We start from the raw sequence: 72,089 nt of genomic DNA, 5'->3' as shown, positions 1-72,089 counted from the left end.
GCTACGATCAGTTACGCTCGTCTTAGTCGTAGGCTATAACAATAAAACATTTCATCTATCAAATCTATTAAAAGAACTGTTAAGATGAGAACTCGTAGGACATAACGAACTTACGTTAGCTCAATTACAAATGGTTCTAAAGGTATAGTTACATCAGATTTGTCTACATAAAAGAGAGATCAGTTACTGGTATGCAAGGAACACAGCTATAGTGCGTACTATCAGTACAAAAGCAACCCAGTAAGAGGGAGAAAGAGAATCCAAGCAGGAACGCTCTTCACTTACTTTCTAAAACAAATAAAAAGTATGGCAGTCGATTGCAATCAGCCGCAGGTTAAGAGCCGCTGTTTCTTTGAAATGTTATTTACAATATTATAACTATATTTCACAAAATTAATGTACATAGGTTATTTAGATATGAAATTAATTAAAGCAAAAACAATAGATTAGTGCTCATTTTTGTGCTTTCCGTCTTTGTGACTTTACATTTACATAAAATTACGTGGATCTGTCCATGAAATGCTTCCTTCCCCCTTCCCCCCCTCAAGGCTTCAAGCTATTTCATTTACAAACGGCCTCCAAGGCATCGCCAAACAGCAAAGAACATGACAAATGTTTGTATTCTTTTTAGTACAGTTAAAAATGGCATATTATTGGCTGCAAAAATATTCATACAACACTTTTGAACATTGAAATTGTTTGTGCACATAAACGGTTGTTTCAATACATCCACATACCTGCCAGTTAAAAAAGTATTTGCATATGCACGTATGTAGGTAAATAAAACATTAAACTAGTTATATAAATCAGAATTCTGTACATAAGAGTAAATAGGATAAATGATAAAGGATGAAGGTTTCATATGAACTGGTGTGTTTCATAGACCTTTGTTATTTGATTACAGTCTCGTTTTTTGTTGATTTCGATGGTTTTGATTTTATACAACGTTACGTACACTCATTTAATGGATTGACAAAGTTTTGGTGATGTCTTAAAGATCGACGGCTTTAGATGTGGAACAAGAGAATTTTGACGATATGAATTTATATAATGCTTTGTAGACTTGTTGTTCTGCTGGTAGATGTAATTACAAATATTTGCTGTGGTTTGCTGCTCCGAGTCTGAAGATGTGGTCATGGCGTTAAGGTGCGGGAGGCACCCCACCCCCTTTTGATGGAATTTGTACATCTGCTTGTCACCAGCACATGACTGGCTCAGCTGTCAGCTTGCTCTGACATCTGACTCTCGCGGCAGCCTGCGCGAGAAAGGAGCAGCTGCAGAGTCGCCAACTCGTTGACCAACGTCAGAGGTTGTTCATGGGGAAGATAAAATAGCAGTAGCTGTTGTTTGATAGTTGCTGCAAAACCCTAAGCGCCACACACTTAACTGCTGACTGATTGTTTATGTGCGTAAAGTGAACTCCTAGTTAGAATATGATTTTCACTCTGCAGCAGAGTGTGCGCTGATATGAAACTTCCTGGCGGACTGAAATTATATGCGTGCCCGAGCCTCGAACTCGGGACGCTTGCCTTTCGCGAGCAAGTGCTCTACTGACTGAGCTACACAAGCACGATTCGTGACCCGTCTTCATAACTTCAATTGCACCAGTACCCCGTCTCCTACCTGTCAAACTACACAGACGCTCTTCTGCGAAACTTGCCAAACTAGCCCTCCTGGAAGAAAGGATGTTGTGGAGACATGGCTTAGCTACAGCCTGGGGGATGTTTCCAGAATAAGATTTTCACCCTGCAGCGTAATGTGTGCTGACATGGAACTTCCTGGTGGATTAAAACTGTGTCCTGGACCGAGACTCGAACTCGGGACCTCTACCTTTCGCGGGTAAGTGCTCCACCGATTGAGCATTCCAAGCACGACTCGCGACCCGTCGTCACAGCTTCAGTTCCACCAGTACCTCCTCTCCTACTTCCAAACTACACAGAAGCTGTTCTGCTGTCGTGCATGGGTAGCTCAGTCGGTAGAGCACTTAGCTGCAAAAGGCGAAGGTTCCGATTTCGAGTCTCGGTCCGTCACACATTTTTAATCCACTACGAAGTTACGCTCCTAGTTTGTTTATGTATCACTATTTAGATGTTTGTGTTAAGTTGTTCGTTTTACTGAAGTTGGTAAGGCCAGTGGCCAGTTAGACCACACTGCATGAACAAAAGTTTTTATTGATGTAGCAGTGTGCAGCCTAATGTATTTGGTACATAAATCATGTACGGCTACAAGATACATGATACCACCTCTACCTTGAGGATATGGTCCCGCAATGTGATTTCTTCACGCTCAGAATCGGGTGTAGTGGTATCTTTGTGGAGGACCCCTTCTGACAGACATAGCAGGTTCCTAATAACTAATGCACACGTCTGTGGGGGCTTCTTACGTAGCAGTGTGCTGCAGTCTTCTGTTCGGACTTTCGCTGTCGCAATGCTAAGTGGGAGTACCAAATTATGTTTTCTTCATGCGTCTGAGGTATACAAACGTGCCATGCATCAGACTCCGCACTAATTGTATGAAATAAAACATTATTATACAAACTGTAAAAGTGCAATTTTCTGTGTAAACTCATTGTGAATGATTTGCTTCACTTTATTCCATCTTGGATCAGCATTCTGCGAAATCCTCATGTTTATGCGCATCTATAGATAGTACTTGCGATGTGTAGCATCCTTCATTAAACAGATCTTGCAATCGTTCGCCTGTTCCACTAACTTTGTGAATTCAGGAAGCTTTTGTGACAATCTGGAGTGTGCATCTGCTACGATGTTTTCACAACCCTTAATGTAAACAGTCTGAAAATCAAATTCTTGAAATATGAGAAACCACCTAGTTAATCTCAGGTGAACCTAGCTGCATTATAGGACAAAACTTAACGCCTTGTGATCGCCAAATACCTTTACAAGGTAACCATCGATGTAATAAGTGAATTTGCGAAATGACCACACGACACTCAGTGCTTCTAATTCTATTGTTGAATAAGTTCTTTCACACGCGGATAACACTCTGTTAGCAACACTAATTATGCGAATCTCAGTTTACCCGTTATTTTCAGTCATCTGAAAGAGAAACGCATCAAGTCCTGTATTCGACGCATCAGACGCAATACTAAAATCTTTAGTTATATCTGGATGAAGAAGAACGTTCGCAGACACCAACGCTCTTTCAATATTATTAAAACCTTCCTAGAACTTTTCTGTCCAAACCCAAGAAGCATTTTTCTTTAGCATATTCAACAGATCCTGATTGTTCAGCACCTGGTTTGGATCCAACTTACTAAAGAATGAGGCGAGACCATAGAAATCAGTTACTTGCCTTTTTGTAGTAGGAGGTGAAGTGTTCTTGTCTGGATCCTGGAATAATACCAGAGGAAGATGTAATGTGGCCCAGGAATTTAATTTTTTGACAAATTGGGGCTTGTCCAGGACTGCAGTAACACCTCACTCAGAAAAATTCTCTAGTACTCTAGATATAGCAACCAACAAATCGTCTACATATACAGTTACCGTATCTAATAAATCATGGCTTAGCACAGTGTCAAGGAACTCGATAAAAACACCTGAAGTAACACTCAAACTGAAAGGCAATACTTTAAATTGGTACGAGCGTCCGAAAAAAGAAGGCAGTGTGCCTTCTAGGTTTCTCGGACAAAGCCACCTGCCAGAACGATGAGCTCAAATCGATGGTGGATAGATATGTGACTCCCTGAAAGTTCTGAAATTGTTCTTCCAAAATTTCAGGCCGGGTTCTCGGGCTAACAATAACTTTGTTTATGTTTAGAGCGTCAAGTACAAGATGCACGCCACCACATGCTTTATGTGCTGCTAACAATTGTGGCATGGATGCTTGTACAATATTCCAGGCAAGCACGTTTTGCATTTCTCGTTCATCTGCCCCACTCTTTGATTACGGAATGGAGTAACTTTGTCGTGTAAATGTCTCATGAGTAACAACATTTGTCTTGTAAAGATAACTTTTTATGACTATAGGTTTATAAATAAAACACATTTACAACGAATTAGACAGCTCAGCATTCTGCTGTTCTCTAAAGTATTCTGATTTTAATGCCGTAGCTACGATCTTGTTAGACTCAGGTGAATCACCGTTTACTTTATTGGATACTAGCTAGCAATGTTCATAGTCAACAAGACGATTGTTTGCCCGCAACCCTTGCTGGCTATAATCTTCAGTTTAAGTTTATGGCAAAATTTGCCTTTACGTGCCTTAGCGTGAAACAAATTCAAAATAGACTCTTTATCTCCAACATTAATTTGGCAGGCTCCACACCGGAGGTCGACCTTTGCGTTCCCCCCTCATAGAAATTCCATACCTATCAGTCAGGACAGAGACAATACCTTCACGATGAAAAACGTGCGTTCTTCAGCTCCGCTGTCAGATAATACTTCAATCAGTGACTGCTTTTTAAATCCTTTGTGTCCGTGAACCAATGACTCCCAATACAACACAATTCTGCGCAGGCAAAGTCGGGATGTTTCTCAAATATCTCAATAGCTCAAATATTTTAAAATAATTTAAAGCAAGTACATTTTTTTCGTCCCTGTATCTACACTGAAGAGTCCAAGAAACTGATACACCTGCCAATGTAGCGTAGGGCCACCGCGAGCACGAAGAAGTGCCGCAACGCGACGTAGCATGGACTCGACTAATGTCTGAAGTAGTGCTGGAGGGAACTGACACCATGAATCCTGCGGAGCTGTTCAGGAATCCGTAACAGTACGAGGGGCTGACATCTCTTCTGAACAGCAGTTGCAAGGGATCCCAGATATGCTCAATAATATTCATGACTGATGGCCAGAGAACGTTTTTAAACTCAGAAGAGTGTTTCTGGAGCCATTCTCTAGCAATTCTGCACTTGTGGGGTGTCGCATTGGCATACTGGAACTGTCCAAGTTCGTCGGAATGCACAGTGGACATGAATGGTTGCAGGTAATCAGACAGGATGCTCCCGTGCGTGTCACCTGTCTGAGTCGTATCTAGACGTATCAAGGGTCCCATATCACTCCAACTGCACGCGCGCAACACCATTACAGAGGCTCCACCAGCTTGAACAGTCCCCTGCTGACATGCAGCGTCCATGGATTCATAAGGTTGACTCCATACCCTCACACGTATATCCGCTAGATACAATTTGAAACGAGACATGTCTGACCAGGCAACATGTTTCCAATCATCAACAGTCCAATGTCGTGTCGACGGATCCAGGCGAGGTGTAAAGCTTCGTGTCGTTCAGTCATAAAGCGTACACCAGCGGGCTTTCAGTTCCGAAAGCCCATATCGACGATGTTCCACTGAATGATTCGCACGCTGGTAATTGCTGATGGCGCAGCATTGAAATCTGGAGCAGTCTGCAGAAGGGTTGCACTTCTGTCACCTTGAAAGATTCTCTTCAATCGACGTTGATCTCGTTCTTGCAGCCGCACGGGATTAGCCGAGCGGTCTAGGGCGGTGCAGTCATGAACTGTGCGGCTGGTCCCGGCGGAGGTTCGAGTACTCCCTCGCGCATGGCTGTTTGTGTTTGTCCTTAGGAAAATTTAGGTTAAGTAGTGTGTAAGCTTAGGGACTGATGACCTTAGCAGTTAAGTCCCATAAGATTTCACACACATTTGAACATTTTTTTTTTCGTTCTTGCAGAATGTTTTCCCGGCCGCAGCGATGTCGGTGATTTGCTGATATTCACGGTACAGTCGTGAAATGGTCGTACGGAAAAATCCCCACTTCATCGCTACCTCGGAGATGCTGTGTGCGATCGCTCGTGCACCGACTATAACACCACTTTCAAGCTCACTTAAATCCTGCTAACCTATCATTGTAGCAGCAGTAACCGATGTAATAGGCACTTGTTGCCCTATACAGCCGTTTTCGGCCGCAGCGCCGTATTCTGCTTGTTTACATATATCCGTACTTGAATACGCATTCCTATACCAGTTCTTTTGGCGCTTCAGTGTATAATGTCGGTTGTTGCTATTCCATCTACTTCAGCGTTTACTGCTGCTTGATCTTGGTGTTCATAACATCCTGTACTCGACATTGGTCGTTATATAACTCATACCTTATGTCAGTTCCCTTGTTATAACGAATCATGTTCGTCATAACATCACCCATTTCGCCCCCATTCCATTCCACTGTCGGTATCCGGGTACCGGATAGGATCACTCCTAGTCTGACGCCAGATTTTGTCGTTGAGATTGCTGATCGGTAACTAACCTAAACTATGTGTATTGGTTTCTTATTACATCTCGCTTATTGCTGCTCGTCTTGCCAGCCGGAAGGCGGTTGTGAAAATTTGCGGGCGATGGTCTCTGAAAATTAGGCTGCCACTGACTCCCGTTTCGAGTTTGGTTTTGCTCCCCGTATCGCTGATTTTGCGAGTGTCTGTTATTCTGAAATCCAGGGTGTTTATCTGTGGTTATTATTTTTAAATCCATACCAAAATCTGGAATCTTTCTGGTTTTGTGCGTGCGCGGTGTCATTCCTGTCCTCGCTAGTAGGCATGACACCGTTGCTGTTTCCTGCGTGATTCCTACCACTGTTGGTTCGCGTTACGTTGCGCGCCGTCACTGCTATTGCCGTTCATACTTTTCACGTCTTCTTGAATTAAATTAAGGGAATTAATCAAAGACAAAATGTTTTCCAAATTGTCTTTGGGCGTCTGTATTTGCTTTTCCCGAATACTATATAGCAATTTGACTTTTAAAATTCCTGTAAAATCCTTGTCTGTCACGGGACTGTCCCAATGCAGCGTCTTTCCAATGTACTTTTCAAAATATTTCCGAAGACTTCCTTGCTTGGCACTGCAAGTCTCCGGGTTCAATGCTTCACGTCTTAGATGTACTTGAATATGCGGTGGCCAATATTTCTTTAACAATGCCTGTTCGAAACGTTCGTACATCGATCAGGATTGTGCTCTTGTCGCGGCCCATAGCGCGATTTAACCCTGGGTGTACAGGGTAGCAAACTAGATTTTCTGTCGTTCGTTCCACCTCTTTGACAATATGCCCCTAGAACTGCGTATAAATATTACTGGTTTTGGAAATATTTTTTCTAGAATAAACACCTGGAACTGCCTGTGATTAAGAAGGCTTTCTTTCAAAAGCACGGCTACTAATGCCGGTCCTGCGCCAGAGAATTGTAACTGCAACCTGCTCATGTACCATAAGGTCCAGTTCCATTTTGTACTTGTGGGTCAGCTCCTGAACGTTTGCGACATGTGCGTGGGCGTCGGTACTGTGTCACGCGGCGTGTTAACAACTCTTTCGACCTGTTGTTTGATGTCGATCACTTGAGCAATTACCTGAGCATTAGTACAGCTGCGTTACTGTGGTAAATCTTCACCTAAGATTTTCCGCATTTCACCAAGTTCCGTGGGAGAAGCTTAGCCTGCAGTGCTCAACAGACAACTTCTCAACTTATGCGCTTACGGCTTGCACCGCAACACGTGTTTCTTGTTCGGTCTTCTTCGTTATTTCGGTGTCTTTTTTATAAATGCATTCCTGAAATGTTTTATCATGTTCTTCTCCCTGGGCAGTTAACTCTTCTATCGCCTTCTGACCCTGCTCAAGAGACGATTTATTTACCTCGCTAGTGAGGTTCGAGACGTAGGCGCCTCTATTTTGGACTGCTTGTGTTTTATTTTTGTGACATCGCCTGATAATTTATTTGCAATTTCGGATATCTCGTGGAAAGACTTACTCAGATTTGAAATTCCTGTTTTGACTTCGTCCAATGTTGTAATGATCCCTGTATTTATATTTCCTACTACAGCATCGAACTTTGTATCCAATCTTATGAAGTGAAGATTTGTGATTGAATATTTTGCAGTTTAAATTTCTCGATTGTTGTTTGAATTTATACTGACGGGATCAGCAGATCCACAAATTTGTGATTGTACATCCACTCCTCAAACAAGGCATTTTTATCAGAATCTGCCTTCTCTTCAGTCGGTTCGACCGCATTGTCGCCATCTACTGGAGTCTGGTTTTGTTTTGCCTTATTTTCATTCATACTTCCAGGCTTTCCGATTTTTGTACTAATCACAGAAGTTAAAATTATTTGCAAAATTCAAATAATTACACGCTTGTAAATACAACAAACAAACGCATACACATGACAGAAAAATAATTTACAACTACCATAGACAAGAAGAAACCCTAATTATAGAGCGATCAGAATGGCTAACTGCCCACCTTGCCGACACAATGCACAAGACCAGCAATTTGGCTACTTCTGATACAACAACACTTTATAAGAAAATCTTGTACAAAAACGATAACGAGAACAATTCATTGCAAATGTTGTATTTAGTGAGCCACACATTAAATACGCGAATTATGAAGGAAGTGGCCGAAATGCAAAGGCGGGCTAGCAGTGCTGGTTTCCGGTACCTTTTGTACGGCACGGTATGTTAGAAATGGAATAATTTTCTGGTTTCTCGGATATGCGCCGGTTAACATTTAATTTCCATCCTTACGTAGTATCTCCTGATTTGTGGATTAATACGTTCTTCCATAGATGCATGAAAAAGAGGACAAATATATATAATTAAGGTTATGTGTCAAGTTTAAAAAACTCTTCGTTAACGTCAGGGACGCTGTAGCAAGTGGAAAATAAATAAATGTCAGAAAAATAAATTATTTGGCCATTGCATCAATCCATTAAGCTCGTATTGGTCGTTGGTTGTACCAATAAAATATATCATGTATCATGTATCTGTTATGAGAACTGTTAAAATGAGACCTAACTAATTTACATTAATTTAATTACAAATGGTTGTAAAGGTATATTTGCATTAGACTTGTCTACATAAAAGGAAGATTAGGTACTGGTACTCAAGGAAAGAGGCATACGTTGGATAAGTCAAAATTTTCCATATGATATACGTTATTTAAGGCTGAAACTTGACTATAGACTGGTACAGACTAATGCAGGCTGGTACAGACTAATGCAGACTGGTACTGACTGGTGCAGACAAATGCAGACCGACTAATTGGAGGTCTGTACACTCCTTATAATACCTTGCATGTTGAGGTATCACTGCACGAGTGTGATCCGTGAGGAGAAAAGGTTCTATGTTAGCAGCAATCTCATTGGCTGCGTTACATATTAATACGTGGATCGGCGGAAGCAGAATTTGGTCCGTCTCTAAGGCAGCGCCATCTCGTAGTGCGGAGACGGACAAGCGCTGCACCTGCGCTGTTGTGCTTAGCGGGTCGCGTTCTAGTGGGAAAGTTGTGTACGTGCTGACTACGTGGAACTATGTACACAACATATTGAATAAAAGTAATTGTCATAAATGCAGTTTTCTTTTTCATGTCTTTGGCAAGCCAACTAAAAAATTTGTTTTGCTGGCAATGTAATTTAGTTTTACTGGTGTAAACACGCATGATTTATACAGTAAATGTAACAAGGTTATTTCGAATAAGCTAGGGATATGAATTGAAATGTGTCTTCAATTTAGCGTTACATTAGAGATTTGGCAATCGTTTTCCCCTATTTGTTGAGATGAGTGTAGAAAACCACCTATAAATCATGCAGTATACGGACTCGGAACGACCTGGGTTTGAACCAGTCAACTGTTTCCTCCCCAAATTAGAAGCACAGCGAGGAAGTGTGATGACCCGCTGCCACGCTAGTGGGTTGGTGGTGATGGTGAACGTAAATGGAAAGGGATTTTAAGGTCTCTGCTGACAAATTCTAATGTAGGTATTTAAGAACTGCGAAGAATCTTAAGTTACCAGGATCGATGTTAGAATTAGTTCGTTTGATCCATTATTCTTCTAAGTTGAATCACATACTCCCCAACCGATGCACATTTTACAAAATAGAAGTTTCCCTACCATGATATTTCACAGAGAGCACACCATAATCAGAGCTTACATGTCTCACCATACCCATGTAGTGAAAACTGCTTCCACTGGCTGTGAAGGTTTGTAGCCTGTACTTGTTAATGATAACAATTTGTTGTGATTAAAGCTAAACTAACTAGGGAATGGTAAATGATATTTCGTCTCGTGTTGAAACCAGTTTCTGTCACGTACTGTTTAAGTGTAAGTCCTCCCTTTGATTCTGCTAATTTTTATTGTTGTACATATCGGCCAGTCGGCGCGGAAATTTAGAGACAGAAAGTTTGCCTAGAAATCGCGTAATAAATTCCGCAGTAAAGCGGCGGTGCAATTAAGATAAGGAACAACAGCTACTACCCGTAAAATATGGCACCGGACTGGTTGTAAGAATAAAAGAGAACGTATATTCGAGATAAAATGAGACCACAAATAAAATATGAGCCTATATATGAAAACAGTAACTGTTCTAGAAATAACAGATACCATTGGTGACCGTACTGCTTCTCTAGAATAAATGATAATTAATTAAAACCCTCAGCATCCGTCAGCTGTTGTTGATATACATAGGCTGAAAATTCAAGTCCCGGTCGGGGCACACATTTTCAGCTGTCCCCATCGAGGTATATCAACAACAGCTGTCAGCAGCTGGTGGCTTTAATTAATTATCATTTAAAACAATCCTATGTTTATCAAATATTTGTAGTGTTTAATTACGTGTCCCTATGTGAAACTCACGAACGTACACCATTCCATTACATCACTGGTAAATGAGGTGATCGGAGGGGGTGGGAGGGAGGGGGGACGTCCTGCCGCTGACAAATTCCATCCCATCACGCTACTTAATTTTTATTAGAAAACTGTCGTCCTGGCGGTAAACAGCTGTTTTTCGATATTGCTACAGAAAATTTTTGCTGTCCACCGAAGCTTAGTGCGAGGTCTCACGATTCTGATTTTAGCAGTCGAATGCCGCGAAGTTATCTCGGTAGCTGCAGTGACTTCTGTCTCTGGCGCCTTGCTTTTTATTGATTTTAAAAAGGCATTTGACGCAGTCAGTCACGGTTTCTTGATGCAGGTGCTCAAGGCGATCGGTCTCAATCATACTGAGTGCCAGGTAGAATCGAATCACTTCACTGATACTCACGCACTTGTCGTAGAGAATGAACACTTTCTCCCCTGATCCGCATCCGACGGGGCTTACCGCAGGGAAGCCGCCTCTCCAAGTCGCTTCTTGTCTTCTCCTTAGAACCTCTGCTTCACCGTTTTGCTAATCAATTGAGTGGCTGGAAGATGTTCTCTCTCCGGGGCTCGCATTGATGAACGGAAATGTGCCGTATTACCATTTCAGGGTTTTCAACACGTTGTCATTCAATGAGCAACGGTTGTCTCTCGCCGCAAATCGTTGGAAATTAACCGTTTATCGCTCTCCAAGGAAAATGGCTCTGCTCAATTGGCGGAAGGTGACGAATCGAATTCAAGGGGCAATTCGTGAAGTCGTTCCCTTAGTCTTTTTCACAAAGTGCGGATCTTAGATTCCTAGATTCCTAGATTCCTACATTTTCAGCAAAGTGTACTGTGAAGCACAAACTGCCCCCCCTCCCCTCCCCCACCCCCCGCGACTATGGCGCGAAAGTTGATTCAAAACATCTGGTCGTTTCCCTTGGAAAAGTCATATTTTTCGACTTCGGTATGGTATGATGTGATAGCAAGGCCCCGTCCCCGTAGAGGGTTGGGACTTCCAACCATCAAAGTGAAGGCCTCGTCGTTTTTTGTATGGCGTACCATTTTAATATGTACTTGAACAACTCACTCTATTACATTTCGTCTGTGCATGTGTCTTCCACCGGCCGGTCTAACTCCACATGCCGATGTTGACCGGATCAACTCTATATTGTGGCACCTACGTGATTTTTATATTATAATAAGTTTTGTGGGAGCTGACATTTTATCGATGACACACCTTACCGCCAGATCCTTGCTTTCTTGTTGAGAACTACAAACATCCTTCTCTCTAGTTGAAATGGCCGCGCCATTGGTCTCCTGGAAAACGTGTGGTTTTACATTAGTCTTCATATCTTCTCGACATAAGTCACCTAATCTTGGTATAGGGCCATCGACAATATGATCCTAACCAACAAACGCCTCCATCGCATTTGTTTTAGTGCAACTGGTCTTTGTGACACGTGCTTTATTTGCAAATCAAATATGTTGCACCTTGCCTTTAATCGTCAAGGAACTGTCTAAATTTTAGTTTAACAAGTTTTCTTTTCATGAAACGAGTGACAACAAAGTTAAAGATAAATTCTAAGAAAATTAAAAAAATAAAAAAAACATGAAATAAAAAAGCTCACTCTAATACAATGTCCGTAGGAGGGACCAGCACAGCGACCGAATTGGCGGTTGGGGGTGGAGGGGGGGGGGGCGAAGCATCGTGGCCAGGAATCGAGTTTCGCCCCTTGTCCACCTGGCCTTAAGCTGACTGTGTCCGTTCATTCCCATCAAAAGAAAAAAGGGGTGGTTGAAAAAGAGGTTAAGACGACTCCAAAAGAAAGGAAAAAAAAGAAGGATTCCACTCAAAATCCCCATTTTGTAGTACTAATTTAAATTCTGTGATACTCAAAAAATCTGCACCTACAGTGTTTATTCCTGCTACATAAGCAATGCGTCACAACTAAGCAGATTAACTGCCAAATTGGGACTGCCTCCTTGTCTGCAGCTCGAAGCGCCGTGTTGCAGAGTAGCACTAGGTACCTTACCAGAATGCATGTATGTATAAGGGATTCCGCATATCACGACAGGCATACATTTTTACGAAAACCCTACAAGCTTCTTCATTTATTTGTGATGGCTATAACTATCCATTACTTGGTGCAGAAATTCTTCCGTAGTATAGGCAGGCGACCATTCAGATTTTGCACAGCTTTGAAATATAGAAACGTCTTGATCGCACAGTTCTTTATTAAGCTTAGGTGTCCCAAAATTTGATCGACAGACTGAAGCTGTGGAATAAAGTGTTCAAAAATTTGCATAAGAGTACACCTAAGTACTGCAATATACTGACATTTCAAATAGAATCCTACTTACGTAAAAATCATACTTTAGTACAAAGCTCACGAAAGTGAACCCATAGACTGAATACAATGGAAATCTCATCTCATGTACGCATATTTGACAAAGCCGTGTTAGGCATATTTGACAATGTCGTGTATTCTAATAGAACAAATGCCAAACTGAGAGTGGCGATTGAACTATCAAAGAGGTAAATGAAGGCCAGTATGTGGCCCTAGTGTTGATCACAGTAACTTTACAAGCTTCTATACGCTGCAATTAACTACACGTCAGCATCTCGTGAACAACTTTGACAAAAACATTTATTCTAACTTTATGGAAGAGAAAGGCATATTAACAGTGTGAAAAGTACATCGTTAGATAACATTGTAAGACGTGACAGAGGTGGTCTTCAGTCCATAGTCAAAACCGAAGACAAATTGCAACCAATAACTGATATGGAACAATATAAACATAAAACATAAGTAAAATATAAGAGTGGAGGAATAAGTTCACAACCATCGGAAAATAAAATATACTCAAGTATTGCAAAATGTAGTCAAATTGCAGCAAACGAGCATGTAATAAGTGTCATAACAGAATCATTTAGGTTACCGCAGACTTGTGGCAATAACTTGAACTGAAGGAACCACTATACGATAAAAAGGGGCATTTTTTACCTTTTATTATATACTTATTAACTTAGTGTTAGATCGTGTAACCGTCCAACTGTTATCAGTTTACAACCATTAGAAAAAGAAATGTTACATGAGTATGACCAACCGTAAACACTATAGTAGTCGAAAAAACAATAGATGACTTTGAATATAACTATTCACGTAAGCCTAGATGAGCGTCAACAATTTGCCAAAACTATTACAATTTTTCTCTATTTTGTATTAAAAACGTAAAGGTATAATATAAGAAATACTATATATAATAACTCTCTTGAGGCAGATGCGTGAGAACATCAAACGTCCTAGCATATTGTGGTCAAGGGCGTAAAGCTAGGCACATTGGTTGACAAAAATTTGATCTATAGGCACTCATAATGCTGTTATTGCGGTGATACTGATTCGGAGTTAATGGATTCCGTTCGGACATATAAGGAATGCATTACGAAAGTGTTTAAGAGTATTGAATTGCAGAGCAATATACAACAAAATAAGCTCGAATTGCTAGCGAAACGTCAACATTCATTTTGCGTAAAGTTAGAATGTAATATACGTATAATGTAATTATATTTGATAAGAGAAATTAAATTTACTGCACCAACAATGTGGAACGCATTGTTAGGAAGCATGCACTTGTTGCACTAAAATTGTAATGTGAGTGATATGATTAGCATCAAGTGTTAATATTGGACAAATGCAAAGTACCGATGCACAACGCATCATGTGTAACTAAAGGAGCTACACAGCGAAGAAGGCACTATGTGGTGGCGGCCTGCGGCTGCAGTGGCTCCAGTTGTTCGGATCCTCACGCATTTACTTCATGAGAGTTGTTTACGTTTCTGATTTTATGTCTGTACGTTTTTAACAGAAAATGGAAAAAATTGCTACACTTTGTTTAAAATTGTTGACACTCATCTAGCCGTCCTAAATGATTATACTGTAAGTCATCCATTGTTTGTGCAACTACCGTCATGTTTACAGTTGGTCATACGCATGTAACGTTTCGTCTTGTAATGGTGGTGAACTGATAACAGATGGAGAGGTACTTATCTAACACTAAGTTAGTGACTATATAAAAAAAGCGGGAAAATTCCATCTTTCATCGCATAATAAATAGTTCTTTCCATTCAAGTTATTGCCACCAATCTGAGCTCACCTAAATGGTTATGTTTCATCATTTATTATGTGTTCGTCTCTTGTAATTTGACTACATTTGTTGATACTTATGTACATTTTATGTTGTAATGGTTGGAAGCTTATTCCTTCACACTTATATATTACTTATTAGTCATATCTGATAAATATTTATTTTGTACCATACCAGTTATTGATTGCAATTTGTCTTCGTTTTTGACTTCTGACTAGAGACTACCTATGCAACGTTTTTTACGATCTTTCCTACCGACGCACTTTTCATGCTATTAGTATGAGTTTGTCTTCCATAAAAGTAGCATAAATGTGTTTGTCAAACTTCTTCACAAGGTCCTGACATTTGCTTAATTTCAGTGTATAGACGTTTGTAAAGTTACTGTTTGACTTGCTTTCTATGGTTAATGCGAGGGCCACCTACTGCCCTTCGTTTACCTCATTGATAGTTGAATCACTGCACTCAGTTTGGCAGTGGTTCTGTTCGAATAAAAAGCACTGCCAGACATGCCTACATGAGATGAGTGTTCAGTCTATGTGCTCATTTCCTTGTGCTTTGTACTAAATTATGGTTTTTATGTAAGTACGATACTATTAGAAATTTCTGTATACCGCAGTATTTAGGTGCGCACTTATATATATATTCTATCATTAATTTCTTGTACGCTTTCACCCACAGCTTCCGTCTGACGAAATTTTGAAACGGGTAACGCTTAGTAAAGAATTGCGCGTTTAATCTCTTTCTTAATTTAAAGTTGTACCGAAGTTATGAATATGATTGTTCTAATAATTAATTTTAATTAAAAACAGCAAGTAGTCAAGTAAAATGAAAATCAGTAAAACTTCATGAAAATACACTTGCTTTTTCAATTATCTTATCTCTCGAATGTCTTAATTAAATAATATGACTACTGACGGTCAGATATAGATTAAAAGTTAAGTCTGAGCCAGAATCGAACCGTCGGTTCATACACATTCGTCTTACGAATTTCGAACGTTAATCATTTGATCCGCATGAACTTTTAACATGCGGTACCTATGCATGATATAGCAGTTATATAATAGACGTGTAAAACTTTTCTTGCCGTTTTCTTGGAACTGCCAGAGTAGTGCACCATACATGTTACGTGCTCCTTGCACATTATGTTGTGATAATGGCCTGCTAAAGGTGTACAAAGTTCGAAATAAATGCGTGATCCCAACGTCGTGGCCTTTCCTTGCAAGTAAGATTTTTCTTGTGGATCTTTCGAACCCGATCACCTTGTGGGTATATACTTATTAAGTATTACGCAATGTTGCTCTGTTATTAACGCATGTGCCTGTAAACTACAGATAAATTATCGTTAGCAAGACAGAATACCGTGTGAAACAAGCCCATGTAGAAATTTACATTCCTATCTGTTTCGTAGATTCGGAGTTCGTAGACACAGCAGAATAGTTTTATCTTTATGAATTTAAAGTGAGAGATATCTCCATTGACAGTATATCCACAATTGTTTCGTTAAGGCTGCGAATGTAAGAGGACTCTGGATTTCACATTCCCTACACCTGTCAGTCAGCGGACTCTGCGCGATGAGCTTTTCACTCATTCAACTTTCATTAAAAAGGAAGGGTACGAAGGAATGCGAATTTTCTCTTAACGATCCAACCGTCATTCGGTATATGTAAAGCTGATGACTGTGAGGTTAAATACGAATAAGTGCCTTTTTTTCTGGAGCAGTTAGAGAGTCTGTGGAAAACATTCTTCCTGTGCGTGCTATGTCGACATTCTGAGTTCACATTAGTCGGAGTTTTCGACGTGCTCATATTTTTCCTAATAAATTATATCTATTATTATGTTTGATATTAATAGATGCATACTGTCTGTGCCCTGAGATTATTCTTTATGTAGAGATATGATGTGTCCATGGAACACGTTCACATTATGATTCGTAGTATCTCTGAAACTTTCTCTCGGTGGCAGTGATGATCTGCTTAGAACATCTGCACGCAATCACATTTTCCGTTGGCAGTAGGGAATAAAGTAAGAACACAACTTCATCCAGGGACTGAAAAGTATATTTTGGTTAGTCGTTCAACAGTTTTCATAGGGGTTATGTGAGCTATCATATGAAGGATTGAGTGGAGGGTTAACGTTTTTAGCTATTCCCTTAAAAAGTAATTAGTGAACACATAACTGACGTATTTCTGTATATCAAGTACACGAATAGTAAATTTTATGACGTACGAAGGTGCACAGTATAAAATAGACCTGACAGTCGACTTGCTCGATCCTAGGACCTCGTTTCACGCATTAGTGTGTTTACAACTGCGGCCCCAATCCCAAAATATTATCTGAACATATTATGTACCATAAACTCGTCGATTATTTTTGAATGGCATTTTATGTTTCTGTCTGTATTTAGTCCGGGTTATGAATGTGACTTATTTTTTCAGATTGGATCGAAAGGGTGAGGAAACTTACTACCTTTCTCCTGTAAGAAGAAAAGCCGTTTTTCGTTCTTCTGCCAAAACATAGTATATATGAAGAAGTGACGCCATCCGGAAACCACACACCCTTTCATCACAGACAGAATGCCGCAGTTTCAATTTCTAGCTACTGACTATGTCTGACCGCGGAATAACGCTGTCCTACTTCATCTCTGTTCGCAGCAGAATCAGTGTCGGCGTCTACATTCAAGGGAGATCGTAAGGATCATATAACGCTCATATGTTTTTTCACTTTTAGGGTTTCGCGCCTCAGTCGGTAAGTGCGGATCCCTTTTGGGTTCATTTTGTTGTCCGTCTGCCTGCGTGCCTGTCTGTCCGATACATAAGACGCTTTTCTTCAGAAACATCGAAAGGTTACGTGTTGAAATTTATTTGAAATACTGAGGTCTACTGCCCCTTCTCGGTCTGAGGAATTTAAGCTTCTACGTCAATACCGTCAAAATATCGGACCATTTATGTCATGTGCTTCGATACTTGGAAACTCAATCAAGACATTGTGGATGCTAACCATAGGCCTAGACTCATGAAATTTGATGAGACGTAAGGCCGAAAAGCTGTTAATTTGTAATTATATCGCATAAACAATAATTTTTACCATTTATTTCAATCTCTCTGTTTTTCGTCTGTTATGACTACTTTCTTTTAGGAACTGATAAATGTATCAAACTGAAATTTATGTCAAACACTAAGATCCACTGTCACTTGCGATATAAATAATTTAAATTTCTAAGGCAAGTCAATCGAGAGACAGAGCCAAATATGTCACATATGATGATACCCCGAAACCCACGTTTCAAAACATACAATCTTTCTCATACTACGTCGCTGCTGTTGGTCTAGAGGTATAGGGTGTGTGTGTGTGTGTGTGTGAGTGTGTGTGTGTGGTGTGTGTGTGTGTGTGTGTGTGTGTGTGTGTGTGTGTGTGTGTGTGTGTGTGTTTGTGTGTGTGTGGAATTACAGAGGTCGCTAGAACGACAATTTGTCGACTTAGTCTTAACCTGTCAACGATACGAATGGATGCCAGTTGGGTAACTAAGGTATCGTAGGCACACGTTTGTCCGGTTTTTCTCCTTATTATGACACAGTTACTTACTAATTATAACAAGTTACTCAACATCTTCGATTTCACTATACACAGCATGAAATCGAGGCCTGCCCCTTGGAAAATACATCCTAGTTCGGTATAAGGCAACCGAAGTGTTTATGTTACATTTATGGATGCGAATGGTCTTGGTGACTGGTTTTTCCTTAATGTACGAAAGGTCTCGTATTCACTACTCACTAACGACTGTAACTTTCACTCACGCCAAACTATCTCCGTAACCTCTGTCATGGCCAAGAGAAGCATTTCGGACCAGCAGTTACTCGCAATTCCAGTCAATCTCGATGTCTTCCCATTGCCGACTGGAGTGAAATTTGATTGGGTGAGACCATGAGAGAGGCGCATGTCGCACCCATTTAAAATTCTTAATTTGACTAATGTTCAAAATGTAGCTCTTGCATCATTATTCAAAAATACGGAATAAACACATCATTATTTGCTTAGCTTCAATGGCTTCGTGAAATCGGTTTGGTGCATCACAATTCTCTGTTTCCCAATTTTTTTTCCATGTTGTTTTGCTGCTGTGGTCCTCAGTCCAGAGACTGGTTTGATGCAGCTCTCCAAGTTACTCTATCCTGTGCAAGCCTCTTCATCTCCAAATACCTACTGCAACCCACATCCTTCTCAATCTGCTTAGCGTGTTCATCTCTTGGTCTCCCTCTACGATTTTTACCCTCTACGCTGCCCTCCAGTACTAAGTTGGTGATCCCTTGATGCCTCAGAACGTGTCCTACCAACCCTTCTTCTGGTCAAGTTTGCCACAAATTCCTCTTCTCCCCAATTCTGTTCAGTACCTCCACATTAGTTGGGTGATCTACCCATCAAATCTTCAGCATTCTACTGTAGCACCACATTTCGAAATCTTCTATTCTCTTCTTGTCTAATTTATTTATCGTCCATGTTTCACTTCCATATATGGCTGCACTCCTTACAAATACTCTCAGCAAAGACTTCCTGATACTTAAATACTCGACGTTAACAAACTTCTCTTTTTTCCATGCCATAGCCAGTCTACGTTTTACATCCTCTCTACTTCGGCCATCAACAGTTATTTTGCTCCCCAAACAGCAAAACGCATCTACTACTTTACGTGTCTCATTTCTTAACCTAATTCCCTCAACATCACCTGATTTAATTCAACTACATTCCATTATCCTAGTTTTGCTTTTGTTGATGTTCATCTTATGTCCTGCTTTCAAGACAGTGTCCATCCATTCAACTGTTCTTCCAGGCCCTTTGCTGTCTCTGACAGAATTACGATGTCATCGGAAAACCTCAAGGTTTTTATTTCTTCTCCGTGGATTTTAATTCCTACTCCCAATTTTTCTTTTGTTTCCTTTACTGCTTGCTCAATATATAGATTGAATAACATCGGGGATAAGCTACAACACTGCCACACTCCCTTCCGAACCACTGCGTCCCTTTCATGCCTCTCGACTATCATAACTGCCATCTGGTTTCTGTACAAATTGTAAATAGCCATTCGCTCCCTGTATTTTACCCCTGCCACCTTAATAATTTGAAAGAGAGTACTCAGGTCAACATTGCGAAAAGCCTTCTCTAAGTCTATAAATGCTAGAAACGTAGGTTTTCCATTCCTTAATCTATCTTCTAAGATAAGTCGTTGGGTTAGTATTGCCTCACGTGTTCCAACATTTCTACGAAATAAAAACTGGTCTCCGCTTCTACCAGTTTTTCCATTCGTCTGTAAAGAAATCGCATTTGTATTATCCAGCTGTGACTTTTTAAACTGATAGTTCTGTAATTTTCACACCTGTCGTCACCTGCTTTCTTTGGGACTGGAATTATTATATTCTTCTTGAAGTCTGAGAGTATTTTGTCTGTCTCATACATCTTGCTCATCAGATGGTAGTGTTTTGTCAAGGGTGGCTCTCCCATGGTTGTCAGTAGTTCTAATGGAATGTTGTCTACTCCCGGCTCCTTGTTTCGACTTAGATCTTTCAGTGCTCGGTCAAACTCTTCACGCAGTATCGTATCTCAAACTTCATCTTCATCTACGTCCTCTTTCATTTCCATAATATTGCCCTCAACTACATCGCCCTTGTATAGACCTTCTATATACTCCTTCCACCATTCTGCCTTTCTTTCTTTTCTTAGAACTGACTTTCCATCTGAGCTCTTAATTTTCATACAGGTAGTTCTCTTTTTTCCAAGGGCTTCTTTAATTTTCCTGTAGGCTGTATCTGTCACACCTCTAGTGATATACGCCTCTACAATCTTAGATTTTGGCCTCTAGCCATCCCTGCTTAGCCATTTTACACTTCCTGTCGATGTTATTTTTGAGACGTTTGTATTCCCTTTTGCCTGCTTCGTTTACTGCTTTTTCATATTTTCTTCTTTCATCAAATAAATTCAATATCTCTTCTGTTACCCAAGGACCTCTACTAGCCCTCGTCTTTTCACCTACCTGATCGTCTGCTGCCTTCACTACTTCGTATTTCAAAGCTACACATTCTTCTTCTACTCTTCTGCTCTTTGCAATAGTTCCCTAATGCTCTCTATGCAACTCTCTACAACCTCTGGTTCTTTAAGTTTATCCAGGTCTCATCTCCTTAAATTCCTGCCTTTTTGCAATTTCTTCGCTTTTAATCTATATTTCATAACCAATAGATTGTAGTCAGAGTCCACGTCTGGCCCTGGAAATGTCTTAAAATTTAAAATCTGGTTCCTAAATATCTGTCTTAGCATTGTGTAATGTATCTGAAAGCTTCCAGTGTCTCCAGGCCTCTTTCACGTATACAACCTTCCTTCATGATTCTTAAACCAAGTGTTGGCTATGTTTAAATTATACTCTGTGCCAAATTCTACCAGACGGCTTCTTCTTTCATTCCTTACTCCCATTCCATATTCACCTACTGCCTTTCCTTCCCTTCATTTTCCTACAACTGAATTCTAGTCTCCCATGACTATTCAATTTTCGTCTGCCTTCACTATCTGAATAATTTCTTTTAACTCCTCGTACGTTCCTTCAATTTCTTCATGTGCGGAGCTAGTTCGCATGTATTCTTGTACTACTGTAGTAGATGTGGGCTTAGTTTCTATCTTGGCAACAATAATGTGTTCACTATGCTGTTCGCAGTACCTTACCCGCGCTTCTACTTTTTTTTAAAAATTGATTATTAAAGCTACTCCTGCATTACTCCTATTTCATTTTGTAATTATAACCCTGTATTCACCTAACCAGATGTCTTGTTCGTCCTGACAACGATCTTCACTAATTCCCACTATATCTAACTTTAATCCATCCACTTCCCTTTTTAAATTTTCTAACCTACCTGCCCAATTAAGGAATCCGACATTCTACGCTCCGATGCGCAGAACGCCGGTTTTCTTTCTCCTGATGACGACGTCCTCTTGAGTAGTCCACAACCGGAGATCCGAATTGGGGACTATTTTGCCCTTGCGAAAATTTACGGCTGTAGTAACCCCTTGCTTTCAGCTGTTCGCAGTTCCAGCACAGCATGGCCGTTTTGGTTAGTGTTACAATACCAGATCAGTCAATCATCCAGACTGTTGCTCCTGCAACTACTGAAAAGGCTACTGCCCTTCTTCATGAACCACAAGTTTTGTCTGGCCTCTCAATAACTCCCCCTCCGCTGTGGCTGCACCTACGGTACTACTATCTGTATCGCTGAGGCACACAAGCCTCCCTACCACCGTCAAGATCCATCGTTCTTGGGTTGGATACTATCCAGAGTTTTTCTGAATTTTGGAACAAGTCTGTGAATTTCAACATTAATTTCGTCAAAATATTTGTGAAACTCGTTGTTACTGAAATGCGTATGTTCCTTTACGAATAAAAGGGGCAAGAAAAAGTGAGTGCTCGAGCCACCACTTGCTGAATAAAGGTTTGAGATACAATAAATAAACTTATCTTTTAATAAACACCTGTTCTTTCATTTGATATTATCGTATTAGTTCTCAATATGTTTTCGTACACCTATTGTTAACGGTTTTAAAGATAAAGTCTTTGGATCAACTGGCAGCAGTTGTGAAGGCTCCCAGTCGATTGGCAGAATTTGTATTTTTGGTACGTTCGTCATTATTATCCGAGAAATTATAAATTTCCTTTCTCTGTACCAAGGAAGCGCTATTTAAAAATTGATAACCACTGTAACCTGCACCACAAAGTTTTACTTTCCTGTGGGCGCCATAAGAACTCTTTCTTTGAGGTCTGTTCAAGATGCTACGTAGCTTATTATATTCATAACGTATCTCTAGAGGGAAGTGTCATTAGTAATAATACAAGTAGTTAATATTTATTAAATTTACGTTAGTATTTTCATTGCAACATCAACCGAAAGCGTTAAAATCAGTGGAGATAACAATTACAACGAAATCTGTGCCCTCGAAGAAGCTACCAGCGATCCGTCACGCCAAATGGTTTTCGCCGTTCTGGTGCCTGAGAGAATGGGTGGACGGAAGCTGAATATCTTGATGCACCACGGCCCATAGCGATTCGTAACAAAAGGTGTGGAACAGGATCCATTTTGCCTGTCTCACCATCGAATAAGTGCTGTCAGCGTGGTTCCAGCAAGTGTGCTGGTGATGCACCAACCGAACGTATGTCGACCCGATCTTTTGTGATCAAGGTTATTGTAAGTAGTATTGTAGCTACTGTCGATAATTTGCTTCCTGTCAGCCGCATGTAAGCACCGTGTTATGTAAGCACCTTTTCTATTCTAATGTGTAAGACATTCCTGAATAAAGTGCTGCAAACTGTAACATCTCAATTCTTGTTGCTCCCATCGTTCACTGAAGCTACCTGGTGTAGAAGTATGAAACCGGAATTTGGTTGCAATTGTAACACGTCTGTTGTTTGAAACTAATAAACAATATTTTATTCAAAATAATCTCCATTGCTGTTTACACATCTCCCCCACCTCTCCTTCAGGCTATGAATGAAACGCCCAAAAAGAAAAAAAAAGTTCTTCTTTTGAAGCGAACCAGTCAGAGAGCCATATTCGTACTTTTTCATACGAACTGAAGCGTTGTTCAGCGAGAGCTTGTCCCAGCGATGTAAATAGTTAATAATCGGATGTCTGGAGAATAAGCGGCATGCCCTAGTATTTCCCAACTGAACGCCTCGATCGTTTCTCTGACCATTCTGCTGCGTGTGATCATGGAGCAATATGACTTTGTATTGCCTTTTTCCATATTTCGGTCGTTTTTCACCTATCTCGATATGTCGGTTATTTGCTGTTGGTAACGAACAGTGTTAACAGCTTCACCAGGTTTTAGTAGCTTATAGTAGATGACACCCTCTGATCCCACCAAACATGGAGGTCTTCTTTTCAAAGCGATCTGGTCTTGCAGTGGACGTCGATGGATTGCCTGGATTCACCCATGATTTACGACGCTTATGAGTCTCAAAATATATTCATCATCTGTCACTATTCGATGGAGAAACGACCTTCTTTTCTATCTGGTGAACAGTATTTCACAAGTGGTCTTTCGATTTGCTTGCTGTCTTTCATTCAGTTCATGCCGAACCCCAATTTTCCCACTTGCTGCACCTTTCCCACAGCTTGTGCGTCACATTCAATTGTTCCACGAGTTCTTGTTTTTGAACCACTTGGAACACTGTGCTTTCCCAAGAGCATGTTTCCCGAAAGCTTCGGCAAGCAATAGAAGCAATTCTGCAGCAGTTTTCTTTAAACGATAACAGGAAACCAATGCTGTCCGCAAATCGTAATTGGTAGGCACAAAACTCGACATGTTTACAGGTTTGAAACAGATACCGATGTATGGAACTCGAGTTACTATGTGTTGACATTCGTCGGCAGCCGTTTCAGGAAGCAGATGGCGCTGTAGATGCGGTCTCACTGGCCCTACGCTGACGGCTAACGCCATCTATAGGGAAATCCCGACTTCATACTTATGCACCTGATACGACAAAATGGATGGGGAAAAGAATGTGTCGGCGTGAAAATTTTAAAACATTAAGGGAAATAAACACAATGCAGCTTTTAAAATCAGTAGTCCTCATGTCGCAGTAAGAAACGTGCATATTGTTGCTACTGGCTGTGACGCACGAAGATAACTGCTTTCTTCTTACGTCTAATTGACAAAATTGGTAGCGTTGTGTCTCCTAGCCCGTTATGCTCTGAACCTGGCAGCAAAGCTTTGTTGTTAAGCGTGACGAATAGACAAGGGGTCTCGCAAATTCTGTCTCCGACTGTACATCACATCTACCGATTTCCACCCTGTTCGGACAATTCCTGTGGGTAGCGACGCGTTTTTGGTCTTAGCGTGTGTTTTCCTAAAAAGCGTCATGTATACATCTAATATGTACTATCTATTTAATAGTGCGCTTTGATCCTGTACTATTGATTTAATGATTTCGACTTTCCATGAATTCCGTCACGCTTGTTTCATACTGTAAACAAGATGAAGTCAGTGGCACTTCGTCCAATGAGTAAGCAGCACGGATCTGCAGGAACAAAAGACGGTAATGGTTTCAAAGTGTTTACTAAGAAGACAGCCCTCACCAGAAGAGAACGCCGCTATTGCTACCAGTAAGGCTGACCGTTGTGGCCGAGAGGTTCTAGGCCCTTGAGTCTGGAGCCGCGCTGCTGCAGCGGTCGCAGGTTCGAATCCTGCCTCGGGTGTGGATGTGTGTGATGTCCTTAAATTAGTTAGGTTTAAGTAGGTCTAAGTCTAGGGGCTGATGACCTCAGATGTTAAGTCCCATAGTGCTCAGAGCCATTTGAACCATTTTTGAACTACCAGTAAACAAGACTCCTAAGTCAGCTTTGGGAGAAACTTTATGTGAAAATGAAATGGTTAAGGCCAAAATAACGGTTGTGTATGGACTGAACGTTTTTCCTCGATGCTTCTATCGCCTTCTAGACTCGTCTGCAGAAGGATGACCAACTAAATGGGCAGTCTCCTTTATTAAGAAACCCATCCAAAAATTCCCTTTAGCTACGGTGATGAATAGTAACCACTTGGATGTAATATGAATTGATTAACGGGGAACTGAAACCATGTCTGGCCGACTGTGAGTCTCGTGTTTCCTCAAAGCCCAGGCCATTTGCTTCGATGAGTGCAAATGGATATCACTGATTGAACTGATTGTCCGTATCCATGAAACAATAGTTTAATAGTCTACATTAATGGCAACTGTTGATCGTTTATTTGCCCTAATAATCACCACAAGGAAACCCTGAAAGTTATTTCATTATGTGAATCTGTCGTAATTGCTTCTCTTCAAATCAGTCACATAAGTGACATTTTAAATTACATGGCATGATGCTCTCTGTGTGCTGCCTCAATAATATATGAATATTCCAAATCTTACGAATGTTGAACGTTTCTATCACTATAAATGTGTATTGACATTTTTACGACAGGGTATAACTTAAATAAATATGTTTCGAAAATTATTTTTCCTTGAGCAAACACAATTTTATTAATTTTTATCGAAGTGAGTTAACTTTATTTTCCTTATAGTAATAGGTAAAAAATGCATGATAACATATGAAATTAGCGGGATTATGACTATTATGTCCATGACATAATAAAGTATAGGCTCTTTTGGAAGAAATAGTAAATGTCTTAGGACATACTACTACAGACAGTACGCATATAACAAGTGTCTTACGTAATTGCGATATTGCAGTGTCTGTGATATTCTGTTTACGATGAAAAGTTCCTTTGAACATGCAAACATGCATTGCAATATTGTATTTATGTGCCGATACCGTGCAAGATGTTAAGTCCCATAGTGCTTAGAGCCATTTGAACCATTTTTGATGCGGCCATTTAAATGATAAATATTACGTATTTGCAAATGTAATGTTATAACAAACTGTAAATTATACGTTTATCAAAATATTTACCAGATGGTTATCCAGCACACCTCTTGGTGTATCAATATTACAATTTTTATCGCATTTGTGACTGCAACTAATTTCGATCTGGAACTAAGTGCATTTTAGATACATACATGTATCTGACACTGGTAAAAGGTAACTGTACGTCTTTTAATAACTGCTCTAGGTCTGTATTTTCCTTGCAAGCAGTGACTCAGGCATTCAAACAAAGAACAACTGTATCTGGGCAAATCTAAGATATAACAAGCAGCTAATACACGTAAGGTACATAAGTGTACTGCACTAGTTGCAGATGGTTACGTATGTCTTTTGGTGTGCGACGGACGGTACTTATTGATTCCACATGGTTTCTGTGGTTTCTACCTGGTGTTCTTCATGCCAGTGGGAATGCGTGATATCTTTGACTTTTGGTGGAACGTGTATCGTCTCTTTGGTTACCAAGTAGCCATCCAACCGAACGTTTTGCTACATTTACGTTTAGAAGGAAGTCCTACAGAGGACAACCCACATTTAAATGAGCCCTGTCTTTGGGTAGTGACTGGTATTCTATTTTGTCGCTTTTTATAACGTATGTTCTTCGCCATAGCATAAAAATATTCTTTGGTCTTTCCTCAAGGACCAAACTCCTAATAATTATACGTCTAATAAATGTGTTTCGCACAATGTTATAAAGTGTCAATGCAATTGGCTGCCAATGGCGTTATGTCAGGGACAATGGGCGGGGCTTCCGCTATTTAACTACCGGCAGCAGAGTCGTATGTAGCAGTGTTTTCTGGCCTGCACTGTGGTACCTGGCCAAACTCAACGGCTCCCACTATCATCAAAGGTGTATCACCTGCTCATTTTAGCTACATCATTTTATTTCAGTCTCTCTTTCTGTTGGAAATGAAGCGTTATGTTTTATTCCTCTTCACAGAATCTAAAATCTGAAGACGATCTCTTAGAAGTTCGACATTGTTCATCTAAACACATAAATAAACACGTTAAATACGGTCATGATTGTGCGTACTGAATGAAACTCACAGAAGACGTTACAAAAGCAAAAGATGAAGTTCAAAGTCGATTACCGTCACTGCAACCTCCAACTTCAATTCACGCTTAGTTCGCTTGGACACACCATGTGTAACACTTCTGACGTCGTATTCACAACCCGAACGAACAATTCGTCTCTTATGTTGACCTTTGCTTTATAAATTTTCCTATACAACCAACCACACTGACAAAAATATATGTCATATCTGTGAATTTTGGTGGCTAATAAAAGTGACCATTTCTCCAATTTATCGTCCGGGAAATGTTATCTTTAGATGATGTTTCACTTCACAACTAGAATGCCTAGGGGCACGTCACGTTGGAAGAGGAAACCTTTTGCTATAATTCTGAATGATCGCTTTCAAGAACATGTAGTTAAGAAGTCCCTGTAAGACGATGAGATAACGTATTGGTCTGTATATAACACTACACATTTACAAAACTTATGTTTGTAAATGACTGTACATCTGTAACCTCTGAGCCTTTCGCTGTGACATGCTTAAAAAAACAGAGATGATTTTTTGGTATGTAAGTAACTGATAAAAATTTAACACATCTTATATGGAATGCTTTATTCGTATTAGTCCATCCTGCCACCTAGGGAAATATTTATTGGTCCTCCTGAAACAATCTGTGATCATCATCGTCAGTCGCCAAAGGGGACGCCTTGTGATGTGGCCATTCTCTGTCTCCCTCGTCACCTGTACCATTTGGTGCAGTTACCAGCGTTCACTCCAGTTGCAACACTCTTCAGTCAGCCATTTTTCATGTAATAGTCATTTATAATACGCTTCCTACTGTGAATTAGTATAGGAGACTTGTCTTCTACTATTTTTTATTGTTGTATAATATATGTGTACTGGGAGAAGCGTTTCATAGCGTCTCATTTTTTTCCCGATTATTATACTTGCGTTTAACATTAGCAACCTGTTTCACCCTCTTTCCATAATTCCCACCACACACTAGAACTGGAATGTCTGTATGTAGAAAATTCGATATACGCTCATGCCAGTAGCGATCAGAATAGTTGTTCTTCCTTGGCTTTGTAGAGTCTTGGGAACTTCCTGTTGAATCTTCTTTCTCACGTGGCTTGTAGCCTGATGTGGCTAGGGAAAATAGACGTCCTACCTTTATAGACGTCCTACCTTTTTCCAACATTTGCGATTGGTCCAGAAGAGTAAGCCCTAGAGGTGATGAAAATTTTGTCCAGTACAGTAATCTCATGTAGGTCCAGAACAAAGGCCCTTTCGTAGCGCCCTAATGAGGGGTTCTAGAAGGTTTTCGGAAGGAACTGTCCGCGATCACGGTGCGGTGAGTGCATTATACTCTTCAAATTAAGCTTACCATAATTAACATTTGTGGTCAGGATTCTTTAAACATTTTGCTTTCGATGCAGGAAGTTATAGTGTTATTCCTAAATGGAGAACCAACAGAGGTAATGCTCCCTGGGATTGTGTTCAGTGCATATTTATTTAGAATCCTTGTTTACTTATCGTGAACTGTGAGTGCGATTTCTGTGTCACATTATCGTCCTTGTAATTAATGACTGCTGTTCTCCTGAGTGAAACGAATACCAGGATATATACACAAATTTGCGTATGCCAGATCTTGTTTAGTAAACTATAGAGGGACATTTTATTTAGGAATTTAAGAAATTGATAATGTTCCTAATTATTGTTCCCATATGGATACGTACACTCGTTTTCAAGCAAAAGTCGAATCAATATGTACCACTTGTACTCAAGTTTCGAAGCTAGCTAGCTGACAGTCAGCCAGTGGATGTACCATTTATTTCATGCCACATCTGGAGCCACAAACCGACAGTCGTCGCGTCAGCTGCCCTGAAGGGGCAGATATAGGCCGAGATTTATGACTTCGCGCCATCAGGTACAGAAACAAGTGAATCGACTTCTGCTGTGCCTGTGTTCGACCTTACTAATTTTCAAACCCTAATGCTCCAACATTATGAAACTCAGACTACAAAATTTGAAAAGGGGAACTATAGTTATCTCTAATCTAAGACTGATCATTGAAGCACAGGGTACTGATATGGGTGAAAATTATAGATAAGCAGAACGCCTAGTTACGTGTACACATTGCAGAAAGCGGGGTTACTGTGGGTAAAAAACGACGAGAAACGGCTGAAATTAGGTCTTATCCGGAAATGGTGAACCAGTAGTGCAGAGGTGATAGAACTCCAATAGCAGAGGACATTGAAAACTGGATGATAGTTCCAGAAGTGGAACTAGCATTGTGAAGTAACGCTTTACCAGTTCATCTCACGCAGATACAAGACGTGAACGATGAAGTTAAGAGTGAGCAAACAGAAATTCTATAGAATGAGTACCAACAATAGTGGGGCGAGCCGCTCTGAAGGAGTAGGTATAGGTCGACGGTTACGACCTCAGTCCCTAAGGAACAATGCCAAGTGAATGCACTTTAGGTAGTTCAACGGCGAGGTGAGGAAATAGGAAAGGTTGCAGAGAAGTTAGAGGTGCTTGCCATTGGGGTTCAGCAACTTCCAGTTAGTAATATGAGGAGTGTGATTCCATCTGTCCCACAGACGTGACAGCAGTGCAAAAGTTCAGTTCTTGTTGCACTTCAAGCAGAATCAGGCCAAAGTAAACTGGAGTAACAAAGAGGCGTTTTCAGAGCTTCAACGGCTCATGAATCATAACAGAACTGTACCGAAAAGTAACGCAAATGACGAAATTAGCAGTGAGGTGTACTGAGTCGTAAGAAGTGCCTGAATTGTATTAATGATCTTGTAGCGGCCATGGCATACCTGCGTACTATAAACTGAATGGATAATTAATCTAAATGGAGATAGGAGCAGGTGATATTTTGTTTTGGTCCAAAAATACAAGCTTTTTCCTGAGCCTTCATCTATGTGGGTAGATCAGTTTGGTGTGGCGCTGCCCTTGTCATAAAGTCCACTAGTAAAGACGATTTTCGTTTGTAGACATTTGGTGGAGGAGGCAACCGCATGCTAATGCCCAATAGTAAAAAATATCCAAACTTCAAACGGATATATTTTCAGAGTTTGGGTCCAAGAGCACACAGGAGCGGGTAAAACTGAGAAGTTTGATGATGTAGGATTATAATGACTCAAACTTTACGATTCCATGTATGTCCTTTAAACAAATGATAAAAGGAAATCAGTACCTTCATGCAACATATGACGTGCCAGAGTTATGTCGAACTAAGCGAATGGGTTAGCGAGAAATCGTTACATCCGGCAGAAACATGAATAATGTCTTACCGTGGCCACGACTGTGAAATTCGAGTACTGGTCGAATAAACAAGAAATAATACCACTCCAAATTTCTAATTAGAAAAATGGAGAGGGTAGCAGCAAAAGAAGTTATTGCCTGAATTACCAATTCAAAGCCGGCCGGGGTGGCCGAGCGGTTCTAGGCGCTACAGTCTGGAACCGCGCGACCGCTACGGTCGCAGGTTCGAATCCTGCCTCGGGCATGGATGTGTGTGATGTCCGTAGGTTAGTTAGGTTTAAGTAGTTCTAAGTTCTAGGGGACTGATGACCTCAGAAGTTGAGTCCCATAGTGCTCAGAGGCATTTGAACCATTTGAACCAATTCAAAAACAGGAATTTGCGGTGCAATGATGGAAAAGACAGTAGAAACGAAAAGGCAAACTGTGAGTGACTTTTTCTTTCTCTCAGTCACAGATTACTGAGCAAACAAAACTATCAGGACAAAGGCGCAAAGGAAATCACAAAGGCTTGCTTCGTGTCTTACACTGAAAAGAAGGTGACAAGATTTAGGTGAAGGCACTTGTCAACATAGCAAAAAATTCTTTTGTAATACATTTTTAACTTATGTGATGGTCATTTTCGGGTCTGTAGAATTACTCACACGAATGTAGTTGAAGTGGGTACACTTTGCACGAAAACATCTTTTGATGTACATCGTGTGTCTCATCTTAAGGAGTTTCGACAGTAAACTGTTGAATGAAAATCTGGCGTTTAAATATGTGGAGTATCTCTTATATCTACAGCCAGCTGATGAGTCATTTTCTATCCATCGTTTGTTACTGAGTACATCTTAAGTTACTATTGTTCTGCAAAATAATAGCAAATAATATGAATTTTCGTTGTCTTCATGACTGAGATATATTATGGAGTATTTTATGTTTTTTATTTTGTGTTATAGATAGACTGAGCTCTGAAGAGAAACTTACGCTGAGGTCACAAGACGGATTCTGGGAATGAAATGTGTCTTACGAACTCGAAGAAAGGTTATTGTGGTTTTCGGGTGCCACTCACAAAGAAGTACCTGACCGTGAGAAAGTGGAGATGAACCCCTGCTAAAGCAGAAGAACAGAGCTGAATGGCTGTCACAGTAGATATAAGTCTCAGGGAAGGAGCAGTTTGAGAACTTATGACTGTTTTTTATGCTTTTACGTACCCACAAAAATTAAGTAATCATGACTGAGCATGTCATACGACTGTTTCCTGAAAGTGATGTACGAAGATGAGAGATTTGTGTACGATGAATGGTGGTCAGAGGTTGATGGACTTACACCCATCCACATTTTAGGGGAGGATGTCGAGATCAAAACATAGTTTATACATCAATAAAAGAGTACCCTTCAGATGAGTAAGTCATATCAACATCTCAAATCACACGTCTGGATCCTAATGTGAGTGAAGTTCTGCATACGGTTACATCAGTATGGTCATGGATAATAAATTCCTATTTTATTATCACTTTTATGTTGTGCATCATCAAATTTATAGTTACTATGTTTACAATTTCAAATTTACGAGAGTATCAGGTACAATAGATCAATGGTTAGGAAGAAGTCAATGGGTCGTGTGGAGTGATTTTCAGTAGAGTGAATTTTTGTCTGTATTCAGTATTACAGTTTCTTTTGTTTCTGTTGTGCTTTGTCGTCTGTGAAGCAGTATAGATCAGTTATGTAGGTATTTGTATACGCAGTAGAGTCAAAAATATATCGGGTAATTAGCAGCAAACAATTAGTTTGCGCACTTGGTAGTGAAATGTATAACAATATCTTGATGTGGTACTTGTGGGAAAAAGACGACCTGATAGTGCGTCGGTGGGGACCATGCCTAATGAAGCAATAAAAATTCTTCAGTTGGCTATTCTTTGCGTTTTTGATGAGTTGCATGAAAGTTGTGCCGTGGTGATGATGTAATAAGATTTTCTGGCCTTTACTTGTCCTAAGTGAGCGTTCACCACGACAAATGTAAGATGTTTTCCATGCACAACTAGTGACTAAAAACATCACTGAGAAGTTTCTCTAAAACTATAACTTCACAATGGGAAGATATGGGTTTGCCTTGGTTATGTCGTACCATGAGAGAAAAAAGGAAAAGGATTTTGTATATAGGTTACTGTTAATTTATTTGTCATATGGACATTCTATTCGAATACTTTTTCTTGTACAGACGAAGGAATATATGTTGTGTTGTGAGGCATTTTGCAATGAAGTGGGGAAATGGTACTCAGTCTCTGGTCAGACGGTGGCTGAGAATCCTGGATGGCTTTTGGTATTCACCATTGGAATGACACACGGCCAACAATGTCAGACGACAAGGGAGGCACCCTTGCCTTCCTCCACTGCGACCTCTTTCACTCTCGAGGCACCATGAGGACAGCACTACCTGTCTGCAATAATTACAAATGACGCATCAACTAGCGTGAGTGTGGTAACTGCTACTGTTATATGTCGATATGTCTCATATTATTGTGTAAAAATTTGTTTTTAATGATCAGATCAGTGTACTTCACGTCATGTGCTATGTCCAGTCCATATGTGGACTTAATTTCTACACATGACTTTATTTCTATACATGTACAATTAGCACTGTGGTCTTGTGATCCACATTGCTATTTCCTTACGGAGGCTTTCATGAGTAATGGTCTTTGTAAACTTCTTTTATTCCGTAATAATGGTGGATCACAACATATCGCTCCAGCATTTGTGCTGCTACAATGACGTGTGGTAACAATGGGTAGACACAAATATGTTAATATATGATTTATAATTTAGCCTTTTGAGCATAATGATTGACATACCGTTTAATATGTTTATCCAGTAATAATTTGAAGGAACACATGGGATGGAGCCCTCTCATCTGCCACCATTATAATATTACATGGAATAACAAACAAAATATTTATCTCTGTTGCCATATCATAACAGCAGTTCAGTAGCATTATCTCTTCTCAGCGTTAATGTAATGAAATCGGGCTGCTTCGTTAGCTGTCATTTGTAATATGTAGCTTATTCTGAGTTAGTCCAGCATATCAGTTGTACTGCTATTTCCTTGATATCATAGTGTTTTTTTAATGTGACTCAATTTTGTAATTACTGATATAACACCACATACCCTACCAGTGCATGAACTTTCATGTTTTTTCTTCCTGGGCTTTGAAGTTCTCACTTTGGTTGTAAGACTGTGTATACTGTAATGTAAACTAACCATGTTCTCTGATCCTTGTCATTACAAGTGTATCTTCATGTATACTGCGATATGTTTATAATTAAGATTCTATGGAATGAATGAGGCACACGTCGTGGTAAGGACTGAGTTACTAACGTTCATTTGTTCAGATAAATGCTGAAATTAAAATACATTTTACGTACTTGCAGTTCTTCGTTTCATTTTCTGCACGAATTCACAGGTAAGCGTGTCCATGCCAGTGCATGTTAATAGTGGGCCAGTACTTATGATGCAACTGTGCCTTCACTGACATTAAATGTATTCCGCTACGAGTTTTCTGCATTTAAATTTAAATGCCAACAATAGATGGCAAACACAAAGTTGTAAAATATGCAACCGATGCTAGCGTCGAGCAATAAAAAATATAAAATTGTGGAAGGAAGGGAATTTAAGCGAATATGTGGAAGAAATGATATTAAATATTTTTTTTAATATGTATCGTGAAGCAAACTACTGTAGTTCAGTACTTTTCACGACTAGAACTAGATTTGTATTTTATTAGTGCTGTGTGGGGGATTTTCTTGTTCTGCCCATGGAATTCATGCTGTGGCGTTCCTGCTGAAATACGGCAGCGTGTTGAGAGGAGCTGAGTAGTCATACAGCCACTGGGGCCCCCGTATGGTGGGGTGCTCCAGGTCCGCTTCGTCCCTCCAGTAGCCGCTGGGCAGGTAGATGTCGCGACTGACTGCGCCCTCCTCCAACACCGGCGCCACCAGAACGTCCTCGCCAAGCAGGAACTCTGTGAAGAGCACAGTCAGTGTGTTACGTGGTATGGAGTGACAGCTACATCTAGCAGAATGTGTGCACAAACCACCACATATTTCATAACATTTAATACTTATCAGTGGAACAAACATGAATCAGCTTCATTTAGCAGATAATGTTGTACTTTGTGACTCTAACAAAAAATTTTAAACAGCAGAGCAAAGAGCTTATTGCTGCAGGTTTGATAGCAGATTTGAAATTAGATTTCAGTGAGATCAACACAGTATTTCAGTTCCAATAGAGTCTATACTCTACAACCACCATAAATCTTTTGTGTGGGTGTGTTCTGCTACAATGCCTATCCTTTACCGGGTTAAAATATCCTTCCATTTTCAATTATTCTTTTTTATGCCACCAGGACGTGACAGGTGGTTAACATTCACTAAATTAATACATGTAATTAGCATATCCAAAATAAAACATTACAAAATAAGAATCTATCCACAGATGCAGTTGATGTTCTTTGATATTTGGAGCACGCAAAGAAAGTGACTGGACAGAGAGCAAAGACGTATGCTGAAAGACGAAAATTGTGTGGAGAGCTTTTGATAAACTAAACAGAATTTTCAAAATTAACCTGCCCTTATGTCTGAGAACAGAAGAATTTGCAGAAAGTGAGTCTTAGAGCTCTGGACCCACATCAGTAAAATATTTAATTTTAATACAAAAACATTCAAAGCCGAGAGTTCTGAAGTGAGATACAGGACGATACATATACTAAACTACTGCAAGGCACAGGGAAAGGAACGAAAGGACCACGGAGCAGAGTGCTGTAGAAATACTGATGACTGCACTGAAAATGAAATTGAGCGTTACGGGACATGCAGCAAGGAGAGTGTATGGTAGACTCAGTAAGGATTATTTGCTAGACTGGAAGAAGTGAGGTAAGAACAAACTGACAACCTAATTAAACAGAGAAAGAATAAGAGGTGACTTGACAGTGTGCTATATCTAAAGGCTGTAATGTGAGCAAGAGTCTAGGAGACTGCTTTATCCAGTAGTAAATGCCCACTGGCTGGGGATGATGATAATGATGATGGTGACGATGGGGGTTGTATGATTTAAAAGAAGACAAAAGTTGGTGACTCTGGCACACATAATGGCAATACATCATAACAGACCAGATATGCTTAACAGAATATGTAACACCTTCTGGTTTGTATTTCATGCCTATAAATCAGTAATTACACACGTATTTATCACAATGGTGACACCATGAATGATACCAGCAGATAACATGCAATTAACAAATTAGGAAGGGACAGCAGTGTAAATAGTTAAACTTCTGTTATAAACTTTGCAGTATCAGTTACAGGAATAAGTAAAATATCAATTTATTGGCAGCATCTGGTTGTCATGCAGAGCTCAAAAGGCCGTATTGAAAGTCCTATATTTAATGGCCTTTCGTATCATCATAATCATCCACTGACATTTAACATTACGGTTGTGACACAATTGCATTCAGTTATTCACTCTCTTCAGAACTTAAACATAGATCTTCTGAAGCTATTGCTTCAGAAGTGAAGCCCTTTCTTCATCATAATCTATATTTTCGTGCACTACCAGTTGATTTTTGTATAACATTATAGACACTTATGGAAACTTCATCAAACCCGTCAAATTATCTGCACCCTTCAATAACGCTCTTTTTACTTGATTTTGCTTTATTGCACTTTTCGTTTGTTTGAAGTTACTATTTTAGGTTCTATTTTAGAAATTGTCTCCAGTTTTATTACCACTTCGTATTCGCAGTCATGCAGTAACTTTAGCAGGATACAGATTCCTTGATCTAATCCTTCACAGCCTGCTTCAAGATTATTGCTCAACTTACTTGCCAACATTTTCTATGATACGCATTTTGAAGTTACCGATGTCTCACAGTCTCTGCACAAGATCGAATACGTTGATACACATAATTTGATTTACGTAAACAACAATTTTGTATTTTAAGTTAATTAATCACACACACGTTTGTCCAGATGCAAATTACAAAATGTTTCAAGCTAATGTCCTTTAGCCATCAGTGGGACATCAGCCAGCATGATTGTCCCCGTTGTAGCTTTGTTTTTTACAAAGGTATGAACAGTGGTATGACTTTTTAAAGTGGCACCCCGTTTTTTTTATTCGGTAATTAATGTCCTCTCCTAAAGACATATTCAAAATCGTATCACAGTGCACCATTCACTGAAACACAACGTTATTAATTACATAACACAACATTGACTTTGAGCCTGGGATCACAAACTCTTCCACTTTCTGGAGTTGTCAGAAAGCAAATGAAAACCAAGTAAAAGCATAACACAAAATTGACTTTGAGTCTCCTGTACCATTGACGAGGAGTAGAACATTCAAATGAGCTCAAAGTGGTGGCCCTGGGCACTGATACACTAGCGCATTCGTCGAATGAAAGAATTATTTACTGCTTCTAGTGTTGCCTGCTGAAGAGAATTATAAGCAAGCACGATACGTTCCTGCATGAGATCTGCAGTTCTTGGAATACCTCGATAGACGTCCTCAATGCATCCCCAAAGAGGATTTAAATCAGGCGACCTAGCAGGCCATGTAACTTTCCTCCTCGACCAATCCATCTGGCAGTATACCTTCGCTTCAGAACACGACGTGCACGCAAGGCGCTATGTGCTGGACATCCATCGTGTTGATATCACATAAGCACTCTGGTTCCTAGCAGCACTTCGCCGAGAAGAGGAGGAAGAATTCGTCAGAAGAACTTGGCATACGCTGGGCCGTTTAGACTTCCATTGACGAAATACGGGCCAATAATTGTTGTACCAAGCATCCCACACCAGACGTTAACTCTCCATTGACGCTGATGTTCCACCTGTCTAAGCCATCGTGAGTTGTCCCTGTACCAATAATGCTGTTCCTTGCACTTAGCCGTCCTTTGTTTGAGAAGGAACATTCATCGGTAAATAGGACATTTTAGAAGAAGTTCGGGTTGGCGAGGATTTGCTGCTGTGCCCACTGACAAAACTGTACACGGTTATGGAAATCATTCCCATGCAGTTCTTGATGTAGGTGTACATAATAAGGATGGAACCAGTGACGTCTAAGAATACGATGTACACCGGTTTTTTGAATGCCAATCCCGTATTCAAGCTGTCGTGTGCTCACATGTGGATTCATAGCAACGAAAGAGAGAACAGTAACTTCGGCAGCTTCGTCTGTACGCTTGCTATGACAATTGCGTTGTCGAGGGTTGAAACTTCCCGTTTCCTGAAGCGTCGCAACAAGACGAGAAAACATTCGTCGATAAGGTGGGTTCTTGTCAGAACATCTCTCTAAACAGTACTGCTGCCTGCGTAGCATTTCGCCTACCTTCAACAAAAACAACGGCAGTAAAGGAAACGTTATGTTGATGCTGTTTGTAGGAAGGATAGCCTTTACGTATGCCTAGTCTACACAATAGTATTTAAAAGGACCAAACTACTGTACTAAATGTTACCGTACATAAGAAAATAGTATTGCAATTACTGTTCTGCTAACTTACATTCCCCATAGATGAGTAGCATTTCTACCTTCTCTTAGTTGGAGTACATTCTACTCACACAACTCTGCTTCTAACGATGGTTGACGGAATGACGGGTGGGCATTCTACTTATGTTTACATTTGTCCTCTGTCAACGTCAGCACGTGGATGTGTTCCATTACTCTGAGTACCTGGAGTAATCGCTGGGAGCGTCAACGTCAATGCTGTGTTACGTAATTAATAACGTTTTGTTTCAGGGAATGGTACACTGTGATACATTTTTGAATAGGTCATTAGGAGAGGAAATGAATTACCGAATAAAATATACAATGTGCCATTTAAGGAAGTCATACCGCTGTTCATATCTTTATAAAAAACAAAGCTACAACGAAGGCAATCATGCTGATTGATGACCACCTCACGGCTAAAGAACATTTGCTTGAAACGTTTTATGGTTTGCGTTTGGACTAACAGTTACTTGGGGTGGTCAAGATAAATGGGACACCCAGTATATAACATAAAGTTGTCAGCATGCACCCATAGAGAAACAAACGACCAAAATATTAGAATATACATCAGAGAAATGATTTTGAGAGTATGTTAAAGGAGGTTGCATTTTGTGAACTAGAATGATTATTTGTGTCACAGTGCATAATAGAATTAATAATTTGGAAAGCAAAGGGAATGGAAGCAGGATTCGGGGATTCAGAATGTATATGCGATATGCTGACAGGGAAGTAGTACCTAATATAACAGTTGTGATGGTAAAATACTACAATGTGTTCTGCAACAGAGTCTTTGCTTCTTTTAAAAATGTTACTCTAACTTACTTAGCTATTTAATTAGAGAAAATGCTTCTAAGCTCTGCGTTACAAATGTCATTATTAAATCATGTAAAAATAGAAGTAGAACAAGAGGCACTGATGAAGACATGGTTAAACTATAATACCAATTGTGTGACTCCATGCAAAACTATGAAAGCATGTATTTTCAGCAAACTAATACCACATCCAGCAACACAACAGGAACTTCCTAAAATGTAGGTAATAAAAAATTGTAGAACTCCTATAATAGGCATATAAGGGGATGCTTGAAACATAAATATATATTTAAGATGAAGAAATTATAACATATTTGTGACGTTTTTCATTTAGATTATTAATTTTTATTTATGTTTTGTTTAGCCTGACTACGTTAGGGCTTTAAGAATGTCTATTAAATCAGTCTAGGAACACAAAAACCGTCTGAATTTCAATGCTGCTCTATCATTCAGTTATATTCATCTTATAAACTATTAGGAGAATAGTTATGTCCACTGACACCAATAATAACAGAAAATAATGATGGTAATTTTCATTATAATTATTATTATTATTATCATTATTATCATTAAGAGTATTAAGAATATCAATAATAATGATGAATTCAACTTGTATGAAGCTGTGTTTAGTATCACGCAAACTGATATGATAATGAAATGGAAGGAGACAAAACGATGGTGATGATAGTTGCTAAGAAATAACAAAAGCTGAATAGTGAGCTTTTTGAGAAAAGGATGGAAAAATGTGGCAGGAGGGCGGGTATTGGCGAGAGTTAGCTGCAGAAAAATATGTAAAAGAGATAGCTGTTGTGACGAAGGTAGACCATTAACTGACAGCTGAAGTTAATTGGTATACTTTGTGGAAAATCATTCTGTAGTCGTGTTTATTATACAGAAAATTATTCTGAGAAGATTACCGTATTATATAGTGAAATAGAGACGATTGTACTTTGTTGAGAACGAAAATATCTGCAGTGCTGTTGAAATAAGAGCGTTAGAGTTGTAAATAAAGAAGAGGAGAACCATGATTAAGAAGACGATAGAGTAAATACCGGTTATTAAAGTGATTACATTTATTCCTTCCTAGGCAGTAGTGATATTCTTGAAAAAACGAATGTCACAAATGTATTGCACACAATAATTCAACACTGCATCAAGCCATCTTGTGCTAGAAGCAAGAAGCCTTTAATAAACGTAAACGTGGTCCGTAGTAGGATGTAATGTGATTTATATATAATTGTGCGATTAGTTAATTTCTACAATATGTAATTGTCAAAGACAGCACAAATTTTGGAGTGCTTGACAATGACAAGTAGTCAAAATCAGGTAATTAGACGATGAAATAAAAATCCCATTACAGCCTACTACAGACCTTGGTTACATTTATTAAACATCTGGAGGCTGTGGATCCCCACAAATACAAAATTTTAAGAAAGGGGTCTGGTGTGACATTTGATCGATGGTCTAACGAACGCCGTGACGTACAAACACTGACAAACTGCAGATGAGTTCAAAGGCAGCATGTAGATGGGAAAAATCAGAGGAAAGAACACTGTAGTGAGGACCGAGATTGAAAGAGAGGCTACGTTCATGTAAAAAGGCGTATAGGGAAGCATTAATCGATACCTGAGTCGACGGTCTGCGCCATGTCGTCGTTGGGGGAGATCCACCAGATGGGCAGGTTGACCGGCGTGCCGTCCTCCACCGCCTTCTGCATCAACTCCACGATGCGCGGCGCGTACTGCGCGCGCAGCGACAACAGGTCGCGGCAGATCTCCAGCGTCTGCAATCACAGCTCTCGTAAGCCACCAGCCCTGCTAAAGGCTGCTCATTGGCAGAATCGACTCTCTTACTTCTCTACGAGGAAAACAATGTGAATGCGATGGAACTATCACTCTAAACTGTGGTTTCCACAACTGAAATTGGGCAACGTTTCCTTGATTACTGTATCACAGCTAATTTCGATTCACAGCGATAGCGCACAGGAAACAGCGACGAAGACCAAAGGCAAGTTTTTCTTCCCAGTTACAATCCCTAAATAGGCCACTACCCAGAAAGAGCTGAAGCAATGAGTCCAAGGCATGGTTGAGTTTGTGGTCACGGAGCAGATTACTAAGGTTGCCTCGTACTGGAGCTAACCGTAGTCGAATGAGACTTACGGTCTGAGAGTCATATCCAGAACACTGTATGTCAACAGTCTCATTTCTATTTTATTGTCTTATATGTATTAGAAAATAATGTCTAGCCGACATAATCTGCAGCACAAAATGTTAGCATCACTTCACCACTTCAAGAAATACCGTCTCCTCATTCCCAGCTGGTGAACAGAGAAACGAGCATTGTGAACTGTCACAATAGGAAAAAGATGTACCTGAAATGTTAGCCAACGATATTTACATGTCATACCGTTGACTCGATGTTAACATCAACCTACCCTGGTGTTGGGAGACTTAAGTCTACGCGAAACTCACCTAAAGATGTGACCGTAAACTAAGGTTGAGTCATCTCCCATGACCTGTTCAGCTTTTTGTGAGCTTCTTCACCAAAATTACCGCTAATCCTTGATTGCGCACAAAGGTTCATTAATTAATGATATTTGCTAAATGTTCATCAGCATGTACTGTCAAATGTGTATTGACAGATTAACAGAAATAGTGTTCGTTAGATACGTTGGCTGATGATTTCTTACTTACGAGGGAACCTCACCATCGCACCCCCCTCAGATTTAGTTATAAGTTGGCACAGTGGATAGGCCTTGAAAAACTGAACACAGATCAATCGAGAAAACAGGAAGAAGTTGTCTGGAACTACGAAAAAATAAGCAAAATATACAAACTGAGTAGTCCATGCGCAACATAAATAAGACCAAGGCTAACGTTAACTCAGGAGCGCCGTGGTGCCGTAGTTAGCGTGAGCAGCTGCGGAACGAGAGGTCCTTGATTCAAATCCTCCCTCTGTAAAAATTTTAATTTTTTATTTTCAATTTATGTGACAAACTCTTATGTTTTCTTGGAAGGAGAGTCAGCATTGGTCGTATTTTCTTGTTTTATTAAACGCAAAATCGATTTTCGGTCACTTAGTGACCATCTTCAGTGCTGTAATATATAATTTAAACTGATAGGCACTGGAGTCAACAAGCTTACACCGATCGCTGTAAGCTTGTTGACTCCAGTGCCTATCAGTTTAAATTATATATTACAGCACTGAAGATGGTCATTAAGTCCGAAAATCGATTTAGCGTTTAATAAAACAAAAAAAAAATACTACCAATGCTGTCTCTCCTTCCAAGTATACCCATTATATGGTCGTGGTGCACAGGACACTCCATGGAGTCGCCAATCAATAATCTTATGTTTTCATCACTTTCTTGGGAGTGATTATCACATCCACGAGAAAACCTAAATCGGGCAGAGTAGAAGAATCTTTTTACCCATTCGCCAATTGTACAAGTTAGGTGGGTGGACAACATATTCCTGTCATGTGACGCACATGCCGTCACCAGTGTCGTATAGAATATATCAGACGTGTTTTCCTGTGGAGGAAACGGTTGACCTGTGACCTTGCGATCAAATGTTTTAGATTCCCATTGGAGAGGCACGTCCTTTCGTCTACTAATGGCATGGTTTTGCCGTGCGGTCGCAAAACACAGACACTAAACTTATTACAGTGAACAGAGACGTCAATGAACGAACGGACAGATCATAACTTTGCGAAAATAAAGAAATTAAGCTTTTCGCTCCAAGGGGGACTTAAACCAAGTACCTCTCGTTCCGCAGCTGCTCACGCTAACCACGGTACCACGGCGCTCCTGAGGAAACATTAGCATTGGTGTTGCCTATCTTGCGCATGGACTACTCAGTTTGTATATTTTGCTTATTTTTTCATAGTTGCACACAACTTCTTCTTGTTTTCTCGATTTATCTGTGTTCAGTTTTTCAAGGCCTATCCACTGTGACAACTTATAACTAAATCTGAGGGGGGTGCAATGGGGAGGTTCCCTTGTTAGAACCATCACTCTGGCAACCAATACGAAACGTCCTTGATTTTCATGGTTTACACCACTACTCTTCGTGGCAAGTGTATCACATACAATGTAAGGAGACGTTCAGTTTCACACTTCACCCACGCTATTAGAGATCGGTCAACTCAGGTAGCAGTAGATGTTTTCTCATGACAGTAAAATAGGTAGAGTTTTATGTTTCTCTTCGTGAAATATTTTCAAATTTCGTAATATCCTGTCAAGAACAAAAATTAACGCTAGATATATTACAAGTTAGTCGTACCTTTATTACTAAGCTTTATCTGTTGTTCTCTTATGTTGTCAAAATCATTATTATATTTCTGTTACCATGTTTCAAATAATCATGCTCATTAACCGTTATATTGGCCTCGAATGCCCCACAAATATGGATAGTGCCAGCCAGTGAAAAGGAAACCCACAACGACACTCCTTCTGGAACCTGTCCCTCATTGTGTGCTCAGTGTCCCTTTTCATCATTTCCCTTATTCTTTTAACTCGTATTCATGGAATAATTACTTTTGGAGATATAATCCTGGCTTCCTCATTTTTGAACACTATTTTCTGTAACATGGGACAACTGCATCTCCTTTCTTGTTGTAAACTTTTTTTTTAAGCAGCCTTTTCATGCCAGACAAAAATGTAATTTCTTGTGATACCCGTGAATCAATTCATTCTATACTGGTGGTACAGCATTCAACGGAAGTGACTGTTAATGATGACAAGGTATTTCTTGTATGCATGCATTAAACTTCGATTGACATATTTACGCTTACTGATACAACTTTTTAAAAAAACGTGTGTGAAATCTTATTGGACCTAACTGCTAAGGTCACCAGCCCCTAAGCTTACACAATCCTTAATCTAAATTATCCTAAGGAGAAACACACACAACCATGCCCGAGGGAGGACTCGAACCTCCGCCGGGATCAGCCGCACAGTCCATGACTACAGCGCCTGAGACCGCTCGGCTAATCCCGCGTGGCCAACGTTTGTCATGATATGATTTTGTAATGTCTCCTTCAAGTAACCAATATTCAAAACACAAGACTACTCCATATATGATGCATTGCAATAACGAAATCACAGTTGATAACCCGTTATCATGAGTATTCCCGTTATCATATGATGGTCAATTAAGCAAATTATCCCAACTTGGTTTTGGTTCCTTAATTATTGACTTTTCTTTGAAACATTTTAATTTTATTATGTTTTAGATAAAATGTATTTAATAATGTGCATTTGCTTACATTACTCGTAATTTCAGGTACCTGAAAATGTTTCAGAACAATGTTTAGCCACGAATAGTCGTAACAGTTTCATAATTTGGTATTCTATCATCGCGTGTTTACTCAGTTAACAGAACTAACTGCTTACAGTCTCTGTCTCATTACGGTGTGGCCTATACCGACATTGTAAACCCGTGCCGCCGGCCGTAGTGGTCGAGCGGTTCTAGGCGCTACAGTCTGGAACCGCGCGACCGCTACGGTCGCAGGTTCGAATCCTGCCTTGAGCATGGATGTGTGTCATGTCCTTAGGTTAGTTAGGTTTAAGTAGTTCTAAGTTCTAGGGGACTGATGACCTCAGAAGTTAAGTCCCATAGTGCTCAGAGCCATTTGAAACATTTAAACCCGTGCCTTCCAGTAGCTGCGACTGTAGTAGAGGTGTAGTTAGAAGAGTCTCTAGAATCAATATGTCACTGTAGAACATCGTCATGCCCCTGAGGGGATCACATCAAAGAACCTCCGCAACAGAGTTAATATCTGTGTCCACAGTTCTACTCCGAATGTATGGAGGTCACCTCTACCCATGTTTCTCTGATTTTCGATCGGGCAAGAGCCTCCACCTGACTCTCAATGTACAATATTCCACACTCAAATTCATTATAAATGCACTGGATTTTCTTTTGTGTCGGCAATAGTGTCAGTAGTCCATACTGTGTGGTACTCTGGAACACTCAGCCTAGTACTTCTTTTAGTTTAGCTAATCTACACAGCCTAGTAACAAAAGTGAGCCGCCTAGAAGTCGTGGTCGGATGTCAGCGCAGTTCTACAGGTGCTTACCACCGGCTGTTATGTAAATGGTCAGAATTTCAGTATCTGCGCTTAGCCGACAGAGTCCGTTAGCGTTGTTCGTGTTTCGTTGGTTACTTGGTTACGTTTAGTAATCACTACGAAGCACACGCAGCGCACTAGTATGAGACAGTGTTATCAACGAATGATAAATTCTGGAAGGAGCGACATTATGGGTCTCCATTTGGCCGGCTGGCTCCTCCAAACACAGCAGAAACATCACAGGTGAACTGCATTCGTAGTCCACGAAAAACTTTCAGACCACCCATTAGTTGCTGCTTATTAAATTGTCCAACCAAGTCAATGTCTATTGTTCTCAATGACTTGTACACAGGAGCACTGCGCCGCCAACGGCGACGGTAGCCACGTCGCAAAGGCATTGCAGAGGCTCGTTAATACACATGCCTTTGCGACGTGGGTATGTCGCCGTTGGAGGCGCAGTGCTCCTGTGTATAAGTCATTGACAGCTGAGAGTACAAAACTGCTTGTTAAGGTTCCTTATTGGACTTTGGATCCAGACAAGCAGTTCCCTTTGTCTACTAGAAGAAAGAAGAAGCTGAATGCAGACGAGTAGCTGTTCATATAGGCCAAATTAACCACACGCTAAAATCGTATATAAAAGAATTAAAAAGAAAGAAAAAACATGGGAGATATAAGCAGAGGAGATACGGGATTTGTGGGGTATTCGAATGTGACTGTAGTCAGAAGAAGGACAGAATGCGAACGTGAGGGCAGCCATGGTCGTCGTGAAGCTACCAGACAACCACGACTGTTCCACCTGGAGGGACGATCGACGTATTGTTCACTAAGCACAACGTAACCCCTGGACATTTGCGCCTGCCATCGGAGGGCCAATTATTAACTTCTTGCGGTATGCTGTGTCATTGCGCCCTGTTACTTGGAGTCTAGCAGCACACAAAACTACGAAACTACCACCATATGCGTGCACTGTCACTAACAGCACTGCAGACAGCTGCGTTTGGAGTGGTGTAGCGACTGGGAAGACTGGAATGCTGATGAATAGCGCCGCGTTGTGTTCAGCCATGGATCACGGTTCTGCAGTACAGCAGATGACCATTGGCCGCCGGTATGGGCCAGTGTGGTCCCATTCTTCGAGTGTTTGGAAAGACACAACGGTGTTACTCCTGGCGCGATGCTGTAGAGGCCATCGGATGTAACTTCGGCTCACGGTTTGTAGTAAGTGAGGGAACTCTGCACAGCGCTACGTCATGGACACCCTTCGCACTCCAGTGAAATTTCCGATATGACAGTTTCATGGGGCCATTTTCTTCTATACAACACTCGTCCACACATGGAACGTGTCTATATGAATTACGTGCGTGATGTTGAGGTACCCCTGTGATCAACTAGTTACGATATGTGATGAATGAGACCAAATCAGGCGTCAATTCCGTCCCAGTATCAGTACACAGGTCACAAAGGACCGTTTACACTACTGGCCATTAAAATTGCTACACCACGAAGATGACGTGCTACAGACGCGAAATGTAACTGACAGGAGGCAGGTGCTGTGATATGCAAATGATTAGCTTTTCAGAGCATTCTCACAAGGCTGGCGCCGGTGGCGACACCTACAATGTGCTGACATGAGGAAAGTTTCCAACCGATTTCTCATACACAAACAGCAGTTCACCGGCGTTGCCTGGAGTAACGTTGTTGTGATGCCTCGTCTAAGGAGTAGAAATGCGTACCATCACGTTTCCGACTTTGAGAAAGGTCGGATTGTAGCCTATCGCGATTGCTGTTTATCCTATCGCGACATTGCTGTTGGCGTTCGTCGAGATCCAATGACTGTTTGCAGAATATGGAATCGGTGGGTTCAGGAGGGTAATACAGAACGCCGAACTGGATCCCAACGGCCCGTATCACTAGCGGTCTATATGATAGGCATTTTATCCGTATGGCTGTAACGGATCGTGCAGCCACGTCTCGATCCCTGAGTCAACAGATGAGGATGGTTGCAAGACAACAACAATCTGGACGAGCAGTTCGACGACGTTTGCAGCAGCATGGACTATAAGCTGGGAGACCGTGGCTGCGGTTACCCTTGACGCTGCATCACAGACAGGAGCGCCTGCGATGGTGTACTCAACGACGAACCTGGGTGCACGAATGGCAAAACGTCATTTTTTCGTATGAATCCAGGTTCTGTTTACAGCATCATGATGGTCGCATCCGTGTTTGCCGACATCGCGGTGAACGCACATTGGAAGCGTGTATTCGTCATCCGGAGTGGTGGTATGGGGTGCCATTGGTTACGCGTCTCGGTCACATCTTGTTCGCATTGACTGCAAATTGAACGTGGACGTTACATTTCAGATGTGTTACGAACTGTGGCTCTACCCTTCATTCGATCCCTGTGAAACCGTCCATTTCAGTAGGATAATGCACGACCGCATGTTGCAGGTCCTGTACGGGCCTTTCTGGATACAGAAAATGTTCTGCCCTGGCCAGCACATTCTCCAGATCTCTTACCAATTGAAAACGTCTGGTCAATGGTGGCCGAGCAAATGGCTCGTGACAATACGCCAGTCACTACTCTTGATGAACTGTGGTATCGTGCTGAAGCTGCATGGGCAGCTGTACCTGTAGACGCCATCCAACCTCTGACTCAATCCCCAGGCCTATCAAGGCCGTTATTACAGCCAGAGGTGGTTGTTCTGGGTATTGATTTCTAAGGGTCTATGCTCCCAAATTGCGTGAAAATGTAATCACATGTTAGGTCTAGTATAATATATTTGTCCAATGAATACCTGTTTAACGTCTGCATTTCTTCTTGGTGTAGCAATTTCAATGGCCAGTAGTGTACGTGCGTGAGGTTGAGCTACTCTTGTGATCAACAAGTTGGCTACATCTCTCTACGATACATGATGAATGAGACCAGTTCAGGCGTCAATACCGTCCCAATGCCAGTACCCAGGTTAAAAAGGACCATTTACAACAGTTGTAGGTCGGATTGTCTGAGAAGGGGATACAACAGCACTGTGATAGTCTTCCTGTCTGAATCAGGGCATGCATCCAGGCCAGAGGTAGAGCAATTTCATACCGATAAGTGGGCTCATATTGCCAAAATCTGTGTGAAGGTGACTCGATTGACAATCACTTGCAATAAAATATCATACGTTTCCTCCTCCCGTTTTGAGTGCTTCAGTTTGTCAGGCAGCGCATGGCTGATACTTAGTAGTAAGACAAGTCTTGCTTCACATGGAGTGCTCTAACTGCATGTGTGCTTCAACCTGCTAAGCTGAACACCTGGGTGAAATAGGTTACAGAAACAGATCAATAAGTGTGGCGTCAGGAATAAACGCACCTCATTGTCGAAATCCCACGGCGTGTAGGAGAACTTGACGGCCGGCATGAAGATCGTGGCTTGCAGCCAGCGAATGTACATCTCTTTGGTCGGAAGAGCGTACGTCGCACCGCCCACCATCTCCGGCATCACGAAGGGGTGGCCCACGATGCTGAGCTCCAGCAGCTTCGGCAGCAGCGTCCCCACACCACCGGCCGTGCCCCACTTGCTGTCCACGACGTCCATCAGGAAGAAGTTGGGCATGCGCTGGCTCTCCACCCCCGTCTGTATCTCGACCAGGGAACCGAACTGGGAGGCGGCTCTCGCGAACTCGTCGCTGTAGCGCACCGGGTTCCGTTCCACGGGTTGTATGTTGGGCAGCTGAGGCAAGTAATTCGTCTGACCAGCGTCGAATTCGAACGAATCGATTCCTGTCTCATTGCGGAGCGCCTGAAAACAATTCGAAATTAAACAGTTAGTGTAAATGAAAGAAATGGTGAAACGATACAGCTGTATCACAATGAATGAAGTAATACATAAGATCAGATAAGAGTGGTCAAGTGTGACAGGCAAGTGTCATTAAAGGAAATATTCGACATCGTTACATTAGATCCTACATTAACTTATTGATCAATTCGTTTTGAGTTACTATGTAATTCCAACTAAAATTATTTAATACGTAACATACCGTTGTGCAAGAAATACTGAATAATATATTATGTACTTAAATTCCTGCAGAGGTATGCAGCACTATAAAAGAAAGTGCCGTAAACCTCAGTGAGATAGTTGTTGCAAAACAAGCATTCAAAAACAGATGACCAGGAGCGATTTGCAATAAAGAATCGTAGCAGTTGATTGATTATGCATTGCTGTGTTCAGTTTATCGCTGTAAAACTGTTGACAACTGAAATTATGATGTGTGGACTCGGTACTTAGAATGTAACGTTTAGGACTGCATCATCTGTATTATTTTCCATGTCAGCTTCCATCAACCTACAATTGTCGAAGGAATTTTCAAGAAGAGGTTAGCTGTCTTCTTAAAATTAATACAAGCCCAGTTCAAGCTCATTTACGTATAACTAGACAAATAGATGTTTACTTCTGCTACTACTGAATTCAGTTTATGTTTAAAATGAGAACTAAATTTTATAACATATACATCAGCTGTCCTTCGCTGTATTGTAACTGGTGTGTCTCATTTCCATATTTCCAATCTTACACCGCCTTGATGTGAGATTCCGTGTATAGCTAGAGAACTTGTCTAGCTGGAACTGATGCTTATTTTACGTCAGAGTGTCGCACAAAAATTATAATCGACGTTCAGGCACGAAGGCACATACAAATAGACCAAAGCAAACGCAGGGATACGAAACAAGGTGAGGATTTAATTAATATAGACAATGATGACCCCAGTGAGTGGGAGCTTGTTCCGATTGGAGAAAAGACGATTGTTTTCTCGCAGAAACTGTGTTTTCTTTTTGAACTGGCATTCAAGAACTTATATGTACCCGATCCATCTGTATGAGGTACCTGTGCATCATGCAGGTCATTGGTAACAAATCGAATCCAGTTCGGACAGGAAGACAAGCCGCTTGTTCATTTGACACCAGTTTCTCGTAGTATTTCGTGAACCTTTCACCGTCAGTTGGTTTCGTTAATTACAGGTCGACAATGTACCGTGAATCATCATAACGACAACGAAATTTGTGGAGAACTTGCGAACGAAGTCATGAAGATACCCAGCTATCCAGTCCGGACTATAATGTCATCCAATAGGGAGGTCTGCTCCATTGATTCCTCCGAACTGCTATGGATAAGGGAATTACGTCAAGTGATTTCTAGGCTGCAATATATTTAGTAAAAACTATGAAATTCACAAACATAACAGAAAGAAATATTTCCATTGTCCTCCTGTATAGCACTGTGAGCAATAGCTCTCATCAAATAGAATGTCCTTGAGGCCATGGAAGTTTTTCGGTCGTCACAAGTTCCTTCGGAAAGTGAACAGAGCACATAAACATAAAACAATAACACTCCTGAATTCTACCAGCGGGCTGTGTTCCTGTTTATTGAGCCGACTTGCAGCCATGGTGTATCTGGCAATTTGCCAGTGTTTAGGAACCAAAAGCTCTTGCGTAGCGAGATCTTAACACTCATGTCTCACAGTATTATTAGGGATGACATAAACCATCAGAAGCCAAAGAAGCGGCTGCTTCTATAATATGAAAAATAATCACAATTCTCTAGTAAACAATAGAGCTGTCAGAGACAATAAAATGGTGAAATCGAAATAACAGGTCATGTTTCACATTGGAAAGAAGTTAACCTAATCCTCGATAACAACAGTTACTTGACAGATAGTGTGGGGGTCAAAAGGGCAGCTTTGACTCAGAATGTCTCAAATATGAAATTTTATATTTGCTGAGCAGATGAATGCCTCAATTGAGAGTCACACGCCGCCTGGGTGAACTATGCCGTATGTAGAGTCCACATTTGACACAGAATTACACGTTCATCCCCGTGAATATAATTCGTCTTAAAATGTATATTGCCTCACGTTGTGATGCTGCCGCAGGCTCGCCAGGTCGATTACACGAGCACCCGCGCGCAACAAACTGGTTAAAATAATGTTCATACTCCTACGGAATATGGATCCCTTCTTTGTAGATAACGTGTTGGCTTTCTTTCAATTCTGATGTTAAAATTATTTCAATACCGACATAAATTTATACAAAGAAAAATCGGAGAGAATGGAATTAATGATACACAGATTCCTGCAATCTGATCTCGGATACTGTCATTGAGAGAGAAGTTACTATTTTAATCAGAATATGTTAAAAATCTGAATGGCTCTTTCTTCTTCAACGACACGCAAAATGCCCGCCGTTGCATCAGGCCAACCTCATCTTCGTACAGCAGCGGCAGTATTTCCATGGTGGGCACGAGACATTCGACTTCTGCTACTTGCCTCCTTGAGTCTCGTTGCAGTTCTGTTGATCAGTTATTTGGACAGGGGTTAGTGATAACGATCATGATGGAGTCCAACAAGCTTAAGCTGCGGGAGCTAATAGTGCTGGGGCTGCAAACCGTCATCGGAGTCGCCATGTGGTGAGAACATGTCGCAGCCACGCCCTAATCCCCTTCGTCGTTCTCCCGTGGTGTCAGTGCTGCCTCTGAACTCCCTTATTTGGGTTGCAGTCATTCCCCTACAGTGTCGCGGGTGAGGAAGTACACTACTGGCGTTTAATATTGCTACACCACGAAGATGACGTGCTGCAGACGCTAAATTTAACCGAGAGGGAGAAGATGATGTGACATGCAAATGATTAGCTTCTCAGAGCATTCACACAAGCTCGGCGCCAGTAGCGACACCTACAAATTGCTGAAATGAAGAAAGTTTCCAACCGATTTCTCATACACAAACAGCAGTTGACCGGAGTTGGCTGCTGAAACGCTGATGTGATGCCTCGCGTAAGGAGGAGAAATGCGTACCAACACGTTTCCGACTTTGAGAAATGTCGGATTGCAACCTATCACGATTGCGGTTTATCGTATCGCAACATTGCTGCTCGCATTGGTCGAGATCCAATGACTGTTAGCAGAATATAGAATCGGTGGCTCATGAAGGTAATTCGGAACGCTGTGCTAGATGCCATTGGCCCCGTATCACTATCAGTCGAGATGACAGGCATCATATCCTCATGGCTGTAACGGATCATGCAGCCACGTCTCAATCCCTGAGTCAACAGATGGGGACGTTGCAAGACAACAACCATCTGCACGAACAGTTCGCTGACGTTTGCAGTAGCATGGACTATCTGCTCGGAGAACATGGCTGCGGTTAGCCTTGACGCTGCATCACAGAGAGGAGCGCCTGCGATGGTGTACTCAACGACGAACCTGGGTGCACGAATGGCAAAACGTCATTTTTTCGGATGAATCCAGGTTCTGTTAACAGCATCGTGATGGTCGCATCCGTGTTTGGCGACATCGCTGTGAACGCACATTGGAAGCGTGTTTTCGTCATCGGCATACTGGCGTATCACCCGGCGTGATGTTATGGGGTGCCATTGGTTACACGTCTCGGTCACCTCTTCTTCGCACTGACGGCACTTTGAACAGTGGACGTTACATTTCAGATGTGTTACGACCCGTGGCTCTACCGTTCATTCGATCCCTGCGAAAACCGTCCATTTCAGCAGGATAATGCACGACCGCATGTTGCAGGTCCTGTACGGGCCTCTCTGGATACAGAAAATGTTCGACTGCTGCCCTGCCCAGCACATTCTCCAGATGTCTCACTAATTGAAAACTTCTAGTCAATGGTGGCCGAGCCACTGGCTCGTCACAGTACGCCAGTCACTACTCTTGATGAACTGTGGTATCTTGTTGAAGCTGCATGGGCAGCTGTACCTGTACACGCCATCCAAGCTCTGTTTGTCTCAATGCGCAGGCGTATCAAGGCCGTTATTACGGCCAGAGGTGGTTTTTCTAGGTACTGATTTCTCAGGATCTATGCATCCAAACTGCGTGAAAGTGTAATCACATGTCAGTCTAGTATAATATATTTGTCCAATGAATACCCGTTTATCTTCAGCATTTCTTCTTGGTCTAGCAATTTTAATTGCCAGTAGTGTAGAATTTAGCCCCTAGTGACACTGCACGTTGCCCGCCAGTTTCATTAGCTAATGTTTAGTAGCTTTTCAAATTTCTGTTTACTTTTATCAGGGTATTGCAAGTCAATTTCTGAAGTGACTTCTGTGCTATATCAGTAAGTTGCCAAGGTTTTTCTCGGAGATGTGTTAAGTCCTGATTTTCATGGGTATGTGCGAGAGAACATAAATCATTTTCATCTAGTGATTAAGACACAAAAGAGTTACAGACACCGGCTGCGAGCGGACATTGCTCGAAATCAATGGAGAAAGTTGAATATTAATGTCAGACGGGAATTCGAACCTAGGTCTCCTGCCTACTAAGCACATGCTCTGACCACTCCGCTTTCCGGACGCAATGGTCATTGTAACTGCATGGACTTCCCTAGAATGCGTCCTGTCGGATCGAAATTCTGAACTTCATCCACGCGCTACTTCTATAGTACCAGCGCAGTTGCCATGACCGAATGGCTCAGAGGCTATTTCATCCAATAAAGTTCTCATAATAAAAAAATAAAATAAAAAAAGCGGTCAGAGCATCTGTCTAGCAAGCAGGAGGCCCAGGTTCGAATTCCGGTCCCAAAGAAATTTTCTACTTTCCCCGTTGATTTCAAGCAATGCATGTCCGCAGCCAGTGTTTGTAATTTCTCAGTGTCCTAATTGTTGAAACATGAACTTTTAAAGTATAATTTTTTCATTATGTGTTTTAACCTCTGTCCAGTCCGCCAGCCTCACAAATAATCAGTTTGCAACCGCCTGTAAGTAGAGACCAATTCCACAGACTGAGTGATTAAGAGTAAGATCTAAATTACAGCCTGGCACTCCACTTAAACGGGAGGAGTACTACACCAGAAAATCGTAACCGGGTTTCACTGGATTATCACTCCGCCTGCATTGCAATGTGATGTCTTTACCACTCACACTACGTTGGCAAAACTCCAAAGATGTTTCAGAAAGAATTGAAATCCCACGACTGTATATCGTAATTAGCCTTGCCGGAATTCTAGATAGCGTGATTTGAACTATATAATCGAGGGACTGTTACAAGATTATCTGCTGCGATATAAATAATTGAGTTAGTACTAACATTGATAAATCGGAAGGATACATAAGTATAACTGATTAACACCTCACACCTTTCACTTCACACAAGAAACTGCACAAATCATGAAATTCTATACACTTAACGCGGATACAAAATGATATTATTCAATAGCAGTTGGCTGATATTATATGCCATTAATTGGTGTACAATACCACACCCGGGAGACACAATAAAAATGGTAGAAAAACAACCCATTATAATACCATATCTTGAATAATTTTTGTATACGCTGTTATGCATCCTAAAAATATTGTGCGAAATGCGCACAATTGTAATATTAATCCTACAGAGCTGATCTACATTTCAAACTATACCATATGTATTCTGAAAGTACACTTTGGAGTACGGTCGGATGGATTTTCTCTGTAAAGCATTTCTTGCAGAAATATCTCCTATCTCGGATTTAAGATAATACCCATTTTCGGTTGAACAGTGACACAATTAGCAGCATATGACAACGAAATTCTTCATTGTGGCTACGCAAATTGGCTTCCAAGAGAACCGAAGACAGGAAAGCTTTCAAATGGTGTCAGAAGGAAAAGAGCTTTTAAAGTGGATCGAATAGAAACAAAAAGCAGATTTTTTTTTACGACTATACTCACCCACAGTCGATCCGTCCACCAGGCGGCTGCTTCAGGGTTGGTGAAGTCGACAATGCCAGCGTTACTCTTCCACCACGTGTGAGTGCTCCCCTCGGTATTTGACACAAAGTATCCGGCAGCCAGCGCCTCGGAGTAATACGGCTCACACCCTTCGAGTATAAACGGATGCACCCAGAGTGTTACACGGAATCCCAGTGCATGGAGATCGTCAGTAAGGGCTTTCATGTCTGGAAACTTGTTCGGATCAAATGTCAGACTGCCGTAACATACCTCCCAGTACTCGTCTATTTCGATCTGGCTGTAGTTGAATCCATTGGCGATAATCTCGTTAGCAAAGGCCCTCAGATTTTGATCGCTAACATCAGCGTTGTAACGATTTATTGTTGACCAGATTGGTTCCGTGGCCATGCGTTCATCTGGGGTGGCTGTCGGCTTCCCCAGGTAGGCCTGTACGGCGTACTCATGGGCCTGCCTTGGATCGTCCAGCAAGCACAAGTCATAGTCCATAAGGATGTCTTGTCGATGTTCTGGATAGGGATCCGCATTCTGAGCAACGAAGCACAGTCTGTTCAGTGACTCTTCGGTATTCTGGTCGATGAAAAGGGGGACATCAGTTTGAACGTAGACGAATCTCCCGTCTGAGAAAAGCCAGTATCGCGCAGCAATACCGGCATGGAGGTCCTGGTCAGTAACGTAGGGGTACTGGTCGTATACGGTGTTCTCAATAGGCCACACCTGTCTGGCTGTCTCGATCCCACCGTAGATGTGGCTGGACAGGTGGTGCTGACAACTCCTCAGTACCGAAGTAGAGGCGTTCACCCACTGCCGAACTGTGAAACATCGGGCCGCTGTATCTTTGGGCTGGATCACCACTTTGGAGTGGCCGAAGTCGTAGTGTTCCCCATTGACAAGGCGCTCGTGCACTGGAGCACGCAACCGCTCGCCGCCCTCAGCTGCGATATAACCCAATTCGACTTCACGGCCGCCTGTAACAGAAAGGAAACCGGTTCAGCTTGCAGATAACTACGTTCTCATGTAAAAATGTTCAAATGTGTGTGAAATCTTATGGGACTTAACTGCTAAGGTCATCAGTCCCTAAGCTTACACACTACTTAACCTAAATTATTCTAAGGACAAACACACACACCCATGCCCGAGGGAGGACTCCGCCGGGACCATCCGCACAGTCCATGACTGCAGCGCCTAAGACAGCTCGGCTAATTCCGCGCGGCTGTCCTCATGTACAGCATTGTAGTGAAATTATGTTAGCTAGGAAAAATCGAAAGGGCACTTGTTTAGCGTTTTTCGGTAAACATAAGCCACCAGTATTGTAATCCCTATGCGATCTCAGTTCCCCACGAACTAACAAGAGTGCAACATTTTACTGCAGTGTGCAGAACTACACGCATTATTCGAAAAAAAAAAAAAAATGGTTCAAATGGCTCTGAGCACTATGGGTCTTAACTGCTGTGGTCATCAGTCCCCTAAAACTTAGAACTACTTAAACCTAACTAACCTAAGGACATCACACACATCCATGCCCGAGGCAGGATTCGAACCTGCGACCGTAGCAGTCAAGCGGTTCCGGACTGCGCGCCTAGAACCGCGAGACCACCGCGTCCGGCATGCATTATTCGGATAAGTCTTTTAAACATAATTCCCGACGATTACTTAATCGTATCTGCTTCACAAGGTTATAATTCTTATTTTATTGATAACGTTCTCCAGAAAAATAAGAGACGAGAAATTATTCCCTTCCCGCATGCGGACCATCATAAACTACTCACAACTGACAAAATTTGTACGTTACCCACATTTGAACGATGTTACCGGAAGAATTAAAAACCCACGGTTTCAGATCTGCATTTCATTATTAAAAAAGGGAAATAAAATACTATGCAACGTAACTCAGCGTAAATTGGCGCGACTGGGACGTTCTGCAAGCACTGTCAAAGTATTTATACAGTCAGAGCCGTGGCAAGTTAATTGATTGAATACTCACGCAATTTAGAGACTAAATTTTCCTTGAATATTTAAATGGAGAATCATCCATATAAAGTGAGTGTGTTTGGGTTCCTAAGGAACCAACTGCTGAGGTCATCGGTCCCTAGACTTACACACTACTTAAACTAACTTATACTGAGAACAACACATAGACCCATACCCGAGGGAGGACTCGAACCTCCGGTAGGAGGGACCGTGCAATCCTTGGCATGGTGCCTCTAACCGCGCGGCCACTCCGCGCGGCTCATCCATACATTTTTTACAATGCGACATCGTTCTTTCAGGTAACAAAGATGCGGAGATGATACCACTGTGAGCTGCAGAAATGTATAAGCACACAACACACAATGCTAATTTAGTTTCTAATCAACACAATTTCCTTTCTACTTCTTTTTAAATTTAGTATTGTTTACTCATACGAAGGCTATACGTTTATTATGAACACTGGGCCGCCGAATGGAAACCACAGTGGATTCCTGATGACCTTGCACAGATGTGTTGGTCAGTGTCTAGTATTCCCGTCAATCGCGTCACGACGTTCTTTTCAAATCTGAGCCACAGTGAGCACCTAAAGAAGCCTAGATGTGTACAAAGAGATTTAGCCTGATTCCGTGCAGCCAACACAACGCAACTCTCATACATTTCCTTCTTCATGACGACTATCCAACGCACAATGCAGGAGGAATGATGGCAGTCTTGCTGCATTTTCGATGGGGTGTCTTTGATCACCCACCATACAGCCTGGACTTGACATCCCCTGAGTTTCATCTCTGCTCAGATGAACCGCTTGCTACGAACATGGACAACAAACTGCAGACCATCGTACGGAATTTGTTGAAAGAACAGTCGTCTGCCTCGTATGACGAGGATACTGGAAAGTTGGTACAAGGCTACGACAGGACGTCTGAGTCTGAGCGGCGAATATGTAGAGAAGTAGCTAGAAGATGCACCCGACTGTTGCAAATAAAATGTTCTTTAGTTTCAGTGTGGTATCCATTTCGCAACCGATCGGACTTTGACAGCCGAATAGCCCTGACCTTACATGCCTCTTCCTCATATTGTTCGTGTGGTGTCACCAATTTAGGTTTTATGACGCTGACGTGATACTCTACAGACTCCACGCATCCACAAACCCAGATCTTTATTTATCTACCCTAAAACAGCACAGATCTTTGTAGGTGGTCGGAAGATTATTTCAACATAATGTCTTTCAAGTATCTTCCTAATTTCTATGAAATAGTGCTCAAAAATGGAAGGAACACCCTGGATTAGGACAGCTTATTTCCTCCACTTGATCATGTGAGTGGTCATGTTTCTTCCTTCTTAAATCTGTGCTAATTTGATATGTAGAGTATCCATTATCAATGAAAATGTATTTTATATATTCCAGCTCCTTTGTAAGGTGGTCTCTGTCTGACGCAAATTCTTCCCGATGTACTAAGTTCGGAGGACGTTCATACACTGAGAAGAGTAATGGCAGCTCGTTAATACAGGTCTGCGTGCATGGGCTCAAGTAAATCGAATGCCAAAATGAACCATCAACATTCCGACTGACTAGGTCACTGAAATTTTAGACATCCACCTCTTTCTACTTGCACTGTAACAGGATACTTTTGCGGATTGAAATTATATTTTGTAATAATCGTGCCTGTCCTTCCTCGCCGTGGGACCAACTTCATCCTCATATCTTCTTCGTTGATCCATTATGGATCGTGGGACGACGGCTGGCATGAACTTCTTGATGCAATAATTTACCCACAGCCGTATGTATTGCAGAAATTTATTTTATTTTATGAACTTCTATGTGCTACCAGTTTCGGCATTACATTGCTGCCATCTTCAGGCCCCACTCATCATAGTCGTAAAATCGCTATACATGAAGAGTCGCCTGGCCACCAAGAGCTGTTGCAGGACGATTTGATTCACGGATCCAGTTATTTAGCTCGTTCCATGTATAGCGATTTTACGACTATGACGAGTGGGGCCTGAAGATGGCAGCAATGTAATGCCGAAACTGGTAGCATATAGACGTTCATAAAATAAAATAAATTTCTACAATACATACGGCTGTGGGTAAATTATTGCATCAAGAAGTTCATGCTCATATGGCGAACATACTTTTGGGTTTTGTTCCGCCGAATCGAGTGCCCTTCTTCGAAATCTTCCATAATGTAACGACAGGAGCCTAGGCAGAGGGGCTCGAAGCCTAAAGCGGGACAGTTACGCAACCAGCGGAAAAATAGTCCTATAAGGAGCACAAAAAGGCGAATATGTTCCTGTTTATTAAAAGACTCTCACTGAAAATCGGGGTAACAGCTGCCTCATTGTACCTCTCTCAGAACCTCTATAAGTGCTCCCAAATGTTTTGACATGGCGAAATATTCGCACTCTTTCTGTTATGTAACTCAACTCTCACACCCACTAGCTCCCCAACCTGTAACTCGCTCAAATCCACTGGTTCTTCGTCATAAATCGCTCACTCCCATTCACTCTCACTAGCTAGTTCTCACCCACTCATTCAGACAGACTCATTGTCATTATCTCTTTGTGTCTTTTTGTCACTGTCCCATCTCTTCCCCTGTCTCACAGCCAGAGTTTACTTCGTTCTGTTCTGCTAATACTCTCCATATAGCCACCATTGTTGTGCCCCTCTCATCTTTTTTTTTCTCCTCTCCATCATAGCTTCGAATTTTACCATTCTATTTCTCTTCCTCTAACCTATCTACCGCTTCTATATCTCTTTCACCCCATTCCATCGTCTTATGTCTCTGCTTGATGAGAATAATTCACAAGCTGGAAGAATATAACGAGAAAATTCCCAACTAGCAATAGGACTGACATTCATAAAAGAAAAATATGTTTATTGCCATATACATAGTCATTATTATTTTTATTATTATTATTCTTGATTGTCATAATTATTTTTTGATTGTTATAATTATCACTGTACTACTTTTATAATCTCTATTTTTTTCTTTAACATTATTACTGTATAACATGTTATATGTCCTTAATAATCTGTAGAAACTGAAATTTGTTGAATATGAGTATGCCTGGTTAGGTGTAAGAGAGGGCCTGAAGGCCCTAATCTTGCCAGGTAAAATAAATGCATAAATAAATAAATAATACTCTCTCTCCTCACACTTCTTAGTCTCTCTATAGCTCTCTCTTACTACCTCACTCATTTCTTCATGAAGACAAGCATAGTGATTGTAGGAAGATACAACTATCATCCTACAGTCACTATGTTTGTCTTCCTCCTTGTCACTAAGTCTGTCTCTCTTTATCACTGGCTGTCACCCACTTCCACTTCCTGATTCTCTCTATTCCTCTCTCATTGGCACTGTCTCCTTCACTCTTTTCTTACCAGTGTTCTCTCACTGTCAGCTATGTTTCAGTGCCACTGTGTCCCTATCATTCGCTCACACTGTCATTGTATCTTTCGCCCTTTCTATACAAAAACCACTGTCAGCAGTCTTTCAGTATTCATTACTATTCCGTCTCTTTCCCTCTGCCAGTACGTTTCTCTCATTGTGGAAGAGCTCGGATATATGTCCAAGTTCCCGGGAAAATTTTTGAAGGTGCTTAGGAAGGTAGAATGAAGTAGCTGGTACCTCACTTTTCAGTCAAAGCCTTTTAATGAACAAGAGCATAGTCGCCACTTTCGTGCTCCTATAGATGCATTTTTTCTACTGATTGATTTCTTTTCTTTGCTACAACGTGGCATGTCACTCAGTAATATTTTGATACTTTACTTACATGAAACTGAAATATCAGGCTGGATATTATGTGCACAGATATTTTGCATGTGCTTCACTACTGCAACAACATGGGAGTCCGAGAACCCTTCTGGTGATAAGGGAGACACTTGACAGCATATGTTTCCTTCCTATGTCAGTTTCTAAATCACGTCTTCGCCTCACACTGTGTTTTACTTGGGTATTTTACGTGTAGAAGTTGTGTACTTGCTCTACTTTTCATATCAGGAAACCATGTCACAATCTTTCTACCCAGTATGGGGCCACGTCCAAGACTTCTTTCTTGTCCAGCCATAAATCGTCGGGGTTGCACCTATAAAGGCAGTTTGGGCAGGCGAGCAGATGCTCCATGTCCTGCACAGAGCCACCGTCACACTTACCATCCGTGCTTCCAAGACCCCACCAAAGGAGTGCAAGTTTAAAGCTCTATATCTTTGAAACGGATAAAGTTATCAAGAACACTTGCAGGACTGTTCTATATCGGAATCTTAAGAGTATAATATAAAAATAAAAACTATTTACTTTGTATAACTGTCTTGGAATCTACGTATCGGTTATAGTACTCAAAAATAACGTTTCTTTGGTGTTTTTCGATAATGAGAAAATGTTACTGACATCGGGAAGGTGGCAAGATAAATACCTATAGAAAATATCGTTAAAGTTTTAGGAATTTGCAGCTGTGATTTATTTTTTAGCTTTCGCCTCAAACCGAAAGTTACATTACAAGCAAAGTAACTTTAACCTGTTTATCTCGGAAAGTAATAAATGTATCGGGAAAACTATCAAAGTTGTTCGAAATCGGAATCTTAGGAATATGTCTTACAAATTACAGCCATTTTCTATTCATAGCTGTTCTGAATTCCGCTGTTCGGTTTTGCACCAAGAAAACAAGTTTTACAAGTTTTATGATTTGCTCGATTTGCCTAAGCCGGAGGAAGTGTGTAATATGGAAACGTTGACCCTGTAAGACGGTCCATCCGTGTGGTATACAATTTGGCCATTAGCTCAAAGCCTATCCCAAACACTTGACCCCCACCTTTCAACCACCAAAATAGCCCGAGGTATGGGACCGGGAAGTATCCTGGTCTTATAAGTGACGTTTTGGAACATATTAGGCAGCACACGTGCACCAGTAACTCACGATTGCAAAATATCAACACGAATTCCTTACAGAAGAATGGAAAAACTGGATATAAGATAGTCAGGTTGCGTGGGATAATCACGAGAGTGCTCCAGCTCTAATAAGAAATCACACCCCAACACTGACTCCATATGTGGGTCCAGTGTGCCTAGAAAGCAGACTGGTTGGCTGCATGCCCTAAATTGTCCTCTTTCTGACCAACACGCGCCCAACACTGGTACACAGTCAGAACCAGCTTTCATCAGAAAACGCATTTACAGCCTGCCCTCCAATGAGCTCTCGCTAATGATGTGAATTGGGGTTAGTGGAATGGACGCTACAGGGCGTCTGGACCTGAGTTGTTCTTGAAATTACCGATATGTAACTGTTTGTTGTGTCACTGTGGTGCCAACCGCTGTTCAGATCAATTCAGAAAGATGCGTCAGAGCCATACGCCGAACACGACGGTCTTCCCTCTTGGAAGTAACACGTAGTAGTCCTAAGGCCAGTCTCCTCACGACAGTACCTTTTCGTGACCACTGCTGCCAGTAATTATGTACAGTGGCTACATTCCTCCCAAGTCTTCAAGCAGTATCGCAAAAGGAACATCCAGCTTCTCGTAGTCCTATTACGTGTTCAGACTCAGTGAGGTTCTGATAAGGACGTCTTTGTCGCCTTAAAGGCATTCTTGAGTAAAATCAACTCACCACGTCCCAAAAATAGCTAACACTCACGGTCGTTACAGGGAGTATTTGAAGCAAACCTGATTTGTATCATTACACTGGTGTTACTAGTGGCATTCTTATGCGACTGGCGCGAAATCTGAACAAACGTCATCTTTCAAGTGCAGGAACACACCTAGCAACTTTCATTTAGGTTAAAAAGCTCCTGATGTTGTGATATTTTTCCCGTCAGTGATGTAGTATGTAATGTAGTATTTAATACGAAGACAATAATCATAAGTCTCTCCCTGCAAGAGAATCACAGCATTTGTACGAGTGCACGACATAGACACATAGTGACATATGGAAGTATGCTCACATGCCTCAGGCGATTAAGGCGACCGCTCGCGCAAAGCGGATATCCGGTTCGAATGCCGGATCGGCTTAAATTGTAGGTGTCACCAGTATATTCTGCAGCTAGTCTTATAACATTCGCATTTGAGAATACATTCCTCACTTATTTTATCAGTTTTCAGTTATTTTTCTAAGGGGTTACTATTAACTATACGAAATGTAATAAACACTATTTGTGTGGACTCTTGCTGATTATAGTTTCAGAGGCCAGCACCGATGACCGATTTTATTGTGTCCTGGGAAAGCGCTGCTAAGGAGATAGCGAGGTTGACAGCAGAGAGGAGCCGTCACAGGAGCTCCTCTGAAGGCGAACACTCACCCCTGTGGGTCAGAATCAGGATGCGGCCGGTGGTCTCGTCGTAGCGGGTGTTGAGGCCGGTCGCAGCTGCGTCTGGCGCCACCAGCAAAACACCCAGCAGTAGCAGCGTCGGGGTCGCCCACATTGCTGCAGCAGACAAGCGCGGAAAACTTAGCTTACAGTTGAGGGCTACGTGTAGTAACGGGCACATAACAGCTCGCACTAAATACGCCCCACACACTAGTCATTCAGTGATGGAGCACGTGAGGATACACGGCACTACTTCCACGATAAATGTGCTGAGAGACATGAATTAGGGCGTTTCGTTTACTCGCAAAATAAATTCTTCTCTAATGTTCGGTTGTTGTTGTTGTGGTCTTCAGTCCAGAGACTGGTTTGATGCAGCTCTCCATGCTACTCTATCCTGTGCAAGGTTCTTCATCTCCGAGCACCTACTGCAACCTACATCCTTTTGAATCTGTTTAGTGTATTCATCTCTTGGTCTCCCTTTACAATTTTTACCCTCCACGCTGCCCTCCAATACTAAATTGGTGATCCCTTGATGCCTCAGAATATGCCCTACTAAGCGATCCCATCTTCTAGTCAAGTTGTGCCACAAATTCCTCTTCTCCCCAATTCTATTCATTACCTCCTCATTAGTTATGTGATCTACCCATCTAATCTTCAGCATTCTTCTGTAGCACCACAATTCGAAAGATTCTATTCTCCTCTTGTCTGAACTATTTATAGTCCACGTTTCACTTCCATTCATGGCTACACTCCATTCAAATACTTTCAGAAACGGCTTCCTGACACTTTAATCTATACTCGATGTTAACAAATTTCTCTTCTTCAGAAACGCTTTCCTTGCCATTGCCAGTCTACATTTTATATCCTCTCTACTTCGACCATCATCAATTATTTTGCTCCCCAAATAGCAAAACTCCTTTATTACTTTAAGCGTCTCATTTCCTAATCTAATTCCCGCAGCATCACCCGATTTAATTCGATTTATTCCATTATCCTCGTTTTGCTTTAGATGGTGTTTATGTTATATCCTCCTTTCCAGACACTGCCCATTCCGTTCAGCTGCTCTTCCGGGTCCTTTGCTGTCTCTGACAGAATTACAATGTCATCAGCAAACCTCAAAGTTTTTATTTCTTCTCCATGCATTTTAACTCCAACTCCGAATTTTTCTTTTGTTTCCTTCACTGCTTGCTCAATATACGGATTGAATAACATCGGGGATAGGCTACAACCCTGTCTCACTCCCTTCTCAACCACTGCTTCCCTTCCATACCCCTCGACTCTTATAACTGCCATCTGGTTTCTGTACAAATTGTAAATAGCCTTTCGCTCCCTGTATTTTACCGGTGCCTCCTTCAGAATTTGAAAGAGAGTATTCCATTCGACATTGCCAAAAGCTTTCTCTAAGTCTACAAACGCTAGAAACGTAGGTTTGTCTTCCCTTAATCTGTTCTCTAAGATAAGTCTTAGGGTCAGAATTGCCTCACGTGTTCCAATATTTCTACGGAATCCAAACTGATGTTCCCCGAAGTCGGCTTCTACCAGGTTTTCCATTCGTCTGTAAAGAATTCGCGTTAGTATTTTGCAGCCATGGCTCATTAAACCGATAGTTCGGTAATTTTCGCGTCTGTCTACATCTTCTTTCTTTGGGATTGAAATTATTATATTCTTCTTGAAGTCTGAGGGTAATTTGCCTGTCTCACACATCTTGCCCACTAGATGGTAGGTGTTGTTAGGCCTGGCTTTCTCAAGACTGTCAGTAGCTCTAATGGAATGTTGCCTACTCCCGGGTCTTTGTTACGACTTAGGTCTTTTAGTGCTCTGTCAAACTCTTCACGCAGTATCATATCTCCCATTTCATTTTCATCTACATTCTCTTCCATTTCTGTGATATTGTCGTCAAGAACATCGCCCCTGCATAGACCCTCTATATACTCCTTCCACCTTTCTGCCTTTCTTTCTTTGCTTAGAACTGGGTTTCCATCTGAGCTCTTCATATTCACGCATATTCATTCATGTAGACGCCCTAAATTCCTTCTCGTTCCTTTATAACTGTCAGCAGGCAGTCTATCTTGAATAGCGTTACGAATATCATCTATATCTTTATATTCCGAGAAAATCGGTATCTGGGCAGTCTACCAACAACGGACGTTATCATGAATGGGACTTCCACTGGTGGCGTATCGTCTGTACACAATCCTTCACCGAATGTTATCTCCGATACGGAAGCGGTGAGATACGGTTATATTGCATTGTACAAGAGCCAGCTGTCCGTAAAATTAACGTTCTTAACGGTGCTCTCCTTACATCTGCATTCGTTTCTGTATATTATATTCACGCATAGCTCTATGTAAATTATAACATTACAAATCGTATTCTGTAGCAAATAAAATTTACTGAGGTCCTAATGCACTCATGGTTCTATCAGAATTATCCAAAACAGCAAGTAATCGAAAAAACGTCTTTTTCATTAAATCCTTCATTAAACGCCTGTAAACATTGTACCGGTCGTTCAGTTCCTAGACGATAGAAATTCGCTCCCTGGGCATTCGAGAACCGTCATGTAACGGTTCTTATCCATGAAAGATCTCGTTCCCTCGAGAGGTTCTTTAAGCTTACCGTGAAGATGAAAGTTGTGCCTGGTGAAAGATGTGGACCAGCCGAACCGTGTATTCAAGTTTGTGCAGCCTCGATCGAAATTTTAGCGTCATTTCACCACGGCTGAACACGACAATGCATTTTGTTCAGCTACCGCCAAAATTTCATGGTGAACCTGCATGCGGATTAGAATTTTTGCCACCGAGAATCGTACTGTCTCACGTGTTTCAATTTTGGAGTACGTTTCTGTCTGCCGCGTCTTTTCAGTCGCGCACTGCGTGATGCACCTGTTGTCCGTACCACCACAGAACGCTGGTCTCAGCGTGGGATGACGTGTCGAACTTACTGCTTGCAGACTACGTACACTGGAGCCTATAGTTTTTTTGTAGCTATCGACTATAGGCAGGATCGTGACCTATACGATTCTATATTCGACTGCGACTAATATTTTGAGATTCGTATTCTGTGATTGGCTTGATTACTACCTGAAAAATTTGCATCAGGTTAATAACCTCTTATGCAAGAGTGGAGCAACATTCTACCATTCAGTACCTAAATTTCGTTGACTAATCTCTGAAAAATTCGTAAGAAACGATTGTGCAATAATGAAAGTAACCAAAGTAACATCTTATATCGTCTTAATGTATTTGGCCATTAATAACTACGTGGAAGAAATATTTTCCTAGATGAGTTTTCTACAGGAAATTAGTGTTTAGTTATAAAATGAGTAATGTAGGCCATGTTCACTTTCTCTACATATTTTCAATGCAGCTTCTCCTCATTAAGATGGAGATATCATGAGTAATGTACGCCTTTTGTGTACACACAAAGCTATTTCAGAGTATGTCTTCTTCGTTTCAGTAGAGCCTCTCTGCTTCTCATCGAGAGACGTCGTACGTCTTTGAACTTCTATTATTCAAGTGATGCACAGATGTATTCTTCCATCTCACTGTTTGGGCAATGGAAGCAGAATGGTTTCACGGACGGGAAAATCGGTTCTGGCGCGTAGAATATTTTTTAAATCTGGGATTTCATCGACGGCTACAAGACTTGTGTCGTCACCGTTGTATAGTGAGCTTTTCGGAGACGAGGATTCCAGTGCACAGATACGCGTCATTTGAGAAATAATGAACGATTCTAGAACAGTCGAGATGGTATTTTGCACAGTTTTCTACGTCCATAAATTGCTCTGACACATTTTCCACCTGGATATCTGTCTACCACGGTGTCTACTAGCAGATCATATCATAAGATTCTCACTTACAATTTCCGCAGATACACTAAATCCACTACTTGCCATTAAAATTGCTACACCAAGAAGAAATGCGGTTGATAAACGGGTATTTATTCGACAAATACATTATACTAGAACTTGTAACGCCGGAAATGCATATCCTCCTATTTTCATCTATTGTACTATAATTTGTTTTCCTTATTTTTGTTACCTGAATATATGACATTTCTGTGTCTTTACATATTGTAATTGTTTTACTATTTGTATATATATATTTATGCACTCATGTCGATGTATAATTGGTTTGTTTCGTAAATATTATTTGTATTTTTACACTGGGTCTTGCCTGGGGAAAACTGCTATCGAACGATTACATCGATGGGTCGTGTGAAGAATCAAAGTGTGTAGGATCTTTGGTAGTGTTAACTCTGCCGCGTGGAGCGCGGGCAGTGGGAGTCTGGCGGGAGTAGCGAGTGGAGCAGGGTTGTGTGACGCTCCCGCGAGTTGCCGCGCTTTCGGGGTTTGGCAGCATGTAATTGCGCTCGACTCGCGATGATAGTTTCTGATATGGTGTCGCGGACGGGAAGCATTAGCTGGCGCACATCAAGAGCCCGTTTCGCCTGGTGACCGTGTCGAGAAGAAGGCGCGCCAACATCCAGCTTCTGCAACAGCGACGGCCGACAATGAGTGACTGTCGCCACCTCCTCGATCGACGGCTTCAAACCTTCAATCAACCAACAAGGAAGACTAAAAGCACGTAAAGTTTCAGAACTGTATGGCAGACCTCAGCTTTTCAAATTGTTCCATTTGCCTCGCAAAATTACAGCAACTTAGCATGAACCTTTGTTGCTCATTGTCCCAATTGCATTGCCAAGCAGGGTCCCTTCTTTTTCCGAAATGAACCCGAGTGTCGTTGAAATTCAAACGCCAGCATTAAAATAATATGATTAGATTTCACTGCTTTAATTTCAAAGTTCAGTAGCTGCCTACAATATTTAGGTTACACGAGCACAAATTTAGAGTGCGAGTTTTGTTAGCATATTTTAGCTTACCTGTGACTGCAGCTCAGCTTGGTACGTACTAAATTTTACTATTGTTAATAGTTCAGAATCATTTAATTCAAGTTCAAAGTTAAATCTCTTGTTTCTAAATTGCGTAGAGTCAAGTTGCTTTTGAAATGATTGTTGAGGTAGTCCAAGAGTAACCGTATTTTACTGGATTTCAATGTGCTTCAGAAAGAAAGCTCACTATTAACTTCAGCCACTAAATTAACTTTCGATTATCCGGTTTTATTAATTCTTTTGCTAAATTAAGTCAGAGTGTAGCGAAATTTATTACTTCTGACAAACTTTCAGATTTCACACTACACGTGTCAACCTTCAGTTGCCACGCTTCTAGTGTTAATTATATGTGTAATAACCTTTCTTTTTCAGTTACTATAGTAATTGTCCTTAGGACTGGCGACCGTGATTTCCCCAAATATCAAATATCTAATTACCGCTAGTTAATTGTTAACGTAACGGCCGCACATTTACTTTCTTTATTAACTTTACCCCTTTTCAAAATTAATTTCCACCAGTTTCATTTGCATTTTTCCTTTCATTTAGATGTAACTCTTTCCTCCCTCTTTACCGATAGATTAACTTCGGTGACGATTGCTTTTCCCAAATTTCCATTAGGTACACGCGGTTTAATTTTTCACTGTCATTAAGGTCGATAAGTGAGGGGGGAGGTTACAAACTGACATGTGATTACATTTTCACGCAGTTTGGATGCATAGATCCTAAGAAATCAGTACCCAGAACAACCACCTCTGGCCATAATAACGGCCTCGATACGCCTGGGCATTGAGTCACACAGAGCTTGGATGGCATGTACAGGTACAGATGCCCATGCAGCTTCAACACGATACCGCAGTTCAGCAAGAGTAGTGACTGACGCATTCAGACGAGCCAATTGCTCGGCCACCATTGACCAGAAGTTTTCAATTGGTGAGAGATCTGGAGAATGTGCTGGCCTGGACAGCAGTCGAACATTTCCTGTATCCAGAAAGGCCCGTACAGAACCTACAACATGCGGTCGTCCATTATCCTGCTGAAATGTAGGGCTTCACAGGGATCGAATGTAGAGCCATGGGTCGTAACACATGTGAAATGTAACGTCCACTGTTCAAAGTGCCGTCAATGCGAACAAGAGGTGACCGAGACGTGTAACCAATGGCACTCCATACCGTCACGCCGGGTTATACGCCAGTATGGCGATGACTAATACACGCTTCCAATGTGCGTTGACCACGATGTCGCCAAGCACGTATGCGGCCATCATGATGTGATGCAGCGTCAAGGGTAACCGCAGCCATGGTCTCCGAGCTGATAGTCCATGCTGCTGCAAACGTCGTCGAACTGTTCGTGCAGATGGTTGTGGTCTTGCAAACGCCCCCATCTGTTGACTCAGTGATCTAGACGTGGCTGCACGATCCGTTACAGACGGCCTGTCATCTCGACTGCTAGTGATACAAGGCTGTTGGGATCCTGCATGGCGTTCCGTATTACCCTCCTGAACCCACCGATTCTGCTAACAGTCATTGGATCTCGACCAACGCGAGCAGCAATGTCGCGATATGATAAACAGCAATCGCGATAGGCTACAATCCGACCTTTCTCAAAGTCGAAAACGTGATGGTACGCATTTCTCTTCCTTACACGAGGCATCACAACAACGTTTCACCAGGCAACGCTGGTCAACTGCTGTTTGTGTATGAGAAATCGGTTGGAAACTTTCCTCATGTCAGCACGCTGTAGGTGTCGCCACCGGCGCCAACCTTGTGTGAATGCTCCGAAAAGCTAATCATTTGCATATCGCAGCATCTTCTTCCTGTCGGCTAAATTTCGTATCTGTAGCACGTCATCTTCGTGGTGTAGCAATTTTAATGGCCAGAAGAGTATTTTGAATCGTGGGGAAGCCGCACCATGCACTTGTTGCATTATAACTTTCATTCCAGACAAATATCTGTCACAGGCCATTTCGCTGTTTTCTGTAATGCAATGTAAGAACGTTTGATCTCGCTTCGTGAATATTTATCTCGGCAAGAGATGTCTGGGTCTTTTGTTTCCGTTCGGTGATAAAATAGTGAAGGAACACCGCTGGCAGTCTCCAAAGTTTTCTCTCCGAACGAACAACGACCTTTCTGTCTGCCACAACTTTTAAGACTTCGTTAATCCGTTGACTTTCTCTGCTTCTCTGTATCTCGGCATCTTTAATACTCACTAGACCACCTTGATTGCATTTGCGTAAAATTGTTCAACGTCCACCGGCTGCCGACGTCACACAAGGGAGACGTTCAGTGTACATTCGCCATTTCCATAACGTCGTTCTCAATTCTGGTTCTATAGTAATTTAAAGTACGAGGGAGAAACAGGAGTTTCGTCTAGCTATAACACCGCCTACCATTTCTGGGATTAATGCTTCGTTGTGGCTAGTTGAGGAAGTGATAGCCAGTGTTTATTATTATAATCCCACTCCCTTCCTTTATGGCTGTTCTTAAGATACTATAAAAAAGTACCAGAGCAGTCTCATCGCCTTCACAGTTACTGGACACAACAGAAACCCAGTATCCCATAACAAACTAACGTACATAGTTATGAACTACACTAATTTGCGTATGTGTCACCAACAAAAGGCAGCAGCTCACCTCCAAGCACTCTCGCAGTCGTGAAACACGGAGCAGCTGCAGGTATTCCTCTGCCTGTCCTGGTGCCCTATTTGTCCTGTATATATATATATATATATATATATATAACTGTAACTAATCACCAAAGTTCTTCAATTACTACTGTAAAATTACGTTTCGCTCGTCAACGATTAGATTATTATCTGTTAGAATTATGATGAGTGGTTCACATCAACGTAATTATAGCTATCAAGATGATATGTGATGTAGATCAATTGCTTTATCTCTTGCGACAAGAAAAGATTTCATGGTCCACGATAAACGTCAGAAAAGACTTTTCTTCGCGGCAAAGCAATTAGAGCTCATAATTAGTGACAAACCCGACGGATATTCTGAGTCTCGTTATATCTAGCACAACGCCGTTTGTCTGCCTTTCTTCGTGCTACAGACATAGAATTCAAAATCCACGACACACGTCAAAAAATAAATTTAGTCTCCTGAGCGAATTTCTGACTTTATTCCTTCTAAACAAATTGTGATATAACGGAGCACAACTTCCATAACGCTGTTCTATCCTTACAAGGTTCTTCAAACAATATCTGCTGCTGAAGGATTTTCATTAGCTATTTTCCTAAGTTTTCAACAGTATGCAATTGAATCAAGTAATCCAGTATCTAAGCTTTGTGGCTCTGAACTGCCTACGATCATTCTCACAGATTTCGACGGGTCACTGAAACTCTAAATAAAATGTTGAATTCTGATTGGTAAATTTATTTACATGGAAAGCTATGGACGTCTAAACACATTTGAGGCGATGTGTGAGCAATAAGGACATATGGAATTTTTTCTTGGGTAACAAATGCACAAAATATGAACACAATTTTCAAACTCCAGGAAAGAGCCATAAGAATACACTGCTGAGTGCGGTTACCAGCGACCTCATCAGAAAACGGTTAGAAGAGAACAGCCAGGACTACCTTCGTTACTCTCGTAACGTTGTGTAAGAGACACTTGGTTGGGCGCAACATCACCTAGCAAGAATATGCCTAAGCTGCAAAGACGCTGTAGCTTATTCGTTAAGCAAATGTAGCGGAACTGAAGACCGCTAACTACTCGAGAAGAGCAGAAACGCTCCGGTCATTAAGAATGGCATCGTAGAGTGGGCCCTCACCTCGACTACACAAGTAGTCCACCTCCAGTAGCTCAGAGCACTTAATCAGTAGGATTCACGGTGTCCATGTCGCTCACACCGGATTATCTGGTTATGGTGTGGAAACATCTTGTATGGCAGATTGGTTTAGTGCTGGTCGCACACTTGCTGCATCTAATGAAGTTCAGCAATCCTCAACTCATTGATTTGATTATTGAAAAATGGGGGTCAGGTATCAGTAGACAGAATGTGAAGCTGCATTTCAAAATATGAATGACATATTAATCTCAGATCTTTTTTTTTTTTTCCTGATTTTACCACAGTATTTACAGTGCCATGTGTGGATGTCATTATAAGTCAAAATATAGATGTACATGAAGATCGGGTAGCTTATGTGTCTCACAAGCTGAATATAGTTGGGCGCAATTACTCTACTGCAGGAAAGATGTTAGCTTTGATATCTGGAATTTCGTGTTGTAAGTATCGTGTCGCCATTTCAGGGACTGAATTTAGTAGATTTGAAAAACGCACAAGCAGTGGATGTAGAATGGTATGCGCACAGGGAACACCCACACTTTCTTATATAAGAAGTTGAACAGTATAATTCAACTAAATGCGTACCACGC

The 72,089-nt window shown here is 41.3% G+C and overlaps 1 protein-coding gene across 1 annotated transcript; it reads right to left on the bottom strand.

The window, feature by feature from the left end:
* Positions 1 to 34,202: 34,202 nt before the first annotated feature.
* Positions 34,203 to 62,929, bottom strand: LOC124622682 (myogenesis-regulating glycosidase-like). The gene is made up of 5 exons (XM_047148471.1): positions 62,806 to 62,929; positions 54,529 to 55,514; positions 48,191 to 48,619; positions 40,396 to 40,552; positions 34,203 to 34,436 (listed from the first exon to the last, which is right to left on the bottom strand). Exons 1-5 carry the CDS (start codon positions 62,927 to 62,929, stop codon positions 34,237 to 34,239), a joined length of 1,896 nt encoding a protein of 631 aa, XP_047004427.1. The 3' UTR covers positions 34,203 to 34,236.
* Positions 62,930 to 72,089: the final 9,160 nt, after the last annotated feature.

The sequence above is a fragment of the Schistocerca americana genome, chromosome 7 (assembly GCF_021461395.2).
Source record: "Schistocerca americana isolate TAMUIC-IGC-003095 chromosome 7, iqSchAmer2.1, whole genome shotgun sequence".
NCBI classification, from domain to species: Eukaryota; Metazoa; Arthropoda; class Insecta; order Orthoptera; family Acrididae; genus Schistocerca; species Schistocerca americana.
Note: the sequence above shows the minus strand (reverse complement) of the source record. Positions and strands in the feature narration are given on the sequence as shown.

What these genes read in the sequence shown, in the direction of transcription:
- LOC124622682 (XM_047148471.1), bottom strand. Translation starts at nt 62,929, where the DNA reads ATGTGGGCGACCCCGACGCTGCTACTGCTGGGTGTTTTGCTGGTGGCG. An exon ending in CCTGATTCTGACCCACAGGG is followed by an intron (nt 55,515 to 62,805) that starts GTGAGTGTTCGC and finishes TTTCTGTTACAG; the next exon opens with GCGGCCGTGAAGTCGAATTG. An exon ending in CGTGGGATTTCGACAATGAG is followed by an intron (nt 40,553 to 48,190) that starts GTGCGTTTATTC and finishes CTGTGATTGCAG; the next exon opens with ACGCTGGAGATCTGCCGCGA.